Source organism: Nannobrachium achirus (assembly GCF_963921795.1).
Source record: "Nannobrachium achirus genome assembly, chromosome: 3".
Taxonomy (NCBI): Eukaryota; Metazoa; Chordata; class Actinopteri; order Myctophiformes; family Myctophidae; genus Nannobrachium; species Nannobrachium achirus.
This window is the reverse complement of record NC_137812.1, coordinates 54643800-54711820: the sequence shown is the minus strand read 5'-3', so window position 1 is coordinate 54711820 and position 68021 is coordinate 54643800. Positions and strand designations below refer to the sequence as shown.

The 68021-nt window shown below is 41.2% G+C and overlaps 2 protein-coding genes across 7 annotated transcripts in view; both read right to left on the bottom strand.

Annotated features, from left to right (window-relative positions):
- LOC308281168 (eukaryotic translation initiation factor 5-like) overlaps positions 1–561 on the bottom strand; it is a gene marked incomplete at both ends in the record, with an annotated part of 1281 nt that extends 720 nt beyond the window's left edge. Inside the window, one exon of the mRNA XM_080721283.1 lies at positions 1–561. This exon is cut by the window's left edge and continues 720 nt beyond it. Within this exon, the coding sequence (XP_080577409.1) occupies positions 1–561 (561 nt within the window).
- A 9280-nt stretch (positions 562–9841) lies between these two features.
- Positions 9842–55596, bottom strand: rnf24 (ring finger protein 24). Of its 6 annotated transcripts, XM_080721649.1 has the most exons (8): positions 55145–55596; positions 44109–44171; positions 43969–44017; positions 34493–34642; positions 29000–29042; positions 27367–27408; positions 17515–17594; positions 9842–15332 (listed from the first exon to the last, which is right to left on the bottom strand). In XM_080721649.1, exons 4-8 carry the CDS (start codon positions 34633–34635, stop codon positions 15179–15181), a joined length of 462 nt encoding a protein of 153 aa, XP_080577775.1. In that variant the 5' UTR covers positions 34636–34642; positions 43969–44017; positions 44109–44171; positions 55145–55596; the 3' UTR covers positions 9842–15178. The 6 variants fall into 6 exon arrangements, with proteins under 6 accessions (XP_080577775.1, XP_080577776.1, XP_080577777.1 ...); XM_080721650.1 differs by lacking the exons at positions 43969–44017; positions 44109–44171; XM_080721651.1 differs by lacking the exons at positions 43969–44017; positions 55145–55596 and having other exon boundaries at positions 44109–44121.
- Between the last annotated feature and the right edge of the window lie 12425 nt (positions 55597–68021).

Below are 68021 nucleotides of genomic sequence, written 5' to 3'. Positions count from 1 at the left end.
ATCCCCATCGCCAGCCTCCGGAACGTCAATGTCACTACGGCTTCCAGAACCGTTCTTTTTGTCCTTCTTGCGGTTCCTCTTTTTTTCCTTCTGGACAGAAGTAGGTCCTCCGTCAGCTTTCTCTGGTGGGTTTTTGAGGATGAAGGTGCAGAGTTTGTGGCTGGTGTTAATCATACCGCCATATCCACAAGCCTTACAGGATTTGCCGATGGTTTGTTTCTTGGGGTTGACATTCAGATCAGTTTCAGGGTTGTCACACTTAGGACACAACACAAATCTTCTGATGAACCCATCAAGCAGGTGTTGTAACTTGTTGGCCTCGTGCGAGCCGTTGACAATGTAGCGGTCGTTCTTCGCGTTACACTGGGTTTGAGCGCCGAGTTCACAAGCAAAAAACCTGGTTGGATATGTCGGAGGCCTGTTCAATGCCTTTGCAACATCAACCATGTTGACAATGACCGTCTTGATTCCATTCCCTTTGCCTTCAACCTTGGCAAACAGAGGGGGCATCTTGTAGCGGTAGAACGGGTCTGACACGCTGCAATTTATATTGATCTCCATGCTTTTTGCTGATGTTAAATAAACATATACTGTAAACGGATACTGTGCACCTGTTTGTGTATGAAAGTCCTTGTGATAGTTCATCACCTTATATAGGGGGTCGTCACCATGGTAACAATGCCAAACTGTCAACAAAGCCATGTGTACACGTGTCGTCACCATGGTAACAATGCCCACGGACATCAACAAAGCCCAACTGACGTCACTACAGTGCCCAAATTCGGGCTTCGCACGCCGACGTCATGTTCTCCCGCGGAGTCCCGCCCACTTTCTACTGGGGAGTGGGGATCCTTGGATTTAACACAAGATAAGTTCAGACAGTCAACAGTGTTTTTCACAAGGAACCAAGGCAAGGAACCAAGGAAGATCAAAGAAGGAACGGACACCAACGTCATTTTCGTCATTTCAGGCTCCATGGGACGCCGCCATGACACTTTGGCCACCCAAAATTAACATTAGCGTCTATGAGCACTTCGTCACTTCCGCCACCCAAAAGTGGCCACCCGGCGTGCCAACTTCCGGGTGTTGTCTGTTCCTTGTAGATATTCCTTGCAAGGAACAAGGAAGACACTATTTATTTCTAACGGTAAAGTTTGTTCTAATACTTTTCGCTGTTTTGCCATCTTCTCTTGATATGTCTTTTGCATTTTAATATTCGTTCAATCATGCACCAGTAGCACATATGACCCGCACACCATCTTACACTTAGCCAAAACACTCCTTTTTTATTTAATAATAATGCAACGTTTCGGTCAACGACCTTCTTCAGGCATATCACTTTCAGCATTTTAATATTCGGAAATTGCCTTGGGCAGAGAAAACATGTAGCATTGGTTGCTAATGCTACCACTGCAGGCTGCCTGTGAGTTTACTGTTTACAGTACATGAACCACGAGTAGTTCTTCTGACCGGCAGAGAGAGTGAGAGTTATTTCTTTATTTAGCTACAATGTATGTAAGTGAATGATGGACAAGTAAGCTATATGATGGTTTCATTGTAGTAGACAAGTGATTTAACTGATTAGTACTCTTTCCATTATCTGTCCTTTTAGTTGACCTTGTACCAGTACCTAGTGAACTGTCATGAAACGTAATGAAATGTACCTTTTCCTATGCAAACTTCTAATAAAGTTTTCAATCAATTCATCCAGACACTAGCAGAGCTCTTGCATGGATGGTAGGGGTGTCGTCCCAGTGCCAAGACTAATCTTGACCAAGCACAACTATACAGGACAGGTATGTAATGTCAATTATTTCTAAACAACAACACCTTCTTATTCCCCTTCTGAGATACAATAATCCATCTCTCTATGGGGGTGACTTTATGGGACCCTTGACAGTGTACAAATGGAACCAAGCATGTTTTGTTTTTCTAGATTGATATCCCTATGCATTTGTTGTATTGCTGTTGATGTGCTGACATTGGTACATTATCTTGCTTTGGATTAAAAGTGTCTGCTAAAGCCTAAATTCCCAATTGGGGGTCCACCCTATGTTCCCCAGGGGTGTTCCCCACCCACCCCCCCAACAAAAAAGTTCTATGTTCCCCTCTCAACCCAAAAAAAAAAAGTATATGTTCCCAATTCAAATGCAGGAAATGATGGGACACTAAGAACATGTGGACAATCCTAATTTAGGTGCCCAGTTGCCCCAGTGCCCCCTCGTCTATGTGCCCACTCGTCCAAATGCCCACATGTCCCTAGCTGCAAATTGCAACACTGGATTTTATTTTAATTGGATGAATCTAGGGTTGCAATACCTCCCATAGGCAGCCAATGCATCAAAACAGTTCTTTTGCTATCTGATTGTATTAAACGGCATCAAACTCACCAATATTGGGGCTGTATGGAAAGCTTGGAGTATCCTCTTTCTATCTGCAAAGAGTTTCTTTCATAAAACTCCCCACCGTAAACATGTTATGAGCTACTTCCCCGTTGAGCGGGGAACATAGAACCTTTTGGGGGAGGATGGGTGGGGAACATAGAAACCTGCGGAACATATAACCTTTTTTGGAGGGAAGTGGGGAACATAGAACCTGGGTGAACAAGAGGTGGATACAAAAATGCTTCTAATAAAGCCACTTATATTTTCATATGGGCTCTAATTGGCCCCTCACTACTGTTGGGAGTGAAATCAATTACATCTGAGGGGATTATTATGATTATGATTTTATGCAATGGCAGATTTGTCTGGTTTCCAGGCTAGAACATTCACCTTGTCTTTTTTCCAAATAAAGATATTGCTTGTCATATTCTTTATGTTAGTACCACCTGTAAAGTAAATGTACCCCTTTTCATATTGCTGTGGTAGTGGTTCTCATCTCAAGTTGATACATATCAAATTGTGGACCCCTTCTGAAAGGTTCTTGCGCCAGGGACACTGCAGAAGAGAAGGCTTTTGTCATATTAATTCCAAATTATTCAGTTATAACGTTTTGAAGTTTTATTTTTGAAAATAGAAGATCTACAAGCTCACAACACTTTGCTGAGCTTTCTAGTGGTTAAACAGATATTAATGCTATATCAGGGGTTGACACTAACGGTTGCCCGACTGCATATGACAAGTCAATAAAACATTCGGGCAGGTGGAAGTTGCTTTCAGTTTGCTCTGAAAAGTTGACCTTGTACCACTGAACTGTACTGTAATGAAACTATAGATTTTCCTATGCAAACTTCCAATAAAGTCATCAATCAATCAATCAATATCAATCAACATACTTATCTCCCCCTGACCGATTTACTGTTTTATTTAGTTTTCTGACTGTCTTATGATTTCTTTTGCATAATATACTGTGTGTTATCTTATCAATCAGGTCTACGGTCAAGGAGTTACCAGAGGAAAACACAGACATAGAAGATAAGTGTGTGATTCCGGCGGTGGAAAACAAGACTATGACAGAGCCAACGTCGGTACCGATCGTGTCCAACTAAAAAGAGGTACCGTTGTCGACCAGAACCTGCTCCAAGCACAGATGAACCTAGCAAAGACGACAGAGAGACTGTTCGATCTCCTACACTGATGGAGACGGCACCCGCAAGTCCGGATAAAACCACAAATACTGGTACAGTATTGAAAAATGTTTTGGGAATAAGAATAATCTTCACCCTAGTTTTGTAGTCTTAAAAAATCTCTCTCTCTCTTGCTCTCTCTCTCCCCCCCTCTTTCTCTCCCTCCCTTCCTTCAACTCTTTCATCCTCCAGGCATCCATGAGCCACTCAATGGCTCATGGAAAAAGGCATGGGAAGAAAAAGAAAAAGAAAGAATCCAGCGCGAAGAAATTGTCAAAGTGTTACGGATGGTGTTCGGGAGAAGACCAGGATTTTTCGAACGGAGGATCTTACTGTGGTACCTGTGGTGGTGGTTGTGTGTGTGACATTAACACAAAACGTAGCCACCCCTGTCTAATATGATATGATATAGTACTTTATTGTCAGTTCACACTGAAATTTGTCTTGCGACACAGCAAGTCATGTATGCGACACATAACATATATACAAACATTTTAACACATGTAACAAAAAAAACAAGACAGGTTTACATACATAAGGATAATATAGACAAGAGCAGTGTCCACCGCCAAGCCTACCTATGGCCAAGCTCCTGATTAAGCCTTAAAGTCGACTGATGGACAAAGGACCTTTTTAGTCTGACCTTATTGTATTCTGGAACACCATATCTCCTTCCTGAAGGCAGCAACCTATATTCTCTATGCAACACATGGCTACTATTAGAGGTAATATTTCTTGCCAACCTTAGAATGCTGTTATCATACGTAGTCGTATATAGCCTCTGAAGTGGTTGTCCAACTATCTTTGAACAAATGTTCAGTTGTTGCAGCAGTTGTGACTTTAGGGCTGCAGACAAGCATCCATACCAGGTGGTACTACAGTACTGAAGAACACTCATAATGACAGACGTGAAAAACATAAGAAGAATCTGTCTACTAGCACCAAATGATCTTAAACGGCGAAGGAAGTAGATTCTTTGCTTTGTTTTCTTACACACAGATTCAATCTGATCTTTCCATGACAAAAGATGGTCTATTACTACTCCGAGGTACGTATACGAACATACCTGGTTGATCTGTTCACCATGAATAGTAATGGGAGATCTGTGTGTATCTGGTGGTGCACCAAAAACAATCTCTTCTGTCTTTTTTGTGAAGAGATTGTTTTTTGGTGCCTTCGCCGTTTAAGATCATTTGGTGCTAGTAGACAGATTCTTCTTATGTTTTTCACGTCTGTCATTATGAGTGTAATCAGCTGTCAAAGATTATAACAAGAGCTTCACCGTTTAACTTTATGATGATCATAGCTAGGAAAGCGACCACAGATTTTAAGATAGACAGGATTTATTCCCATAGACCTTGTAAGTCAATTTCTGAAGCTCCTTTTGTGCGTTTCATTTAAGGAGCACATGTGCACTACTGAAATAAATGCCCCATAAAGCTGTGCCATTTGGCTTGCACTGATTAAGTGTTGTTTAATCCAACAGGTTCTCTGGAATGGTTCAAGATAAGCCATTGCATTCTACTTGGGAAAAGAAGATGGCAGCAAAACGAGAGAAAGACCTGGTGAAAAAGTATGCGCTGCAGCTTAAACAAGACCAAGCAAAAGAGAAGGAGGTAGCTTGTACAGAAAGTATGCTGTATGCTAAACATTGCTTTGACCTCTTCAGTATGCAGTCACATTTGGTGTTTGCTCATTCTGTGTTTCCTTCCACTGTAGGATAAGAGGAAAAGGCGCCAGGAGAACTTGAAACGCTGTACTGAGAATGAGCACAAATCAGAGGTGGTGCAAGTGGTACGTCAGCCCTCTGTATAAAACACATAGACAGAAAAGCATGGAGTCACATTTTTAAATAATTGATTGCATCTATTAGTTCGATGATTTACAGTACAGATCTTGAGAGTAGTAGGCCTATAAAACAGTTATCCTAATTGGGGCAGAAGTTTGAAATAGTTGTGATATTAGTCATATCGCCTAGCCCTAGTTTACAGCAGAGTTTGAATCTGGACTGAGCACTATAGCCCATCTTGTCTCCCTGTGCAATGTTGATGCTGATGACGTTATCTTCTATCTTTCACTCATTCAGTGTTTATCATACTTCTGACTACTTGATGTATTTGTTTTTAAATCTCAGATCCAGAATATAACGAAGATTAAGAGGATGAAGAAGAAGCATCTGAGGAAAATTGAGAAGAGGGACACACTTAACCTGACTGCGCCAGATAATGGCAGCAGTGCGTATGCCTGGCTGCATACCGCTCTGCTTTACCATCATCTGGGACCTCTCCGGCAGACTCGATGTAAGGGGCGGGCCATTTTTTCAAATTCTTTAGCAGGTGATTGGGTGTGGCCGTCTCTCTATAACAGTCTGGGAGTGCCAACTCCAACCACTCATATTGGCCTGTCTGCATCCACGTGGTCTGCAATCAGACTATTGGCTCAGAGCCGCTCAGAGCCCGCCCGTAGCTGCCGCTGATTGGTCCGGCCCGGGGCTTTACGAGCGTTATCAACTCCCCCCCGAGAGATCTCAGATGGTAAAGTAGGGCGGTAGCCTACGCACTACTGCCACCATCTGACGCAAGTCAGGTTAGGACACACTGGCTCTGCTACAGAAGTCGCAGCCTAAAATGGCAAAACCAAACAAAAAACAAAACCATTAGTGACCGTTAGTTGAGCAGAATGTCTGTGATTTAAAGATTGTCAGTACTGTCCGTATGTCTCCCTCTACTCCTCAATACACAAACATGGTTTCAGGTTTTACCTGAACACTTGTACACATAACTTGAGTAAAAGTACAAATGACATTTATATCGCATAGCTACCAGGCAGGATGCTGGATCAAAAACGTGTTTGCCATGTAAGATCTGTTCAACAAAATTACTCCTGTCCTGTTTTGTAGATCTTTATTTTGAGTGACGCTTCGAGCGACCAGGCCCGTCTTCTGACTTCTGAGGTAGTCTGAGAAAGAGCTTGGTGGCTCAAAAAAGGTTTGAAAAAGGGAGTTATTTGACTATTAACAATGCCAATGATGTCTTTAGACAGTTTAGAGGAATACATGGTGCAAAGATTACTCTGAATTTCAAAAATAAATGTATTTCTTCTATTTTCATTCATTCATTTTAATGGCATCTGCCCTTTGCATTTTGATATTAAATGTACAAAGGGATATTTTAGCATACAGGTGGCACTAGAGTAAAGGCCATTAGGTCACTAAAATCAGTAAGGGCCATCCTTTGGATGCTGCATGCACTCATTGAGTTTCATGACAATTAGATTGGATATTGAGATACAGTATATTTTGTGCATGTAACAGCGAAGTCCTCTGTTACCTATGTTTGCACATATATATTGTTGTTATTAATATCACGATTTTAATGTCACGATTTTAATTTTTATTTTATTTTAGATATTTTTGGGGGGGCGTTCTGCCTTTCTTGATAGGTGTACATTAGGCTGACAGGAGATGGGGCGGGGGACACGCAGCAAAGGTCGTCAGGATCGGGACTCGAACCTGCAACGCTGCAAGGGCTGGATTACCAGCCTATAGTAGGTGCCTGGACCATTACCCTGGAGTATGAACAAACTTTTCACATTAGAATGTCAAAAATATTAGTCTATTTTTTAACATTGTCATAATAGATTGAAGACTGGATGATGTGTCTGTTATCATGCCATACCAATGATTGTTAAGTCTGGTGATGTGGAGGATGTGTTTTCAACACATTGTCCCTGCAAGGTGTTGTCCACCAAAATCCACCAATGTCCATCAGTGTTCTCATAGTCACTCTCAGATGTGTGACTATGAGAATAGGATCAACTTGTATGTTAGGCTTCTTTTACACTAAATGTACGTACAAAGTTGTTACTAAATGAGAATTAGGTCCACTTTGAAGCTGTATGGGAATGCATTGCGAGCACAAGTTGGTTGATAAAATGAGTTAAAGTGAAACTATGTAATCTATCTATTCATTGAACGGAATGGAGATCAGAACATCGAGCCGAATAGAAAACACGAAAACACTCTTCAGGCATGCTTTTATATCCATCTGCTATCTTCAAGAGTCTCACATGAAATCCCTCATTGTGACCGAAGGTCGCAGTATACCATGAGAAATGTCGTAGCTTGTCCGTCAGTACAGGAAGTGATGTCATCAAACCCTGACATCACTTCCTGTTCCACTTTCTGATGTCATCAATCCCAGGCCTTAACTGGCTAAATACTGTAAGTGTGGTACAATAAATTAAAAGTAGTTTTTCTCAACACAAATCACATATATTCTTTTTGTATTGTTCACCCATGTATGTACACTGCTCTTTGCAAAAAAAAAACAATAAAGAGGACAAAACCTTCTCATTTATGTTCTTCTAATATTTAAGACTTTTTAATAAAACGGTCTTGTGAATCCGCCATCAGAATCATGATATGGCTCATTTCATTATGCCCTTCATACACTTAAAACACATGATAACATTATTGCAAATGAATACAACACCCTCCTCTCACAGTAAGTCATGTTTCACAACTTGAGTGAAAGAATGTAGACTGTGGGCACTAGTTCACTAGAACATGAATCGTCAGGGTTGTTAAGTAACGGATTACATGTAACGGGATTACGTAATCAGATTACAAAAAACAGGTAACTTGTAAAGTCTCTGGTTACATTTTGAAATGTGTAATCTGGATTACAGTAACGGATCTGAATGATGGGGGTTACATGCTGGATTACATTCTCCCCTTGCCCTCATCAATTTTACAAATAAGTTATAACGCCAAACAATAAAATAATCAAGTCGAATCAGCGTAAAGTACTGCCACTTTGTTTAAGTAAAATTCTGTTGTCCTTTTCCTAATTTCATAGGCTCAATATCATTGTCTAGTTATCAATGGTAAAACTTGTTTTATTTAATTAAAGAGAGTTTTGCTAAAAAGTAATCCAAAAGTAACTGAAAGTAACTAGTAGTTACTTTTTAAATTGTGATAATCAGATTACGTTACTGACTACATTTTCTTTGCAAGTAACTTGTAACTGTAGGGGATTCCTTTTTAAAAGTAACCCTAACAACCCTGTGAACCCTGTGTTTTTGTCTCTTATTTGACTCTTATTAAAAGAGAGTCATGTGACAGTACTATAAAGTACTAATTTGAAGGAACTTCTTAAAATTGTTTTAATATTATTTAGGTAGTGTATTTGGTAAAAGGCCCATGATACTGGCTATTTCAAGGTTATGTTAAACATAACCACTAGAGGTCTGTGTTGAGGCACATTGAGGTGTTCATACAGTTAATACTTAAAGTACATTTACTTAAATAAAACATGTGAGTACTTCTTCCATCACAGGCTGTGACAGTAGTTATTGTCTTCTGGGGATTAACATTCAAATTGACTGCAAGATTTATGGATTTGGCCTTTGTCTTAATTTTTTCTTTTCTTTTTGTGAACAGTACAGTACAGTTAAAATCCCTGATGAACCTTCATATCTCAGCTATATATGACATTTAAGTGGCAGTGATTGAGAAGGAGATGTTAATCCAACTATTGTAGGCCTAATCAAGATGTTCAACCATGATAATGAGTCTTGATGCTTTGAGGACTTCACAGCACACATTAGTATTCTCAGCTACAGTATATGTTTATGTTAATGTGCCATTTCATTATTACTGGTATACTGCTATTCTTTGCAGAAATAGATGACCATTCAACAAACATAGCATGGGCTTGTAGTTTGGCAAAGACATTTGGTGAGTAAGGAAAACATTAGGGAGCCAAATAGAAACCTATACAGTCAAAGTATAGTACAGTACATAGTGATAACGTATGGTAAATTAAAAATCCTTGTGTAGTGATAATAAAATAATAATTTGAATTCATATAGTGCCTTTCGAAAACCCAAGGACGGCTAACAATACAAAAAAAAACAATAACCAAACTTTTTTTCCCCGAAAGTCTGATTAAACAAGTGCATCTTCAGTGCAGACTTGAAAGAGTGCAATGTTGGCGTCTGGTGAATCGCCATGGGGAGAGAGTTCCAGAGGGCAGGGGCTGCCACACTGAAAGCTCTATCACCGAGGGTCCGCTTACTGCTGGGAGGGATGTGGGGGACCCAGGTCAGAAGACCTCAGGTTCCGCAGGTACCGTGGGGCAAGGGCATGGAGAGCTTTATAGTGTGTAGAGTGAACCTGCTTTGTGTTTGGACCAAAAAAATCAATTTACCACACAACACATCATTTCATATTACTTCCAAAACTTGGAAACTTTATTTACAGTTCAAGTCAGTCACATGCAAGTACGTTTTTTTTTAAATGAATAAACGTGAAATTAGGCAAAAAAAAAGGCATTTTATTTTCTCCAAAATAGCAATTAAATATACAAAAATAGAGCTTACAAATACTGTACAGCAAATTGTCTCCAAAAATATTCTGCTGCAGAATTCTCAAAAGTTTTATAAACAATGTCTGTGGGGGTCCACAAACAGCATCAGTGTTACAAAAAGGGGGTCAGGGTAACATTGTGGGATGGGGGTGTTTATGGGACCCAAGAGAGAGGCATGTGTTGGTACAAGTGGGAAAGGTACTGTATGTTCATTGAAACATTGAGGGAGAGCTTATTTGAGGCTCAGGGATTCTAGGGCACTACACAGGGAATAAATACACACAATACAACAAGAAGATACTTCAGTTTAGTGAGGCAGTGATAAAGCCCAAAGGGGTCTAGAAACATTGGGGGAAATAAAGACCCTCACTTAAGAAGGGGTGTGTACCAATTTGGAATGACCTCCTTTAAATGTATTGACTTTCATAATGATATACTTCTTGAAACATCAAATCCAAATACTATAATACCAACTCATGCTCTAGTATTACTTGATGGCTGTCACTTCAGAGTCCGTCTCATTCTACTAACAAGAGTCAGTGAATTATTGTCCTCTTTCTGGACACCTGAAGCAGGAACTCTGGATTTCCTTGTAGTGGTATTTGAGCCCGAGTTGGATTTCCCTAAGCATTTCAGCCTGAGTGGGCCTATTCATCTATTTATGAAATGATTTGAACACAGAACTAGCACTGAGGTCACTGATGTGATCACAATTAGGAATAGTGATTCATGGCCATTTGTCATGAATGCACATTTTCATTAACCTTTTTGGCAACAATCTGGAACTGACTATTAATAAAAAGGTAATTTAATTTAGCTAACACAGCCCACGAGACAACGTTAAAACCAATTAAGCCCCATTTAAAATTATCGAAAATGTTCAAAAGATGATCTACAAGCTCACTTCACTTCACATCGTGACATGTTTTGAGCCTGTACATATTTTTGAAGATTTGATATTTATTTTAAATGTATATATTTAAGTATGTAGGTGTAAATTAGCAAATTAAAAAAGGTATTTCGAGTACACAATGTTAGCACTGTCTCAGTGCAACTTGTTACCTATTGTCCAAAATGTTATTTTGCCATAAACACGTATGCTTGTTTATATTATTGTGTACTATAAATACTTTTTTAAAGTTTGGTGAACTGGAGTTGCAAAGTATTACGAATCTTGCTTTTTTTTAACTCAAAACAGTGTCGAGGATTTTAACATCGTCAGCTAATTTACTTTAATTCCTTTTTTGGCACTTTGTCTTTATCCAGACTAGGACGGCACACTCAGTCAAGGAATTCAAGGAGACGTCAACGATTAAATACAATACATTGTTGGGCAAATGGCAGGAAGTACTGAGCTGCCATATCATCTCTGGGAAGGAGGCACCTTCCATTCTATATAAATACACTATTCTCATTACTACTCTCTATTTACAATGGTGATTTCAGTGGCAATTTGCCTACATAAACTGTCATGCTTTCACATTCAGTCTCCCTTCATCTACATTTTTAATCATCCCACAAGCTAGACATAAATTCAAAGACAAACCTGCATATTAAAACTTGTTATTTGTTACCATTAGCCGTGTTTAGGCTCTAAAAGATCTCCTGGGACAGTAGCAGGGCACAGCTCAGAAAATACTTGATACCAGGTTTTAGTATATATTTTTTTTATATAGCCTACTCTTGATACCATTGTAAACGAGGGTCATTCCCCAATGGTTTCTCAAGGTGAAATAAGGGTTGATGACCTTTTTGTTTTTAGTTTAAAAACATTGCTCAAGAATAAGGAAACCAAATTAAGGAACAAATAAAACAATAAAAAATAAGAAAACATTGAATGCCTGCCCTGATTTAAAATCTCAATTTGCACATGCTACTTTCCTAGTAAGCTTGGATACATTTTAGGAGCACATGTAAAGTAGCAGAAATCTCTAATGAATCAAAGATCTTCTCAAATTGGTATCTCACTGCCTCTGCAAAGCTACAGTGCAAGAAGCAATAAGATACCAAAATAACTAATATACTTAAGATGGCCAGGCTCACAGGGTGTTTTCCTCTTGTTCAACTGTAAATCAAACCTTAACTACTGCAGTACGAACATGTCTCGTCCCTCAGAAGCACTGGTAACCACTCTCCAACACTCCTCTATTGAGACATACAGTATATAAGGGTTACCGCTCTACCTCTATGTGACAGAGTAGTCTCTCTCTATTGTTTAATTATCAGTAGGAGCTATTTGACAATCTTCAATTCACTTCCATAATCATAAAACCTCTGCAATTCAACCTCTTAACGTTTGGCTTTATAGCATGAAAGCTATTCAAGAACATGCTATTGATGAAGTTCAATATATATTCTGTCTGTGTCCTTGAGAAAGACACAGAATTTCTCCTTGCTCATTTTGATCCTGACAAAAGAATTACACACCTGTTTAATTTCTATCCTAGATTAATAGATTGTTTCACGTGGGTGTTACGCATTTGGGACACTTTCCTCTTCCACTGCTTATTTCTATACTCAAACAGAATTTTAAACCATTGATTGATGATGGCTACTCAAAGAATGTACACAATGGCAAGGTTCATAGGGATCTGTGTTTTGGTGAACAAAACCACAATGCGTGGCATAGAGAAACACAGTGAAATAGAAGTGGGGAGAAAGCGCCAGAATAAGGGCACTAAAGAGCAGGGCTGTGTGTGGAGATGAATAAAAATGCTGCCTCGCCCAAACTTGCTGACCACTGCCTCTCTCTGTCAGCATAGCAAGGGGACTAGTATGCGCTCATGTCCACTTGTGTACACAGTAAAAATCCTCTGTGTTAATTGAACCTGGGAGCTGCACAAATGCATCAAATAGACCCATATCCACTAGCTAGCCAATTATGTTTAGGCCAGTATTTGTCATATCGACCACTCTGTAAATTTGAAGGTAGAGTTTTGTGTGATTGTGTGAATAGCACCTTTTTAGGAGTTGAATTGCAAAGGAAGCCCTAACCCTAACCCTAACCCTTGTTTCCTTTAAAAATGGATTCAAATTGTATGTACCAATTTTAACCTGCTCTGAAGAAGGCCCTCGTGCCGAAACGCGTCAGCGTTCAGAATAAAATGGAACTCAACATCTGAGCCTGTCTTGTACCTCATTCTGGTGTGCTGCTTTTTCCACTTTTGTGGATCCTTTAAAGCAGACGTGTCATTGGTTCTAGTCAAAGTGATGTATAAGCTATTTTCTGGTATGATGGGTAGTAAGCCTACATGGTTTTGTGTTTGTTTGTAACCCTTAGAACGTTTTTAGAGAGGTTATCCTTCATCTGAAGCATGTGACCACTACGAATTCACCACCACAGCTCAGCATTAAAATTTAAATAATAAAACCTAGAACTGTTCAGTTACTGCACATACTATATCAGTGTTTAATGTAACACCATAGCCAACAGGTTTTTGTTTAGTTAAACACAATTAAATGAGGTTCCGGGGAGGTTTAGCAGATAAAGATATTGGCTGTAGACATACTGATGTCTATGTGGATGTTTTTGTAAAATCGGATTCCTGATTAGACTCATCCCCACTGGACTCCTGGATTGCGTGTTTAACTGTATAAAACCAAAACAACTCAACTGTGGATTTTTCCAACACTGTTTTGATAGCATCATGTTGACTAATGACTGTTAAGGAGGGGCAATGTTAAAAAATGCCAAAGACTTATGTAACACAACTAATGTCTGATTGGCTGTCCCAAGGATTCATAGGAACAGCTGATTGGTTGTTTCAGGGAGTCAGGGAGTCATAGGAACATGGGATTGGTTGTCATAGTTATAGGAAGGACCCCTCAGGTCAGGTTTCTCCATGGCCTGCTCTCCAGAACACAGGAAGTGACTAAAGCCCCTGTGTGTGTGTGTGTGTGTGTGTGTGTGTGTGTGTGTGTGTGTGTGTGTGTGTGTGTGTGTGTGTGTGTGTGTGTGTGTGTGTGTGTGTGTGTCTTTCTGTCTTCAGTCAATAATGTCCTCCCAAGACATATCATTTGTTCTTCATTGTGTTTTCTTTCCATATTCACAGTACTTTCCTAAGCATTGTTGCATAATGCCACTGCAATCTATAAGCCACATAGCCAGTGAGAATTAGGTGAATTGTTTGAAAGACCAACAGTGGCCATACTGTAAAAAAAAACTAAAAACTAAAAACACACAACTTGTCAAGTTTATCAAGCTATAAAGCCTTTGTGTGTGTGTGTGTGTGTGTGTGTGTGTGTGTGTGTGTGTGTGTGTGTGTGTGTGTGTGTGTGTGTGTGTGTGTGTGTGTGTGTGCTTGTGTGTTTGTGTGTGGGGCATGGCACAAAAAATAAAAACATCTGGGTTACAACACATTCAGGCCTTCAACAGTAATTCACATTTAGTTGGACGCTGAGTCCCGAGGTTCAATGAGCTTTTTTCTGATGAGCATGTGATTGTGTATTTTCCTGTATTAGTCAGACCACAACATTTTGTCCACATTTTCTAACATTACACTGAATTGGGTATAGTTGTCCCTTTAAGGTAGACCTTTGCCCTTAAAAACCAAAGTTCACTCAGTAAAAAAAAAGAAAGAAAAACAAAAACTAAAAAAATAACACGTGGCTCTGTACATATAAAGAAATAATAGTTAATAAAATATAAAATAGGACCTGGCTACTACGCTCACAAGCAATTAAGTTTGAGATCTCATAAAGTGCTTGTTATAAAGAAAACAATAATAATAAAAGCTGAAGAAAATAATGCAACCGTTTTTTATACATTTCAAATATTTGTAGTTCTTGGCTTTTGTGTCTTATTTTCTTCTTGTCTTCCGCTGGTGTCCCCAGAAAAGTGCTTTGGTTGTGAAACAATTGTTGCCCAGGCTTGGCAGAGCAGAAAACTAAGAGAACTCCTATTCTCTATTTGTCCATGACAAGAATAAAAAAAAAAAAAAAAAAAAAGGAGAAATAAAATAGTACTGTAGCTGATGGCCATACATCCTTGTAATGAAGCCATCAAGGCAAAAAGAGAGAAGAGAGGAAAGCAGAGGAGCAGATTCACTCCCTTGTGACTCTCCGCAAGTCCGCATAGCAGCTCTACTTTCTCCAGTCTATCTGTTCTCATGCTCAGAAACAAAGATGTGCAGATGTCCTCAGATGCAAATGTGACTGTACAGGTGGGTGACCAGGTTGTTGTTTTTTGGCTGTGTCTGTAGTGTGCAACGGTAACCGTGTATGTGTGAGTGTGTATTTGCTACACCAGATTTTCCACGCCAGGCAAAGGTTGCTGTATTGGCACTGGAGCTGGCACAGGATCCATGGGGCTGCCAGCTTGCTGCGCCAGCTGTAAGACTGGCATGTTGCACAGCGGGCACACCTTCCTCACCTCTAACCATTTAATCAGGCACCTGCATGGACACAGAGACAGAGAGAGAGAGAGAGAGAGAGAATGAGATGGAGCCAGGACTTTCAGCTGACGTTATCTCATGACTTGGTGACTTAAACCCTTTTTGAGCGGTGGTAAACCGCTCCTAAGAGTGGCTGTGCGTGTGTCTGTAGCCACTTCTCCTTAGAGTTTTGCCATAGCAATGTGTTTTCCTCCGCGTTTTGCCATAGCAATATGTGTGTGTGTGTAGCCATATTACATCATATTACATCACCAATTATCTGTAGCCACTTTTCCTCAGCGTTTTGCCATAGCAATATGTGTGTGTGTGTGTAGCCGTATTACATCACCAATTACATCCTAGACCTATCTGTAGCCACTTCTCCTCAGCGCTTTGCCATAGCAATGTGTTTTCCTCAGCGTTTTGCCATAGCAATGTGTGTGTGTGTAGCCATATTACATCACCAATTACCAATTGAAGACGTTATGCAAGCACAACCACCGCTCACTTCACATTGGGTGTGATTTTTTCAAATACACATACATTGGAGTATCCGTTTCCATTAACAATACCTGAATTCCAGTACTAAAATGTTAGCCCTTCTTTTCAAGGCAGCCACTTGCCCATGATAGGAATGTTATGTGTTACTATAGCCATTCAGTTAAAACAAATGCTGATGTGATTTGAGTGACACTGTAGTATAAATATAATATAATATAAATTGAACCTTAGTTACTAAAAAGTTACAACAACATTTCTGACCAGGAGAGGTAAACAGACGTAGGTAACAAAAAAATAAAATAAAAAATAACGTCTGGATAAGTGATGAAATTCAGGCCATCTTGTTCATTTGGGCTGACGCATCGCAAATCCAGAAACATCTGGACTCCAGCATTAGGAACACATGCTACATTACTGACTAGCATAACAGAAAACAGCTGACTACAGCATTGAGTTACTATACAGCATCATAGCAAAGAACACGGCCCCTCTGGCCCCAATTGTAATGAAAAGACAACCGGTCTCAGCTGTGCTCAGCACTGCATGGCCTGGCACTTCATGATGGAAATGAGGTACTGGTGAAACAAAGACTGAAACATTTATTTTTGGGCCAACATTATTAAGAATATCTTACATTAAGGATCATGTAGTGTGCTTAATCTCAGTCCTACACAAGAGATGCACTTTCCATTCCTGAAATTAGGTGAAATAAGCCATTCGTTGGCCATTTTTAAACAAAGCACCTCACGCTACATTCCATTAGCTACACAGAGAGCTTCATCTACTCTGTGTCTGTGCCCCATGTCTCTATACAATCTGTCTGTCTATCTATCATTTATGCAGCTGTGAAGCTAACACAGAGAATGAAGGCAGCACTACCAGCAAATCACTGTGACTAAGAGCAGCTTGCATGCTGGTGAATTATTTACTGCAAGTCCAGGACTGTGTATTTTTAGGCACGAAAGTCCCAGCGCAGCAGCACTAACTGACAAATGGGATACGGGGACGTTGTGGAGTAATGTAACCTCATTACCTGACCAAGGCAGGTGTGTGTGTGTGTGTGTGTGTGTGTGTGTGTGTGTGTGTGTGTGTGTGCGCGGGTGGGTGGGTGGGTGCGTGAGTGTGCGTGCGTGCGTGAGTGTGCGTGTGTATGTAGTGTGTTGTAATTGAGTGAGAGGGTTCCCAACCTCAGTGTGGAACAAAACTGGGTCATTGGGAGTGAGGTCCTTCACTGAGGTCAACAGCTGAGTGACCAGCTGTGTATGTGAAAACATGGGGAGAAAAAAAGCTCTCATTGACAAACTTTGTGTGTGTGTGTGTGTGTGTGTGTGTGTGTGTGTGTGTGTGTGTGTGTGTGTGTGTGTGTGTGTGTGTGTGTGTGTGTATCTTTTTGTGTCCATGCTTATGTTGAGTGGACGAAGTACCATAACACCACATAGTAAATTGGAAGTGTTCAAATTGTGTGTGTACTAGTATTAGCTAGCGGCTAATACACCTATTATTTTAGTTTCCAATAACCTAGACTAATAATCATTAACACTACAGTATATTATCTACTCAACGTCCCAAATCCACTAAAAAGGCCTGTATGTATGGACTTTAGAGTCGCAATTTGGACTGTCTACACTGTGTGTGTGTGTGTGTGTGTGTGTGTGTGTGTGTGTGTGTGTGTGTGTGTGTGTGTGAGTGCACATATACGTACTTCCTGTGAAAGGCATGTTTGCAAGGGCAAATCCCCAGCTCATCTTTTTGTTTGAACTCCTCCAAGCACACTGCACATATCTGTTAGAGAGGTGGAGAGAAACAGAGAGAAGGTAACAATCAGTTGAGTTTAAAATACTGCATTGACAAACAAAGGTAACACTTTACTTTTGGGTCTATAATACATTATAATCGCATTCATAATGTGTAGTAGAGGTCTTCACGGGTCCAATTTGAACTACCCGAACCCAAAAGGACCCGGGGGAAATGGACCCGGACCCATATGGCCCCGTCTATCATTTGGAATTTGAGAACCGTTACCCGATCAGCCCCGAGACGTGATGGATCCGATCCGAACGGCCCCGCCTGTTATTAGAAAAATTGGATCCGATACCCGAGCAGAACGAGAGATCCGAGACCCGAACCTGTCGCCCCGAAATGAAAGAATGCCAACGTTATTATATTAAGAGTTGTATCAGACATATTTCTTACCTAACGTCGCCACGGTGCTGCTGTTGCTGTCAGCGGCGCTGTGCCTCTCGCTCTCGCCAAAAGATGATCTTTTCCCAGACCAGTAAGTCAATGCGGACAGTTTGTAAATACAAATAAATCCATGTTTTTATTCCTTCTTCTTTAGCTAGCCAATGCTAATGCTATCGTTTTCTGTCGCATGTGTTGTTCATTATATCTTTCTGCTTTGAGTGTCCATTTTGCTCTGCAGAGCATGACAACACGCAATGACAACTCCATTGTAAACCGTTAACCAAAACGTTACGTTAATATCTTTGATAATAATAACAATCCAACTGATACAGTCAGTGTTGTTGTGACTGAGTGAGTTCTACTTCTCAGTTCTCACAACCAATGCAACAGATTACATGCTGCATCTTTAGTGCCATCGTGTGGCGTTATCTATTTGGTGCAGTTGTTGCGTTCACTTTCACTTCAATCTCGGCCTGTCTCGGCTGAGTCGGCTCCACTCGGGTAACAGGAGATACCCGGGGAACCGGGGCAGACGGCCCCGGCCCCGGCCCGCCCCGCGGTAAAAGCTCGAAAACGGCCCCGTTACCCGGCTCGGTTCGGTTCGGATCGCGGGTAATTTCGGATCTCGGGCAGGTCCGAAGACCTCTAATGTGTAGTCAACTATAAAATACACACATAAAGAACCCGTGTCTTTGGTTGTACCAAAATAAATGGCCAGGGAAATAACAGAGTCACTCAAGCATGCAATTTAATAATGGGATGCAGCTTGAAGTCAAGCTCCATGGGGCAGACAGTGGTCAGGGTGCTGACAATGAGTGAGGTGGTGAATTACAGGCTGTGACAGTAATGACCAAACATTAAGCCTACTGTCACAGCAAACTAGCGCAGTGCCAACCCAGTCAATCTACACTCTTTGATAGTAACACAGTGATGGAGAAAACACAGGTGACTCTTGTCACATTAAATCCACCAGTCACACGCCCTCGCCCAAGCCACCAGCAGGCGTCACTTTGCATGCTTTTGCATTCGGTCCTTTTCTTGGCTGTTGTCTAACATTGGCAAAAAGCTTCCTTCAGGGACAATGGACGTACTTCTCTTTTGTCCTCTCCCTCTCTCTATCTCTCTCACCTTTTTCTCCTCTTCTCCTGTTGAATAGCAGGAGGTTCAGAGGGTTCAGGATGAAAGGAGCGGTGCCGGCCGTCTAATGTTTCTCTCTGGGGATTTTTTGTTTTGGGATGAGGAGAACAAGTCTTTCTATAGAGGGCTGCTTTGCTCTCATTCTCAATGCTAGATCAATGTCTCGGTTCTTTTCCATGGCTTGGCTCATGGGAGAGGAATGGCGGCACTAGCCAACATTTTAGTTTTCACACAACCTCTCACAGTTTCTCTCTCTCTCTCTCTCTCTCTCCATCTGTCTTTCTTCATCTCTCCATCCCTTTCATTCACTTTCTTCTTTTCTATGTTTTTCTATCCATCTCCCTCTCTGTCCATCTCTTTCTGTGTTCTCTATCTCGTTCTCCCTCTCTGAGAGTTTCTTTGATGTTCCTCTGGCAGATCTGAAACTAGAGCCAGTCAATTTCCTATGATAGGAAAAAAATTGGAAACACTCCAGCCACTGTGTAGCCGGCAAGGTACATCAGATGGACCAATTCAGCGTAATTAAGACTAAATTTAAAATCTGGGGCTAATTTGATCATATAGCCCTGGTGTGATGCAATCTCTAAAGTGTGTTCCTTGTCTAATGACTTTGGGGGATTCAAATATCGTCCAAAATAACAAGGTTTGACAAATGAGTAATTTAAGCAAGTTTTTTATTGCTTTTGAACCAAACAAAAGCCTTGTTCCCAGCCTAACTCATATGCGAAGAGAAGAGATGTTCTAGCCTTGATCTCTTTAGCTAAACTACCAACTGCAAAATACATATGCAAATTTGACAGCAATGATGTATACTTTGCCAACTAACACAGTCAGTATTCAAATCATATTAAGTATTATGTCAATATTTAGACATGTGGGAGCCAGCCAGCCTGCCTTACCAAATATGAATATGCCTCTGGCTCATATCTATTCCACTGATATAGCATATGGAGAATATCTAAGACAACAATTAGCAGTTGCTTTTTTTTATAACATACTGTAAGGAAATGACTTAAAATGAGGAAAGTTGAATGGGTAGCGGGATGCATTAGTTTGAACTGCAGAGTATAATGACATCATAAGTGGAGATGCTAGTTGTACATATTGTATCGACTGTACTTGGTACAATATTGACATATAACCTATAACTGTACATCATAAAAGTCTAGCTTTCAAAACCTACCGCTATGGAAGCATTTCTACAGTAATAAATAAATAAATAAATACAGTATATATATATTGATATAATTGTGGAGTGGTGCAATGAAGCAGCAAGGTAGTGTCCATGTCCCCCCAACTTAAGAAAAATCACCAATAAATCTTTTCAAAATACTGTTCAATTGTAATTTAAAATATATTTTATTTTGAAATCATTCACACATTCGCACAATGCTAATTTTCTTAATTTATACTCTGCCAGATTTAGAGTGCCAAAAGAATTGATAGGCTGTCAACAACAATCACTTGTTGTCAACAGTGATATTATAGTGAGCACTAAGTTCAGAGAACTTGAACGGATATAAACTCAAGAGTGGAGCAAAAAGACAAAAAAAAAAGAACAAGTTCTGTTGAACAAGGAATAGCTCAACTAACTGTTGTTTACTATCGTGAAGTTTGCATGACTATACAGCCTGCGTGCAGTAGGCTACACAGAACACAGAGTTCAGCACCACTGACAGCCAGTATGTCATTTTGAAATGTTATCAATGTTATCAATTTTGTTATAAATTTTGAAAATCTGTTATCAATAGCATTAATGGTTAGAAAACTTTTACTCAGCAGCCCATCAGTTCTGTAGGCTACTCATCTGTATTTAGCCACTTGGTGAGTGTTGCGCTTCGTGAAGTTATCCAGTCAATCTTCAACATCATCATCATAATTTTTAACTAATAACATAACAACAACGATCAATCTATCCTTTATATCTTTTGTTTTAATCAGGTAATTTGGAGATTTAGCGATTAGGCTTGCGACCATGGCACGACGCACTGTAGTTGGTTACTTAAATGATTTGGATTCATGTTAATATACTATGATATATCAATGCTCGTAAGGCCTCAGTTAAGCATGCAGGGCATGTTCATATTTTTGGGGGGTAATTTTAGCACCATATCGCATGCAAAAATACAGTGTAATTCATGGCATGCATTGAAAATGGATATGGCCGGGTTTATCAAGTAGCTAATCATTCCAGACATTACGGCCTGCAGTTTAAAATCCTAGTGTAACATCTACGTTGGTGATATTTCATCTCCCCCACTCTAAAATAAAAATACTCTTGAGAAAAGTGCTTGTTTAAGGTCCCCCGTTGTAATGAGATCCGCGCCCTTGGATCTTCCTAGTCTTCCTTTTTTGTTAGGATACCTAATGGTTGACAATGGCAATCAAGTTATTTGAAACAGACAGCCATAGATGGCGATGGATCCGCTATCTTGGCTGCCGTCTAGACATTGTTGCAATTACATCTCTCCATTGAGAGAGGGTGACAATGGACACAAAACTAACGGATTATAGCTTAAGGGTTGGATCCATTGTGTGCCCAACTGCCCACACAATTTGAAAGATAAGCAAACCAGAAGAGCGAAAGAAAACTCTGTCACACGTTTACTCAAACGTGTGACACGTTTACTCAAACGTGTGAGTGTTCAAACTCTACTCAGAACAGATATCATGTGAGCTGATACTGCAGTGCGTCACAGGAGACACTTGGAATAATCCCACTGAGGCAGGGCTATCTGATGCACACCAACTCCTTCAGCCCAGCGTCTCACAAAACATCAAAGAGAGAATGGTATGAGGCTTGGCACCTTACACTAGGGCAGCACTGTGTTGCACAATAAATTGAACATAATACGGCTGCGTGCGGATGTGAACAGTGCTGCGTAACATCCTCTCCTAGTGTAGATTTCTACATTTCCTACAATACCTCTCTTCCGAATAAGGCATCCATCCTGCTTGTTCAGGAGATATTGCTCTATGAGCTTCAGGCAGTATTAGTTGTAAACCAGTAGATGTCCTATCTAACACCAATAGTCAATATACAGTAGGGAAAGCACCTCCAACCACTGTATAAGTACAAATTATATATTATTGTTATTGCAACCGTAGGTCGCAAGTTTAGTATGTGAACGGTCACAGTTTGTCCGTATGTATCTCTGTCTATAACGCTTGACACTGTGGTTCTATGGGTTTGTCGCTCTGACACTCTGACTGTGGTTCCTCTGACACATCACTGTGACATCTCATGTGACATCAGTTTACTATCAGAACGGTCACATCTTGTCCGTAGACGTCCGTCTCTATGATGTCACACTAACAGAATCCCTTTTATGGCCATATACGGAGTTCCCTGATGTCATCAATATTAAGCCCATATACGTCTCTGATGTCAGGGGAACCACTTTAACAGAATGGGTTTGCCGCTCTGACATCACACTCTGACTTCACTGTGATGTCAGGGGAACCACACTAACAGAATCCCTTTTATGCCCATATACATGGAGATCCCTGGTGTCATCAATATTAAGCCCATATCTAACAGGACTTCATATGGGAATGCCCATATATGGAGGCCACTTTAGCCACATACCACACTAACATAATCCATATATGGCCAAGACAGATGGCCAAGACAGCCCAAATCTGTGTGGCTGGTTCTACAGACAGGGATCTCCATGTATGGGCATAAATGAGATTGTATGTATGATGTCAGATGTCAGACGTCATAGGACTTTCACATAACGAATCACTGAGTAAGCATGTTTGGGCTCTCACAGCATATCTCCATATACAGTACATGGATCTCCATATATGGGTACCAGGGGTCTCCATATATGGTCCGATATACCGTACATCACAGGCCAGATGGCAAAGACATGGCGCGTCCTCGAGGTCGCAAGTCGCCCTGGGGCGTCTTTCTAGTATTGTAATTATATTGTAATAACATACTCTATCCTTCATATTGGTTAAAATACATTTTATTAATTAAAACATATTGGATTGCAACTTTACACAGAGTGAACTAACTTGAAACCGTTATTTCATGCCTTTAAAGTTTCTGAGTTGTGCTGCTGGAATATTAATTCATGGTTCTTGCTCTAGTTGACACCCAGGTTGAGCACAGCAGTGTACAGGGCATTTATATTTAGGGCTGTCACAATTATTACATAATCGTCTAATCGTGATTATTTGACATTATCGCAATTATTTTGTCATAATCGTCATAATCGTGAATGTTGAAAAATTTCTGAAATAGTGGAAATAGCCGATCTACAAGCTCACAACGCGTTGCATCGCGACGCGTTGTGAGCTTGTAGATCGGCTATTACCACTATCAAAGTTATTTTTTAAGTAGTAAGTTGTCAAATATGTCAGTAATTTCTTTGTATATTTAGGTTATGTGTCATATACCATGTACAACTTCAAAGCCTAAAAGCCAAACAGAAATGTAATTATCAACGACAAAAACACAATTAAATCGTTAATCGCCAATTATTTGAGTGACAATTAATCGTCATGTAAAATGTCATATCGTGACAGCCCTATTTATATTGTGATACTATGAAAATGTTGTGAATGGCGGGGATGACTGCAGGCTCTTGGAAGCTTGTATACCCACAATTCCAGTGGGGCATGAATTATTACACTGCCAACTAGGGCTGGGCAATGTTACCATGTTGTAATATAATATAACATTATATATAACAATATCGTCATATGAGACTAGACACTGTATCATCTGAGGGTTGGGTTAGGGTTATTAATATGTTGCCTTTTCCTGGTTTTAAAGACAGCATTACAGTAAAGTGATGTAATACTGTGAACCTTCACTTCACTGTTCTTATTAACCCACTTATTGTCTGTTATTATACAAGCATTACTCATTATTTATCAAACATCTCATTGTGTAATGAATTGGTGAAAGCACCAATAGTGCTCCCCACACATTATCGTCACAATATCCAAAGAGGTATTTTTGTCTCCACCAGCCGAAGGCTGAGGGAGAGTATGTTTTCCCCTCCGTCCGTCCGTCCGTCCGTCCGTGCGTGCGTGCGTCCGTCCGTGCGTGCGTGCGTGCGTGCGTGCGTGCGTCCGTGCGTCCTCGCAGTTTGTGAGCAGCTAATCTCAGTCACCGTTGGCCCGATCGCTGCCAAACTGAGCACACACACTCCCTGGATGCCAATCTAGAACCTCTGCCCCACATTTTTCAAATCAGCCTCATGGTGGCGCTATAACAGGCCGATTTGTGTGGCCTGGTTGTTACCAGCTAATCTCCGGCGCCGTTGGCCCGATCGCTGCCAAACTGAGCACACACACTCCCTGGATGCTAATTCAGAACCTCTGCCCCACATTTTTTAAATCAGCCTCATGGTGGCGCTATAACAGGCCGATTTGTGTGGCCTGGTGGAGACCTGTGCTCGGAAGAGCACTGCTTCTAGTTGTTCATAATTTTGTCCATATTGCCCAACGTACTGCCTACACAGAAGTTGTCCAAAAACCAAATGCTATAGGTTGTTATTAGGTTATTATTGCTGTATTAATTTATCAGTATAAAATACAGCAGCTACAGTTTATCAGGTTTAGAATAGATGGTAAACTACACAGGAACTTGGTTACATATTGAGGTCAGAGGTTGTTTTCATGATTACATGGTCCTACTAACCTACAGTACATAACTACACATGACTCAAAAGGGTAAATTGGTGAGCACTACCATTCCCAGATATTTTATTCATATCTGCCCATATTTCTTTCAAGGAACTCGGTCTATGTCATGTTTTACCGGTTTTCCTCTGCCTTGGTGGCTTCCAAAAACTGGGTCAGCCCCCTTAGGCTTGCTTGTGTGAGTGTTATTGTTTTAAATGATGCCAAACAGTGTGGCTCCTTCTGTCCCACACCCTGTCATCCATGTGACCATCTGTAGCAGTCTCTCACTTTCCAATAATAATAATAATACAAAAAAGAAAAAAAAAAAGCATAGCAGAGAAATTCCAGCTACGATGACAAGATGTGGTGATAGGGCTGTCACGATTATGACATTTTACATGACGATATTTGTCACTCAAATAATTGCGATTAACGATTTTATTGTGTTTTTGTCGTTGACAATTACATTTCTGTTTGGCTTTTAGGCTTTGAAGTTGCACATGGTAGATATGACACATAACCTAAATATACAAAGAAATTACTGACATTATTTGACAACGTATGCTTTAAAAAGAACATTGATAGTGGAAATAGCCGATCTACAAGCTCACAACGCGTCGCATTGTAGATCTGCTATTTCCACTATTTTTGACTTTCTTTTAAATATATGAACATTTTTCAACATGGAAACGATTATGACGATTATGAAAAATAATCACGATTATGTAAAAAAAATCACGATTGGACGATTATGTAATAATTGTGACAGCCCTATGTGGTGATCAATCGGGTGGCATAGTGCAGACCGCCAAGCATACAGGTGCTATCTGATAGTATTTCATTAACACCCTTGTGCTAGAGGGAGGCTGTCCATGGTAGGGGGGGGGGGCTGAATACTACAGCGAAGATGTGTCAACACTGTCTTCACTGAAAATAGGCATGTCTTTGCCAAAGTGTGAGTTAGCCTTAATGGTTAAGAATTAAGATGCCAATATTGTCCCCAAGTCCCTTAGTGTATTTTTTTTAACAACTGGGGCCCTATTTTGGTCCATGCCTTACCCCTTATCCCTAAACTTTTTTTTTCTTTTTCTTTTTTTTTTACTATTTTGAAACAAATGTTTAAATAGTTAAAATATCTGATCTACAAGCTCACAATGTGTCGATGTAGTATTTGGGTGTTTTAAAATGTTTTTCAAAATAGTACAAAAAGGCAAAGACGTTTAGGCATAAGGGGTATGTACAGTATGTATGTGAAAGCACCAATAGTGATCCCCACACATTATCGTCACAATACCCATAGAGGTATTTTGTTCATAATTGTGTCCATATTGCCCAACGTACTGCTACCTACACAGAAGTTGTAGGGATAAGGGGTAAGGCATGGACGAAAATATAGGTCCTGTCTTGTGTCCTCTCCTTATGCAGGACACTGACTGAACTCCTGATTTTGCAGATTAATCATCTACAAAAGACCATTGTCAAAAAAAGAAATATTGACTCACAGGAGTTAAGTAAGTAACAGAATCACAAAAAAGGACTATGTATGGTTTCAACAACCTCACTCCTAAACAACACATGGCACACAACATAACTGGGTTCATTGTCTTGCTCAAGGGCAGTTTGACAAAAAACCTGAACTTGAGACTAGAATTTGAACTTGTGCCCTTTCAGGCTACAATGAGTCTCTCAATCCACTAGTTCCTAGTAGAATACCACCCATTCACATTTTCACACAATTGGCACATGCTTGCAGTATATGCCAAGTGTGCTTATTCGGACACAGACACCCCAAAGCCCAGCAGCTGGTCACAGGCGCTGGAACATAGAGCACTGGGCTCTGTGGGCTGCTCTAGTTACACATTGCATAACAGGAATCTTGGTGGCCTGGAGGAGGACCATTTCATTGGTCATCTATTAGCAGGGGTTGAGACTCGTGTTGATACTGTGCCTTTAATAGAGTCATGACCTTTCAATCAACTGTGTGAAGGTACTGTGTGATGTGGTTGATGTGGCAGCATGCAAGTGAGAGAAATAATGTTAGGGGAGAAATGATGTCCATTTCCCTGAAAGATTCCCCTACGGTGAAATGATAGAGAAATAATGTCCCTTCTCAAGTAAACTACCACTACACTGACCGTGAGCAACCCCCAAATGGCTCCTTTTGAACTGCTCAGTGGCCAGCCCCTGCACTGGGGCAGCTGTCATGTGCGAGTTTCTTTAACTGGTGTAGATATGAAGTAGAGGTGTTTTTAGATTTACGTGTATAAATAACTGCTCAACACCCATGGTAATGTGCAGTTAACAAGGGCATGATTTCCCCCCCTTATTTCACCTCCCAGTGGAGGTGAAATAAGGTAAAATAAGGGGGAAAATCATGCCAACGGCAGTCATTGTGCGAGCGTGACACCCATTTATGGGTGGTTAATCCAAAATGTGCTAAGACAGCAGCACACTATATGTTCCAGTGTGACTCCAGGTACAGAATGTTCCTGACCGCTAGGTCTGCCTACGTGGAGGTGGTTCTCACTTCAATTCAACAGCTGATGGTAGGAAACATGATGTGAGAGGGAGGATAATGTGTACTTACCTCATGTAAGTTTAGTTCTTTGACTTTTTCCTTCTGTATAACCTAGAGGGATACAATGAAAGGTTAGAGGAGAACAGAACAAACTACAGCTATGAAATAAAGTATACCACACTACTACACCAAGCAAGCAACCAAAGAAAAGCACTAAATGTAACATTTAAACAGACACATAACCACTTTGGCATGCATATTCTTGGCATGTCATCACCAAGATGGAAATATTCAACAATTTGATGATTTTTGTAATTTTTTCCAAAATAGAAGATCTACGTTGTGGGATCAGGTGAGAGCCTGTGTATATGTGGGTAATATACTGTATGTACTGTACACAGTGTGTGTGTGTGTGTGTGTGTGTGTGTGTGTGTGTGTGTGTGTGTGTGTGTGTGTGTGTGTGTGTGTGTGTGTGTGTGAAAGAAATCCCTTGTATCCCCTGAGGGTCTGCTTACGTGCAAATATGCTTGTGTGAGGTAACCTGGTGGTCTTACATAAGCAGCTCAGTTAGCAAACCCTGTTAAATTCACAGCTTTTCTAATTGGCCCACGAGGTGGAGAGAGGGATGAGGGAATGTGAACGTGGGTGTGACTTAGCATCTCTATGCAAATGAAAGAGAGAGAGAGAGAGAGAGAGAGAGAGAGAGAGAGAGAGAGAGAGAGAGAGAGAGAGAGAGAGAGAAATACATTTGCCTAGCTTGCCAGGAAAATGTTTGGTAAAAGAATATATATATATAATATATACATATAATATACACATATACACCCTTTTTGTGTCACTTATAATACATACATTAATATGTAATTTAAATAAATTAGTTAAAACAAGCCAACTTGTAAGATGCAATCATCAACATTTAAAACAAAAAAATTCAAATAGATTCAAATAGATCTGCTATGTCGGTGTGCGACACAGCATGCACCATAAATCAGAAGTAGGTGTTACAACGGGGAGTTTGTGATGTGTTATTAACCATGTCTGAACGTTTATGTGCACATGCCAGATAAAGTAGACAAATGGATGATGGAACACTCAAACACTGAGACAGGGCACCAAGTTCATTCACTTTTGTGCTGAATGAGCCACCAAGGATGATATTTGGTTTAAAATCTTACTGGCGCTGAGCTATCAGTCGATATCGCATTGGGGGAAAAAAAAGTCACCTGTGTTATGAGCCACCAAGGCTGATTTTTTTATTACAGAACTCTTAACTGCAAACTGGCAGTCATATGAAGTTGGAAGATCAGTCGGTTGGAAGGTATGAAAGAAAGTGTCTGTGTTTTTTTGTTTGTTTGTTAGGCTCATAAACAGGTCCTCATACTGCTATTACTTAAAAGAAGGACAGGTGTGTTGTTGATGTTCTTGGTCACTCTGCATTTAAGGTCACTGTGACAAAAACAAGATCAGTGACAAGCACATTGTGGCCATTTCGCTCCTGTGACATACATATTACTCAGTGGGACTAAGGATCTTAGAGGGGAGAGTGTAGAGTGGCTATATCCGTTCTCTCATTCTCCCACAGTCTTTGACACTTTGTCATTGAACAGTATTTTAACAAAGGAGGCCACTACATGAAACCTTCCATGGCTGCCTTAGAGCTGATCATGTGTATACAGTATGTGTCAGTCAAGGGGTTGTTTACCTGTTTGTATGCATACAGCTCTTTGTGTGCCTGGTGCCGTAACCTGGGAAGATGAAGAGAGAAAACATCTCTTTGATTAGTAGATGAACCACTTCAACATGGTCTAGCACTCACATACATAATGACAGATCAGAACATCCTGTAAAAGGTAGGGATGGGCATTAAGAGTCTACTAGTCGAATAGCTGGTGTGCAGTGGAAAGGTTGTCGACGGCAACCAGTTTACGATTAATGTGATGGTGGTATTTTTCTCATTTTAGACACTTCATGCCTGCTGATTAAGATGAAATGTCTGTCTATTAGTCAATATAACTGGTGTGGCTGGTTCATAAGGATCACTTAAAGTAATTTAGCTCTAATTACAGCGCATTGTCTAGGGGGAAAAGGGCTAGCAAAAAGTATCTTTACAATGTAATGATTGCTGAGTGAGTGAATTCATCATGTCCTGACGAGGACCTCCGGAAGTATACTGTATGTTTGCATTGGAACTATGAGTGTGTGGCGCATTCCTCTCTTCTGCTGTGACCAACCCTGCCTCCGTCTTTCTCAGGAGGCACATGTTGGCACTTGTTTATTTATGTTGGGCGTTCTAAAAATAAAACGAGAAGATATGTGCGACTAATCAACTCCACTACTCGACTCGGAGAATGCCCATGCCTAGTAAAAGGAGAGGATTTTTAAAAGACAGATTGTGTTTCCTTAGCACGCACTCATAACCTGATGCCTGTCTGTTAATCTATTGCATAAACACAATGATGTACAGTTTATGATATGATATGTCAGTTATTACTGTGTGTTTTGTCAGGACCTCAGACTTGTGACTTTCCATGACATGACATTGGCTGCCTCTGTCCAAAATGGACATCCTTTCACCGAAAGGGGGAACCAAGAGCAATCCTGTTCTTTTGAGTAGACTTTGTATGTACCAAGATTAAGGAACAACTGGTAAACATTTACAACTCACACTCATAATGAATTAATTGGATCTCTCTGAACTTGGAAGAGCATGGTTTCTGTGACATTCAGCTCTTCTTTATTGTTTTTTGTTGTTATTAACTTCTACTCTAAAAAGCCTAAGGAAAGTAACTTTAAGGTCTACTTTGTAGACGCTTGTTGACATGGTTGCTCAACAGAATATAAATGCTATTTTTGTCAGGTAACACAGTCATCCAATGAGTATAACAATTAGCCCTAACGAAGCCAGTGAGGCACTCTGACCTACTGGGTATAACCACTGGGGCCAGAATAATAACAGAGAGAACATGACGTAAGCTTAACACATGAGTGAGGCATACTCCAGGGATAAATTCTCCAAGAGGCAGCCAAGCATGGTGAAGTACATCCACATTCCGTGTGTGTGTGTGTGTGTGTGTGTGTGTGTGTGTGTGTGTGTGTGTGTGTGTGTGTGTGTGTGTGTGTGCGCGCAAAATTATGCTTCAGTCATATCATATCCATATCAGACTTAGACTGACAGACATGAATTGAATGTGATAATCTGAAATCAGACACCACACTTCCATTGTCTTCAGCTCTGTCAAATACATCACTCAACAGGTATAGTGTAAGGATTGTGGTGCATCTTGCGTATCATTAATAGAACCCTTCAGTCTTAAGGCATTTAAGACTATGATTTGGCTTATCAAGGAAATGTTGACTGAGCTGTCGAACTCACACATGTCATCATCACAAAAAAAGAAAATAGTTTAATACATTGTGGATCCGAAACCCATTCATGTTGTGTACTTAAATACTCTTACCTCAGAGAAAACACAACACAAATTCAAAATGAGAATACATACATTATAAAGGTACAAAGCCACAGTTTGTATTATGTTTAGACCATGCTCTTTGGCACGAAGACAAGCAAAAACAAAATAACTCTAGGAAGAGAATAGGATGGAGGACAGGAGGAGCAACCATGTACTAGAAGCAGAGAACGAGTGTTGGGACAAGTGGGGGAAGAAGGTGAGAAATTATGATAGAGAGAGGGAGAGGGAGAAAGAACGAGAGGAGATAGAGAATATTGGTAGGTGTTGTGAGATTTACCTCCATTACTAGTAACCTTAACCTCTCGCAGCAGAGTGAGAGGGATCTGTAAAACAGGCAGCACAGTCTAGGAGACAAACTGACATTCTGAAAGACACCAGCAGGTAAAGGTGCAGAGACTCCCATGGGACAGGGGGTAAGGGTGTGGGATGGGGGTGGGGGGGTTTAGGGGTCATTAAGTGGCCCTCATTAAGTGGCCCATTTAGCACAGTGGCGAGAAGAAGCGAGTGGACCTCCCATCTGAAGAACACAGGAATCCAGCTCGCTCCTCCTCTTACTGCGAGAGTGTGACCAGGGTTCAATTGCAATTGCATTGTGTGTGCTAGAACATGTGTACGAAATTCCCGATCTCTGAGGTCAGATCGCTCCTAAGTACTAGATAGATGTTGGGAAGCAGAGCGTTGACCATGGAGGTTGGGGTGTAGTAATGGAGGTTGGCTATAGCACAGTTAAATTAACACTCGGGAAAACAGGATTCTAATGTGTATTATTCAGCAAAACCTCAACTCAACTCTCAAACCTTTATTTTTATGTCAGTGTGCTTATGAATTGATCCTTCAAGACGTTGTTCATTCGCTTCTCCTAACCTCAAACCATGCTCGATACATATTTTCTAATACATGTGTGAAAGTGTGTCTTTGCCAAGCCAGTGCATATTTCACAAGCCCGCGTGGACTCTGGGCCTGACCTGACAGAGGTCCTGTGATGTTCAGTCTTACATCAATCTCTAGGGGTGTGTTTGTGTATGTGTGTGTGTTTGTCTTTGTCAGTGGGGCATGTATTCACACGTCAACTCCAACGCACGACTCACTCGTACCTCACGTCCACCAATCTACTCTGGCCTTCAACGCCAAAGCACAGTAACTGGATGGATAGCGACCTTGAAACTAAATGTTTTAAAAGTGTAACTGGATGGATACAAAGTCACATCATCCTGAGTGGTTAACTCTGCATTCAATTAACAGTTAATTATAGTAACACTGAGGACTTAGCTGTGTAGTGAGTGACCTTGAGACAAAGGATTTTGAAGTGTTCTATTTTACCCAGTATTTACCCCAAGTATTGTTGATACAAAAGTGAGTAGTATATTGCCATGAACCATTTACGGTATCATTTGTTGAACCATTTACGGTATCATTTGTTTAACCATAATGAGGATTTAGATCAATCTTAACCTTGTAAAGGCCTATGCATGCAAAAATAGTTACCATACTGTAGTTGGCTCTGGGGAATTTGACTCTACGCCTGATAATCTAATGTAAGTATAGACTAACATAGGTATATTAATGCCTTTTGGTGGGTGTTATAATTAAACTAATGTAAGTACTATGTAGGATTGTGGGGATGTACGGTAGGTGTATTATTGGCTGTTGATGGGTTGTTATATTATAGTGATTTGGGAGACTGCATCTTTAGAAGCATTTAGGCAGGAATTTTGCCATTTTTCATCTTTGCTTATAAATGGCTTGGTAATCTGGCCACCGTCTGCCTTGTCAGTATTCTTTGTTTTGCATCAATGCCATGGTAAAACTGGGCTTTGGGGATTGAGGAGGGACTATAAGAACCTACTGAGCCTACTAACCAATCCCACTCCTCAGATAGTAGAGAATAAGGTGATACGGGGTGAATTTAGAAACGCTGCCTCTCGGTTCTTGCTGCCTTTAAGAGATGCTGGACATTATTTCAACTGTTGGGAGTTGCCAGTTGGTTCAAGGAGGTTCTTTGTTACATCTTGTGTACAGGTGCATAAGGTACATTCTTTTTTGTAGACAAACACCATGGCAACAGCCAACACGTGTTTCTTTTTTTTTCTTTTGTACTGGGCCAGACAGGAAGATATAAAGGCCATTCGGATGAATGGTAACCACCGCCCCCTTTCTTCTTTGATGGAAATAAATGCATTATTATGTTTTAATAGGGATGTGCGCAGCGACTAATTTCACTTATGTTTAAACAATGTTTTTTTTTTACAAAACGACTAGTCCAAAATCAAGGCATCACTCAGAGAACTGACAAAACTGAGCATATTTTGATCTACAAAGCCAAAGAACATATAAAAACTGAAATCTGTTAATTCAGTATAATGGTTTATTTCAGAAATAAATTAGGAAAACAATGTCTTGCTCATGTGAAATCCAAACAGGGAAAACCATGGCTAACTCAAGCTAGGATGCCATTGCACATGCTTGTTGTGTTTACATAGGGGAAGGTAATTTTTCATGATGCAGCCACTGCATTACAATGCTGAAAACGCCATGATTAAATTGCTATTAGTAACAATTAGTAAGGGCAGCACTGTTTAAATAGAGTAGTCGACTAACGGCGCACATCCCTAGTTTTTAGGCACCATAATTGAATTAAACTGTGCATATTAATAAAAGCAATTTTGAGTTAGGAAATGGACATTTACATGTACAGTTAAAAAGCAATGAGACAAATTTAGGCTTTGAGACTTCCCAATCAATAACAACAAAATAATAATGGAGGGATTGTATTTTCAGTTCAGGTCAGAGATTGTAGTAGAGTACCTTCTCCAAACTGTGCTGTTAAACCTTTTCACCCTTTTGTGGAAGAACCATCAGGACTCAGGAGTAAAAAAAAAAAGCAGACTCCCAAAAAGGAAAAAGCAACCAGCTATGGATCAACATTATAAAGTGCCATACAGTTTGTCAAAAATATTGTAAGTAATACATTATTGTCCTGCATGTATTTTAAGAATTAGAATTAGTTTCACTTCAGGTGCTATTGCCATCATACAAAAAGCCCATGCTGCCAAAATGTGTCAATATAGGACAACTATTGGGGTCACCAAAATATGTAGGATTCATCCTGCAATATACCCATTATTATTAAGATAGTAAACAGCTCCAGTTGAATGCAAGGTGCCCATGAAGTCAAATTAGTAGACTAATTGGTAACTGTAGAGCAAGGCCCTTGGGCTTTCTTCAGGCACACAGATCCAAGGACAAGTTGAACATGTTTTTATACAACCTGACACTTCCGCACATTAATCTATTTCATCAAGTTTAAAAAGTTAACGAGATGGAAGTTTGCGAATGATTATGTTTATTATTTGCACACAATGAAATGTAGGCCTACAGACAAAAATAAATTACAAAAGTATTCAAAATGTGCAGGAGAGGTATGAAACCATATTGAGCTTATACAAGTGCAGAACATTTGAAAACTGTCTTAATGGATGTGGTGTCTAATATAACTTCTAGTTGGTTGGCATTTCCATCACCACATTATCCATTATAATCTTTTAACAAACACGCATTATCCCCATTATTAATAAGAATAACATGGCCATTGCACCGTTTTTTAATGAATATTTAAGTTACTAATGAAACCCCTGTATGGCACTTATGGTTGGAAAACACTCAGCAGCTCAACATACAGGTGGTCAACATCCTTCTAAACAGGGGAGGTGTGTCTGGGTCTTTACCTTATCAAATAGCAGCAGAAGAGGAGGCTGAGGATAAAGACAAAGATGGCGGTCCCAAACACCACAATGTAGATGTTAAGGGGCAGGTTCTGGAACCCTATGTTAGGCATTCTGAAGCTGTAGTGCTGGAAGTCGGAGCTCATGGATATTCTGCCGGACAGAGAGAAAGAGAAAGATTATAAATTAGGGGCCATTTCAACAAACAAAAGAAAAAAATGTTTTATTTAATCTTGTGTGTCATCGTAAAGACTCATTCAGATTTTAAAATCTCCTTTTCAAAAGAAATCCCCCAGATACATTAACAGTAGATACACAATACTATCCATATCAACATTACAAGGTAGTTTAGGCATTGCATAAATAGATAGAACAAATTATATACAAAGAACACTTCCAAAACTTCCACATTCTAAGTCATTTAAGATTGAACTGAAGGCATTATATGAATTCCAAAGGGGATATCGTTTACATTCATTGTTCAGGTTATCTTCCTTTTATGCCGTCAGCTCAGGAATTGTTCAAGAGAAAAGTTTGATTGACATACAACAATCAAATACTGAATTCTTAGGCGTTTGCTTGCTCAACAAATCTCACGTTAAAATAGCCATCCATCTGAAATGTTTGTTCCCTGAACCAGACCACTGGTCTTCATGCATGAATGATGAAATCCTGCCTTGGCTCCTCTACAGGTAACAGATTGTTGAACTTCCCATCTGATGGGATTCAGAAAACACTGAGTTCTTTGTTCTGAAACAGGCCATGGATATTGTTTACATATAAACTACAGCAGCAGATAACTTGTCCCCCTACCTCTCAACTCACCTTCTAGAGGGACTTCCTACAGCCAGGGAGAAAAAGCCTGCAGCCAAGCACTACCAAGGACCAAAATAGAACAGAATAGTCTTGCGAGAGATATGTTCACAAAAAATGCAAGACCTCCTGTCTCCTGAGACGTCTTGGACAGTTAGCACAGCAATCACAAAGGTATCACTTGGCGGCATCAAAGGCTCATAGATCCAGCTCACAACTTGTATCACATCACCTCTCTACGGTCTCTGACTAGTGATTCCACACTTTACCATCCAATAGTCCTTTTAAAAACTCCTGTCTTGGTCAAGTTTTCCCAGTACCCATAGACTAGATAGAAGGACATGACTAGACATGCCTGGGTCTCTCCAGAAAAGGAGGAGGGGACAAGAATGACTACTGCTGTGCCGTTGTTTGGGAGCCCGGCTGGAGCCCTGGAGTCCCCCCCCCCCCAAATACAAGTCCACTCATTCATACCTAGTGCCAAGAGTGTCACACCCCCTCCATTCAGCCAGGCCATTGGGCACCACGCAAAGCCCTGCCTTCTGGACCTGGTTATACAGCAAAACTCAATAGCAAGACTGTCACTACCTCTCATATATACACATATAATACAAGCACATGGGTGCGCACAAACGCACGCACGCACTCACACACACACAAACACACACTCTGCTGTGTGAGCATAAACATAACAACCGTTAGCACATGCACTGCTCACAGACACCGGTGCACACACCCCACTTACCCTAGTGGTGCCTTCATGCTGTTCAGAAACCACGGTCTAATTAAGGCCTTGATGTCAATAACAGCATGGTTGATCCTCCAGAGCCCATGCAGTCTACAGGTGCTGTGTCAGTCAGTTGAGCTGTTGTTGACTGCTCTAGAAGCTACCCTGCTCTGACCACTCACAAAAGCTTTGTACCAAGGTCACACTGCCTCTCTCCCCCTCTCTCGGCTCTCTTTGACGCTCTTTCTTTTTCGAGTTTGCTCTATTTCTCTTCTATGTTCTGAAATTTAAAAATGTTCTCTCACAGTGACTACTATCGCACAGCCACAACAACCCGGGATTACCGTCTCACACTTTCTCTCCTTCCGTCTGTCTGCGTCTCTCTCCCTCCCTCCCCCTCTCTCTCTCGGACTGTGTCAGTCTCTCTCTCTTACAACGGCAACCCTTCTGAGCGTGTACTAAATGGTTCTCTGACACTTAGAAGCCACGTCACACACACACACGAAACGTGAAGCCTATGTACTGACATTCCGTTCTGTAAATTCTAATGTACAGTCCATATAGAGCTCAAAGATTTAAGGCCACTTTATATTTGGCAACACTTGTCCACAAACAACCTAGTGTAAGTTACAAAATAATAATAACCACTTTATTTTGTCCTTGCCAATACAAATCAGATCAGGCTACATCAGCAGTGGTAACAACTCTTTGAATGGTCACATACACCTTTTTTCTAAACCAAAATATTCAAGATATATTGTGATTTGAAAAAAAAGAAAGAAAGAAAAACAATCCCCATAATACACACGTAGTTCCTTCCTTTGCACTAAACCCAAGCCTGCCTCTATTCATTAGCATTGCAGTCTCAATAAAATAAAGAAATACTATCTATCCCTATATTCTGATACTGCCATTATATCCAATTACGAAGGATCACAGGTCAATATTATCTGACCACTCTTTAGTATCATTTGCTTGAAAAGTCAGTGGTGCAAGAATTTAAGTGAACTGTGGAAAAAAAAGAATCAAGTAAAGATTAGGTGAAACCACCTTGTCTACAGTAACATTATATACAGTAAATATAAATATAGTATTAGACATCACAGCTATTGTCTCTGCCATTCTGCATTCCCTTCCCTGGCTTCCGGTTGCTACCCACATCCAATTCAAAACACTGGTGATGACCTACAACGTAATCAAGGGCAATGCATCCCTACCTCCAGGACATTATCCACCCCTACGCCCTTTCCCACACATTTAGCTCAGCTAACACAACAAGACATCTGTCCTGTCCTTTCCTTCCCTACAACACCCTGGCCAACACTTTTCCCCATAATAGTCCCTCGGGGCAGAATTCTGTTCAGCTCAACCCAGCTGATAGCTGCTCAGATGGTTACGACGGGCACTCGTGGGGAGCAGTTAGGGGTTAAGGGCTAGGGCTGCACGATTTTGGGAAAATATCGAATTGCGATTTTTCTGACTAATATTGCGATTGCGATTTTATTCACAATATTTATATATCTCGAGATACGCGGATTACATCCACGCACGGCGCACGCACGCACGCACGCTCACAGAGATTTCTCGCATTTATAGATAGATAAAACATTTTTATATTCAGAAAGATCTCAGTAATGGTCTTGTCCGCCTCTCATTATTGTCAAGGAAGAAAGTACCGCGTATGTCACTGCCCTGCTTTCATCAAGGCAAAAAAAATGCACCCTAAGACAAGACACACCATAGGTTTCACATGTGTGTAGGGGACGGAGGAGGGGAGCCACCGTCAGACAGAAATCACTTTTGCGATTATTATTCACCTTTGCGATTTGCTAATTGCGTGGTTCCAAATCGCGATTTCGGTTTAAAAAAGATTTATTGCGCAGCCCTATTAAGGGCTGTATTTTGATTGTTTTAAGTACCAGCTCTTATGCCTTTTAACTTAAAGGCCTCTCCATACTGTCTCCGACCACCAAACTTTTCGTCGTAGAGTTCCGACTTTCCGACGTGCAGCTTTCCAAACTCTAATTCGGGATACCAGACAGCCCCCTTTACCCGCTAAGCTACAGCCCCATGACTCTTATCTTCCTCCTGGCTCCCAAGTTGTGCCCCCCTCCCAAACATACTGCAGTGCAGACTCACTCCCCCAGCCACTGCAGTCCGTAAACTCTGATAGCCGAGTTTAAAAATAAATAAGTGTGTGTGCGTGTTTGTGTGTGTGTGTGTGTGTGTGTGTGTGTGTGTGTGTGTGTGTGTGTGTGTGTGTGTACATATTTCAACAGCTGTATTATACCGACCCTTGTATGGATGTTATATAATTGCTGTTATATCTAGTCTGAATTATTCTGATAAACTAAAGTTGTGCGCTTCCTGTAAGGCAGCACCACATGCAGCAATCATGAAGCTGTTGTAATGTGGTGGCTGCCTCTAGGCAACTACCGTTGCACCAAAACATGAATGAATGAATCAAAAATAGAAATAAATTATTAACCATTAGTATCGCCCGGTTTAACATTTCATAGCTGTTCACAGTTAAACGGTTAACCATGAACATCCCTAGTTGTATGACCATATGGCCTGGCTCAGGTTAAACCCTTTGTAAAACATGAACACAATACATAAAGAGAATGAATGCCATTTTGACAACACATTTTGCTAGCTCTGACTAATGTTACACTCTCTGCTAGCACGTGTTGTTTGCCTGAAGTGTAAATGAGCTATCATCATGTGATAAATGCCATGATATCGGATCACTTGTGTATCGCTGACACCTGATCCAGCGTTTTAGGCCGTTTCCAAGGCATTTCCGATACTGGTATCAGTATCAGAAAAACTCTACTGTAAACTAACATATTCAGACTCTCACTCTATCTCACCCCCTATCTCCTTTCCTTGTATCAATTCTTGTTGCCTTCTTAAAGATGGCAATTATACTATGCAGGTGTTGGTTACGTGTTCACACATGATATGCATGTTATGTAGATAGAATTTGTGACAAGCAAGCAGTATAAATTATGTTGAAAACTGGGTCATATTAGTGTTTTAGAGATACAGTATTTGTTGGGACTCAGGACACGCAGCTTGAAACCGGGACAATTGCGGCCAAACCTGGACATCTGGTCACCCTATCCTAGTTACTATTTTGTGGCACGTTATTGTTTTCTTTGTACTCTCTTTACTTGACCATGTACCCTGTTATTTGCTGACTAGGGTTCGTGCCATTTACTCAGATCTTGCACAGTCGCTCTTGATAAAAGTGCCTGCTACTTGCCTACATTTTAAATCGTTTGAGTTTGGTTCCACTCTTTGCATGTTTAATCATTTAGCTGAAACTCTTCTCCACAGTGACTTACTGAGGAGCAGGTAAAGTACACTCATGGACAACACATGTTGATGGACACCTTGCTTGTCTTGCAATCTCATGGTTACATCCATGAGAGTGCCGTCATCCCTGTGACAGCACTCTCTCTAACCACTAGGACTAGGCCATCCAGGCAGCTCCAAGCCCCTTTACCTGTGTTTTAAAACATACTTTCAGCAACAGCCAACAGTCTAAATAAGTGCTTTTCGACCTTTTCAGGCTGTGACCCCCACTCTTTGCATGTTTAATCATTTAGCTGAAACTCTTCTCCACAGTGACTTACTGAGGAGCAGGTAAAGTACACTCATGGACAACACATGTTGATGGACACCTTGCTTGTCTTGCAATCTCATGGTTACATCCATGAGAGTGCCGTCATCCCTGTGACAGCACTCTCTCTAACCACTAGGACTAGGCCATCCAGGCAGCTCCAAGCCCCTTTACCTGTGTTTTAAAACATACTTTCAGCAACAGCCAACAGTCTAAATAAGTGCTTTTCGACCTTTTCAGGCTGTGACCCCCCAAAATAATCATATTTGAACTGGGGACCCCCAATCTTGAAAAGCACTTGGAATGTAGGAGTTGAGGGGCATTACATTGCTCAGTTCCACAGCTAAATATTGTGAAAATAGTATAATATTATGGTCTATTTTCAAAATTGCCTCTTTCTTATATTATTTGACAATTTGGCTAAAGTTTGGTGTGTTTACTTCTGATGCAGTAATGGTCTTTTTTTTCTTTTCTTTCTTTCTCTTTTTTCATTATTAAAAAGATCTTAAAAGTCCTTAAATTGTCACATCACTGTCATCTGGGGACCCCCACCTAAATCACCTAGGGACCCCCCCTTGGGAGTCCTGACCCACAGGTTGAGAACCACTGGTCTACATTACCGCTCTGCTTTGGCCCAGGCTTATCTTTCCGCTTATGGAAGCTCTATAGTTTCATGCATTGCCGTGCATACCTCTACGAACTGGACATGCTTACATTCTCTGTCCTGGCTCCGTCTTCACCCAGCCACAGACAGATATTGTTGTTGAACAAGGAGCTGGCTGTGCCATGTTATGTTACATAATGTGCCGGGCATAAACAGCTGCTGGATGAGCTCCAAATAAAAGGGGGGCATTACTCAGATACAATCATTCTCTCTATGAAGGCTCCATTATGACTTTATCATAGTGGGAGGGCTGCCAGAGTTATAGTAATCAGGAGCACTGGAAGTGGTCTGGGTTTATGGCCAGGCAGGGTGAGGTGTCTGATTATTGCTCAGGATAGGTGTGTTATTATGGTCAAGGTAATGTGTGTATACTGTGGTTATTTCACCTTGATATCACTGATAATAACAGTGATTTGTGGTTGTAGAGCTATTTTGGTCCACGTTTATGTCCATGGATGACAAAGCTTTTACAGCAGGGTGATTTTCAGTTTGTTAACTAGTTCAGAATGGTGTCGTTCTACGAACCCCTTAAAGCTACATTCTAAACATTTTAACAGGTGGATTGTAGGAATTGTGCATAATGTAATTGTTTCCCGCACATATGTTATATCAATATAATGTAATCTGAGACTAATCTGATACTTTTAGACATGTAGTTACGTTTAGTTCACAAGTAATACCCCACTCCCCCCAAAGTGTATATTCAACAAGATTAAAAAATAAACCACTTGAATTTAGACTTGAGCATGTTAGTGCAGTACAGCAGAAATGTGTGTATAATCCATATTCACAATTTTAGATTCAACAGTTAATAAAAGCAACCAACTCTGACCAAGAACATTTTCAATCAGTCCAAAAGGTCCAATATTCAAAATGTCATTAGGAGGCAAGACAATCGTTATGGTTCCTAAATAATCAAGAATAATGATTTTGTCAACCTTGATAACCCTTAAATTTGATCCCTACAGTAAATCAAAGACTACTAACAATGATTAATGATCACAACAACAATTTGTATTTGCATTTCAGCCAGAATAAACAGTAAATTCCTGCTAAAGTGAATACCAGAGGACTTATGTATGTTTCTCTTGGGAATTGAAGGAGACTTGGGTCACCTTAAGAGACGGATTTCGACTGCAGCTTTAGCACACCACACCACATCAGAATATCTACCGTTTCCATTACACAAATGTACCCCCTCTCAAATCCACAGGTATGAGTAGCAGCAGACTCCAGTCATTGACACCATAGACATTGAACGGTAGATGCCTCCATCAGCTCTGGTGTGTCTGTATCGCAGGTCGAACCAAATGGACCCTTATAACTGTGATTATAATACTTTATAAAGTACTATAATGTATTACAACTATGATGATTATAATACACAACAATATATTATAACAGTGAGTATAATATCAAGTATTACAACTATATCCTGGTCTAAATAAAAAAGTCAGTGAGTGTTGAGTGATCAGTCATAAATGAAATGTTTGGCCCCGTTTGGCCTAGCTCAGACCTACTCTGGAGCGGTACCAAAATAGGCGCCCATTTCAAACCCCTTTGATACCACTTAGCTCAGGTCCTGATAGTGGAACACGCACGCTACACTGCTCGCCGCACCTCTCCTCCACTCCTTCAGCTTCTGCCTAGGGGTAACACTGGGAGTGGGGTGGTGTTGGGCCATGACAGTGGAAAAGGGGCTAAGCCCCTTCTTGCCCATGACATCACAGCCCCCTCCTCTCCCTGTACTTGTTCAACACTCTGCATGAGTATCAAGATTTGCTGAGCTAGATGGACTTGTTACACTACACCCAGACATCTAGAGAAACCATAGCCCTTTGCAGTAAACAACCCAACTGGCACAACCAAGCTTTTGCCCAGACACCCGAAACAGCCTTCAACTGTAGTTCTTTCAACAACGAACTACTGTACACATGAATAACTGTAATTTGAAAATGGGCAAAGGCGTGTAAAAACATATGTTTACACAATTAAACCAAATGCATAGCATTTCAAGCACCAACTTACCTACTCCAAAACCAACTCAGCTACTCCAAAAATGTATTGGCCTATGTGATATTGTTGGGTAACGTTACTTTTTTAACAATTGAATAAGACCAGTATGTCAGCCACGGCTCGCAAGTCACACTAAAAGTGGTGACCCACTGACTACAATGATTACGCAAACACCACAGACTGCTGGCCCGGTCACCGATTTTCATGTAACATCCATACAAGTGTCCGTTGACAGAGATAAGCTTGCCATTTTTAGAAAACAGCGCAAATGCGAAATATAGTTCTTAAATGTAACAAAGTAAGACCGTAATTTTGGAAAGAGTACTTTAATTTAAAAAACGAATGTGTTAAAGTATTCCAAAAAAGTATTCCGTTACAGTAACGATGTTACTTGTAAAGCCGTTATCCCCATCACTGGATATTACCCTGTTACCAGATGGAATTCCACTTGAACGATAATTGATTGTTATTATTTTAATGGAGGAAAGAAAGAATAACAAAAAATGGAGGAAAGAATAACCGGAATCAAGGCTTTTAGGCATTGTGTCTTTAATTCTTTCACCTCCCTGGTTACTATTCAAACTCTGCCCAGCAGGATGTGTCACAATCAACAGCCATCTCTACAGGAGGCCCAGGATGTGGAGAGATATGTTGAGGGACTGACTGCCTGATGGGGAAGGTCATTCACAGAGACAAAAGAGTTGTTTCTAATAGCTGGGGGGATCATTGCTGACTGTGCCCTTGACAAAATGTTCAATCCCATTCTGAGAGAATTTAAAGAAGGTTGAGGGCATTCAAATGGGCCGACTGCTAAATGTTCTGATGAAGTTCAACTGAGTGAAAGCTAAGGCCAATAAATGTTTTAAATACAATTGATGGATGTGGGCAGACAGCTGAATTTTGTGCCCATATGATCTGGGTCGAACGTGACACCCAAGAAACAAAAACAGAAAGGTATATCCGTCTACTGGCAGTCAGAAAGGAGTCTGTCATGAAAGCTCACAGTGCACCACTACGTTAAGGGCCGATGCATACTCCACTTTTAGAGCCAAATTTATTTCGGTTCGGTTTGGTGATTCACAGAATCTCGGCAGCACTGAACAGCCGAATTAATGACGGTACCCGGGCGGCATAGCTCAGGGGTAGAGAAACCGTTATTAGAGCACGAAGGGTTCCCGAAGGGTTCCCAGTTTGAACCCTGAGTTAATGTCGAAGGGTCCTTGGGCAAGACTCTGAACCCCACATTGCTACCGGTGAGCTGGTTGGTGCCTTGCATGGTTTCCTCCGCCACCGGTGTATGAATGTGTGCGTGAATGGGTGAATGTAATGCACAATCTCTGTAAAGTGCTTTGGATAAAAGCGCTATATAAATGCACCATTTACCCACCCCTCCCGAACCTCTGAATGACGTCATATTGGAGTTTAGACAGAAATGTGGAGTATGCATCGGCCCTTAGTCTTACATTAATTACAAAGTTGCCTTTTTGTGAGGTGTATAATGTTATATATAATGTTATTCATTTATGTAATTGCCCATATAGTAGGACATTTATTTCCGCTCATGACGCAGAAGAACAATGCAACCATTGTCAGCTGTAGTCTGTGAGGGACTTTTAAACATGAGACGTTACCTGACATCATCTGATATCTCCTGACGTGGTCAGGACAATACAGCTTGGTCTGTAGAGGCAATTAAGGCAGTGATGAAGCACTCATTGAGCCAAAATAATGAGCCTAGATTATGTAATTTCTGCCTGCAGAGCAAACTCACCATTAGGATCATGATGAAATAGGCCAACTAAACACAGTACACTATCGATCAGTCATCTCCAAACTGTGGAAAAGCAGAACACAAATTATCCCCCATTGTCATGTTAGGAAAGCAGCCAAGGAAAAGTCCTAATCAAGCCTAGTAGAGTCAAGAGCATGTCTTTTATCTGCCCATCTCTCTCCCAGTTAGAAACTCAAAGGCCCACTCAGTATGCACAGCACAGCAGACCAGCATGATTTGCAAATAAGACTTGAGGGGATAAAATGTAATAAATGTACAGTGAGGAAACCTAAACAAAGCTAAATTGGGTGTCATAACCTTTGATTACATAACACTGGAGTACATGTCTGAACACATACAGTATGCATAAGCTTGGTTAATCTACAATATGTACAGTTTGTACACTGAATGAACAGGATGAACGAGGTCTTGCACTAATAAGTGATGGAGCATTATTTTATTGTCTCTCTCTCTCTCTCTCTCTCTCTCTCTCTCTCTCTCTCCCTCTCCTCTCTCAACATTTTCACATCCTCACACCCTATTACATAATTAACTACTAGCACAGCAGTGTGGCTGAATGCGAGCGCATTGCTGCATTCCTCAGAGATGACTGCTCTTCTAACATGGTCACATTACAACTATTTCCTCTTGGTAAATGTAAACAAAAGACACACGCACAAAAGAAGTTTTCATTTCCTGTGTGAGAGATGAACAGGCCAGCTGTCAAATGTTTCACCCATAGTACAGCTTAATTACACAGTAAAATCCTCAGTTTTAATTCATGTAAAAATGGACCCAAATAATTACAGGAGCATTTTTTTTTAGAGATGAAGGGTTAAGATTTTACAGTGAATGCTCTATGCTAGCCTTTATTGTCATTGGTTCTGTATCAAGTAAAATATTTCCTTGAAAGCAATGTTGAACAATTAGGTCGTACCAAAATATACACATCAATGCTGTTTATCAGGGGACAGAGATAATGTTTTGCCTCTGTCTGTCTGTCTGTTCTGTTGTGTGTGAGACTGTGTCAAGCTAATCTGGGACACCACAGGACCAATCTGTGTGACACTTTACACACAGACACTCCCAGCAGGGCAAGGAAGAACCTCCACCTCAAACCACCGCCTTCTTCAAATCATCCTCACATGGCGTTATAACAGGCCACTTCACGTTTGAATTAGAGGAAAAAAAATTGAACGGAGTGGTTCTAGACATGGGTAACTGCGTAACACCTAGCATGCACATTACAGCATTTTTAATCATTGTTGCGTCTGTGTAAACGCAGAATAAAAAGTGAGAGCACTTTGCCGTTTTCTATTCTGATCGTTGCCATGTTAACGTGGCCTTATAGAGCTATAGGCCTATTTGCTTCTAGAATGATGCATCACGTTTGTTTTTTTCTTGAAACTAGGCCAGGATGTTATGATGACTCAGGCTATCACCCGCACTCACCAGTTAAGGGCCATTTATAGTTACGTATGGTTGATTTTGTGTACGTTTTGGGTGAGGAACTACGTACGGTAATCGCATCGCCATGCATAGTAGACATGCACGTTATTTATGTTCTGCTCCCGTTTTGGCCGCGCGCCACATGAAGGTGGTTCTCACACGTGTAAAAACCTTAGCATTTAGCCAAAATATGTAGAACCACAGATTTTGGACCCGCCGTGATGTTTGGTATAAATAATACGTGGTAACAGTCTGGAGTCTGGACTCGTTCTGCTGACTGTCAGCACTCAGCAACGTTATCGTGGTAAATGCAACTCCGCGAGGGTACAAATTTAAACACATGGATGCGGACCCGGAGTAATTATAACAAAACACACGTACACACCCGCTCATATATTGAACATAATCCAAGTAATAAATGAGCCGCATCATCATCTCTTCTTGTGACTTGTGTGCCTCGCTGTCTGTGCTGGTGACTGTTGTTGCGGTGTGTGTGTGTGTGTGTGAGAGAGAGAGAGAGGTCGAGGCGTCCTCTTCAAGTGGTTGTGCGACCTTTTCCGTTTCTTGATAAAATATAATTTATTATTGGGACACACAGTTTGAGAACCGCTGTTAGATCAGAGTTAATTTCATCACAACTGCGCCTATGTTTTATAACGGTGGCCGTGGGTACTTCTTCTACGGATACATCTTGTACGTTCAGTCCGTCCAGTTGGGAGCTGTCCGTAAGGGTCCGTATACGGAGATAAATCATCTGGAGTACGGAGGCGTGGGAGACAGACCGGACAAACCGGACGAAATTTAACTCACCCTCCGTTGCTTATGTATTCCTGCGGTTCTTATGTACTACTATGCATGGTACTTTAGAGCTGGCTATGTGGTCAGAGAAAAGTAAGTCTCAATATTCTCTGCTGAAACTGTTATCTCCACAACCTGACTCAGATTTAACAGACTATGATGGATGGATGGATGGATTTTAATTATCACTTTATACCAGGGGTCTTCAACAGGGTGTCCGGGACCCCAGAGTTACTACAGGGGGTCCTCCAAATCTTTGACTCATAGCAGATCTACAAGCTCAAAACGTCTCGCAGTCTATTTTCGGCAAAGAGCTTTGGTGTAGAGGAGAAAAAGAGCAGACTAAGTACAGAGTGAAAGGTCAAGTTTATTAAGTATTGATGGTTCAAGTGGTTAAATATCTGAAAACACAAATTGACATGAAATCCAAAATACACTGACGATTGTGCTGTCAAACAATGAAACTATATGGAATCTATGAAAAGCTTGTGGGGTCCCTGCTTCATCTCTCTCCCAACTAAGGGGTCCTTGGCCTGAAAACATTGAAGTCCCCTGCTTTATAGATTATACAACTTCAGCTCTATAGATGGTTCTAGCTTATTTAGCTGATTGGTGCTTTTCTCTGACAACTGACAGAGTAACCCAGTAGCACATGGTCTCGGTATTGACACAGAGACTGAAACTGAATTCTCCTCCAAACATACAAGCCCAGCCCACAGCACAATAGAGCCAAGTGAACCCTAGGAAAGATCAGCCCTCTCTGAATCATTCCGGTAATCTTCCATTTGCACAAGGGAGGGAGGACCTTGGTGAAGCAACCCAGTCTCATTTCAGACATGCTTACAAAATGTCAATGAGGAAAAAAAGAAAATTATTGTTACACTTTCCAGAGGGGGAAGCCAGCAATTCAAACTATATGCTTTTATTTGTTTTTAACAAATATGAGCTTATATTCTTTAATCCTAAAAATAGAGGCTGTCAATCAAACTGCAATTTTCCCAAAAGCCACACCCCTTTTGCCTGCCAGTTTATACTGTATACATATGAAGGAAGTGAATTCCTACAGTTTGAAGCAGCTCTAGCAAGCTGCTAAAAAGACCAAAAAGAACAATGGTTCATTTGACACATTTCTAAATTGTGCCAAAAACGCGCAACACTGTGCTTCATTTTGAAGTATATGGTAACTCTGCATAAGGTCTGCAGTGCTACAGACCAATTCAAGGATTATTACTGCTAGCCAAAGAGAAAATGGGAAATAAAGAAAGCATACATATGCATACAGGACAGGCTGTATCTTTCAAAGGTAGTATGAAAGACTAAGTGCAGTGTTGAAAATGAACACATTTTTGTTTGGTCTTCTTTGAATAAACCCAATATATGGCACGGCGCTGCACAATCTCCAATGGCCGAAATCCCCCTAAGCGGAAAGGTGGAAGTGTTTCGAAAATATACATTATACTATATTATCTTATTTATTAGCCTTATATTGCATACAACAACTATTTTCCTACTCTTCAAAATGTATTAGTGACCAGATACTGGGAGATACAAATGACATCACCGTTTGTACTGTTACCGAATTAGTCATTCCAGGATCACGGGTATATTGTCCAGATGTTGTGCCTCCAACTTAAACCCTACCTTACTATTTGGTTGCTGATTATTACTGATCTAGAAATAGAATCTTATTTTATCTTTCACAGTGGTGTTTCTGTCACTATGAGCATGCATTATATCTCAGTGATAGCAGTAGAACTATGCAGCATGCTGTCTGTTTACATTTTTTCTCAAGATAGATAACCTGTGAACATGACATCCCAACCACAACATATTGAACCGTCATCTGCACACCGCAGCCCTGCAGACTGTGCAGAGAACTCTAGGCCTCACTGTTAATCAATACTGACTACGCCAGCAATCAATAAATCACGTGGAAGCATGGTGACCTATGAACCGGAGGTTACATTTCATACAGGTCACTCACAAATTGCTCCATCAGTCAAAGGAGACAGCCATGGGGTTATGGGTCATTAGGTTTCTAAAGACAGTCCCGATAGTGGTGGAGGGAATAGAAATTCCTTCCACATTCAACCTGCAAAGATGAGAGATAAGAGAGAATACTGATAGGCTGTCAATAAAACAGACAAACAGCTGTGACCGTCCATGGTCAATGGTGAAGGCCTTGGGCCAATTTCCGCCAGTGCATACCTCCTGTACCTACTCTATCTCTTTTGAGCTTTACGTATAACTACATCTGATTGTGAGAATACATTAGAGTGAATTACCCACACCATTCCTTCAGTAGAAAGAATAAACAGTATCACTATCAACTAGCTTATACCCTGTGTCACCAAAACCATACGCCCATACTCCAAACTAAACGTACCCTGCCTTGACCCAAGTGGTTTTATTTTTGTAACGCTCTTCCCTGTGCCAGACTCACTCACTCACACACATCCTAGCGAAATAGCTGATTGTCTTTCACAGTAACTAATTAGCCGTGTTAAGTTCAGCTTACTTGTGGAAATCCCACCACTCCTGAAACAAAGGCGGCCGTCTGAATCTGAAATGGAAATTTCCACTGGCAGGCAGCTGTGGCCGGCCGGGAGATTTGCACATCTGAAACTTAATATGCCAAAGGGCAAAAACAAACCCCTGGGCCTCCTCTCAGAGGCAGGGAGCAGAGCACAAGGATTCCTCAAAATGTGTTGTCTATCAGAAAGGGGAGCACCACCCACATTCATCTGATGGTGGTTTACTGACCTAGTCTTTGCACAACAGTGTACATTTGACTGTAATGGCCGTAGGTCCTGGATATTAATGCACATTTAGAAAAAATAATCTACGTTTGCTTAGAAGCTGAGTGACGCAATTACTTAAATTAGCAAACTGCTCCAAATCTATATTTATGAAGAAGCCAAACTGTGTTTTCAGAACAGACAGGAGGGGGAAATATGAGCCAGTCAAAGTGATAAAGCATTAGCCTGACCTACAGCTGAGATTTTGAAAGGGAGATTTAGGGGGGGGTTGATGGTCTGTTAAATAGACATCCCATCAGTTTTGAGGAAAACAACAGCAGGCCTCTCATATTTTGAAGACAGGAAAAAAAAGAAAAAAAGTCTTGTTTTTCCAGAGTTCTGCCAAGTTCTAGAATAAGTAGGTCAGTGTAACTATAACTGTAATTATGGAGGCAGATGTGTATAAGGAATGCAGTACTACAACTACAGTAAAGCTTGCAGGGTCATTCTTATGACATGAATTTCTCATAATAGAACTCAAAAGTGGGGTATGAGGCTGAGCAGGTACTTCACATGCCAGCCACTGTAACTATTATTACCGATGTCTTACCATTAGCAATTTAGCAAACGCTCTACACTTTCACATCGAATATATTACACACATTGTAGTGATCACTTGATCCTGCAGGTTTATATTCAAACACTTCCAAAAGATCAGACCATTCCTCAACAAGGAGTCTGCACAGCTCCTTATCCTCTGGTAAGCTCCACTTGTCTCTTGTGAGTGGGATCGTCCACGTGTTCGTCCCTGGCCCCCAACACGTTTTTAAGTTATCGTGAATTGTTTTGAAATTGTATATTTTTATACTTTATTGCAGGGGTCTTCAACGTTTTCAGACCAAGGACCCCTTAGTTGAGAGAAAGATGAAGCAGGGACCCCCACTAGTTTAATCGTTTGACAGCACAATCATCAGTGTATTTTGAATTCATGTCAATTTGTGTTTTCAGATATTTAACCACTTGAACCGTCAATACATAATAAACACGTCAATACATAAAGACCTTTCACTCTGTACTTAGTGTGCTCTTTTTTCCCCTCTACGCCAAACCTCTTTGCCGAAAATAGCCGATCTACAAGCTCACAAGCTCGTCACTCTGAGGACCCCCCTAGGCGTCCCGGACCCTTGCTTTATTGTGTATCGTATTTTGCACTGTTCTTTGTCCAGTTGTTTGAGTGTTGAATGTTTAATGGACACCAATGTAAACAAGCCTTTGGCTTTTTGTTGTCTCATCCACTAAAATATCCAATCAAAGGCCTCAGTCATCTCCAGGATAATACAACTCCCTCCGTATTGGCCTCCTGGTATGCTGAATCCCCTTCAAATGATCATGATTGCAACACGCCTGGTTGCTGCCCGTACCCAGTACACAACAACACTGGTGATTGGCCTACAAAGCAATCAAGGGCATAGCACCCCTTCAGTACCTGATCCAACACCACACCCCTTACGCTCACTAAAGGGGAACACGCACCGGCTGAGGACAGGCTGTGGACATTTTTCACCACGCGGCAAAGCCTGGATTCTGGAAATAGAACAGAGGCGTATCGGAGCGGCGGGCGAGGCGTGATCCCGTGCCTGTGTGTGTTCCTCTTTAGATCAGTGAACACAGAAAGTCAGTTTGTCCTTTCCCTAAAACACCCTTTTAGGGGTTTGGGTCGGGATCATTATTCAATGCTCTGTTGGGACTCGGGTAGGACTCTGGCTTCAACTCACTCAGGTCGGTTTTACATTTTCAGGCCCGTTGAGAAGTCTAGGACGGTCAATGCTCCAAACAAGGTGTGAAATAAACTTCCCCTTCTTGCAGTCAGAACGGCAAAGAGATCTCTAAGGCACAATTTCCATCATCCATCTGTGGTTAATAAGATGCACTCTGCTTGCTTCACAGTGCGTCACGTTGTGAGCTTGTAGATCTTAAATTTGTTAAACTGGTGCATAACTAAATTATAAATCAGGCATAAAGTATGACCGTGATGGTAATTAACCAACATTTTCTTCCAGGGGAAGATACCCACTGAAGGAGGGGGTCTGGATATTCTCCTAGCCTATGGAAACAGTGATATTTAACATTTAATTATCTGTACTTAAACCATAAATCTAAATTGGCCAACTTCAAGTGCATATACAATTGATTTTTTTTGTGTGATCTTTACCATGCTTGCTCCAACCTTCACATCAATACCCACAAGAGTCTGGCCAAGAGTCAAGAAATCCCTAACTCAATTCCTGGCCCCACATTCTCCTGCTCGATTCCCTCATTCTTCAGGGAAGTCGGGCAGTAACACAAGCTGGTACAAACATGATGGAACGACATGTGCAGCTGTCTCTCATATCTCTCCCTCGTCTTCACGCTATACTTTTATTCAGGTCGTGTTCTGCCGTAACCCCTCCCCCGTCACTTCATAAACAACTGTGGCTGTCTGACACAGACCCTCTTGTTATTGGCCTTTTCCACCAACATGCACGCTCACACACGACAGCAGTAGATAAGAATAACATCATTTAAGAAGACAGCTAAATGAAAGGTTAATTATGCGTGTCACAGAGCTGGTCATTCAGGCTACGGTAGAATGAGGCATATTCCTCCAAGTGATAAAATGAGTATGAGACTTGAGAATTGCGTTGCATTACTTCCCACTTTTGGGCTGAGAAACAAGACCCATTGGCTTGTAAAGAACAGGGTCACTGCAGCTAAATAAATCCCCTAGTCATGTGAGAGTGAGCTATCCACAGCATGAAAACAACTAGGCATTTCTCAGCTAGCAGAGGCACATGGTCCTCCCAGCTCAACACAACTCATATCAGTGCCTGGGGTTATCAAGCACAAGCAGGGATCAATGACTATTCTAACTTGAAGAATGCTTGTCACAAACTCAATAGGTTCAAGTGCATGACCCAGGGCAACATATTCCAAGTTTGTATTATTTGAAGGAAATAAATCTCATTGGCGTCATCTGTACATCGTTAACTCAGTCTCCTAAAAACCTAGTTCCTGGCATTTATCAATCAATAGATTGATTTATTAGAATCAATAAATTACTATTACTAATTATTTCCTTTGCCATCACTTGTGGTCCCCTCTCTCTCCCTATTCAACCCTTCCTTCCTCTGCCTGTCTAGATTGTCCTGGCTGTGTACTGTAAATAGCTTCACTTCACCGTTATCCTCACACGCACGCACTTCACAATTAAACACTGTTGGCATACTTAATATTGTCTGGGCCATCTTGCAACATTTTGCTGGTGTTGACTCCCTCAAGGCTATTGCCTAGCCAGGTAGAGGTTGATTCTTTTATTTTATTTTAACTGAACCCATTCTTTTCTTGGGGCCATTTTCTATTATTCAGTTTGTCAATGGCCTAAGACATATAGCATGACAAAAGCCTTGAGCAATAAGTATGTACTATAGTAACTGCCCCACAAAAATAAAAAACAGTTTAGCTGCATAGCATTTGCCATTCAATCCACCTACCAGCGTTCATGGCATGTTATATATAACCCCATCACTGTATTAGCCTTTGGCAATTTTGAATTTCAATTATATTGGGTTATTAAGGGTTTACAACTAAACCTATGGGCTATCGTTCTAATAGCTTTAGCTTTATTTAGTTGGCATAATACACACATTAACAATGTTATAATCGTATCACACAATCTTCAGTTGGAAGGTTTAACCCTTGCCCTCACTGTGTGACCAAAATTCCCTGGCCTTTTCATTTTCTTCTTCCTAACATTACATAATAGGAATTAACGTCATAAGAAATCCCCTGTTCTTAAACAGGTTTGGCAAAGAGCACCGTTTCAGGGCCAAGACTTTCGATGCCGAGGTCATCTTCCTATAGAGAAAACCCTTTCATCAGAGCATGGCGTTACTATATTCAATGACACTGTCAACCTCTTCACTTCTTAGTTCTCCTTACAGCACAGATAACTGACATCTTTGTACATTGCACAGAATAGCTGCCCCATGACTACTGTACTTCTTAAGGGCCGTTTATAGTTCTGTATGTTTGATTTTGTGTACGTTTTGGGTGAGAGTATGCGCCGTAATTGCTTCAAAATGCTTAGTTCACACTCACCTCGAGTAGCCCCCATCTCTCGAAACTGGTGATTAATCAATAAGAGAACGGCGTTCAAGCCACAGAGCTTTCCATGTTGGTATCACAGAGGTATAAGAACGACATCTTTTCACTCTTTTTTGCAGAGGAAAGGCTATTTTCCACACTACTGCCCCTATGGTTGACAACGGTGGCCACGGGTACTTCTTTCTACGGTTCAGTTGGGAGGTGTACGTAAAGGTCTGTGTAAGGACCGTAATCATACGGACAAGTACGGACAGGGAGAAGAACTGACATGATCAAACGGACCTAACAGAAGAAATCTCTCTCCCCCTCCGTTTCTAGTGTAGACATGCGGTCCTTATGTATTACTATGCATGGTACTTTAACAGTGTTTCCCCATTGGGGGAAACATACAGAGTGGGTGGCAGTGGCCAAGGTGTGAGCACAAAGGGGGAGGGGGATGAATGATGCTGCGTAGCCCCCAGGTTCAAGTGCCCTCTGGGTAAGAGCCTGGGTAAGTGTCCTGACAATGAACTGTTCATGCATTGAATGGTTTCCTCCTGTGTGTGTGTGTGTGTGTGTGTGTGTGTGTGTGTGTGTGTGTGTGTGTGTGTGTGTGTGTGTGTGTCTATGAACTGTATATCGTAAGGCCCTTAGGATAAAGGGGTTATATACTGTACATGCAGCATTTACAGTAAACTGGCACACTTCCTTTGTAATAAGATATGAACTGCATGACTCACTTCCACCAAAACTCATCCAAGAAAGATCGCTTTATTCACCACACCAGGTAGAGCTGTTCATGATGTAATGGTGACCTTGGCGCAAGAACATGCTCAGTGCTGACACTGACACACGTCTGTTCAGGGCAATTAGACAGTGCTGATTATGAATACCAACAGTTCAATACATTAGATAATCGTAATCATTCCAAAGGTATAGACCTACACAAATAACTCAGTCACAAGTGTGATTTAAAAACTTAAACAGGAAACATGTCATCTCTTCCATTCAATGCTAATGTGTCCAAGTATTCTCTCACACGTGCACCTGGAGCTGACCGCTCACAAGTAGCAATGTTTACAACTTTAACATGACTGATGGCAACATTGTTGCAAGAGGATGTGTGACCTAGCCACCAAACCAACCATACGTTTTTCCTGCTTTTGTGTGTGTGTGTGTGTGTGTGTGTGTGTGTGTGTGTGTGTGTGTGTGTGTGTGTGTGTGTCCTGGTTAGTCCAGAGAACTATCGTCATCAGGTAGAAATCTGGCAAAAATGGTCAATCAGTCATCGCAGCCACAGAGTGCATGCCTCATCTATGGTACAGGTCTGACTCTGGGCGTATACAGTACAGGCTAGCTTGCTACTAGCATTTGCTTGAAACCCTGCTCTAGCAGAAATCGACTCAGATTGAACACTGATTATCCAAAGAAAGACGACTTGACTTTAAGACAAAACAAAACAAAACACTCACATCTCACATACGTTGCATTGCGCGAGTTGGTCTGGGTGGTCGTATATATCACCAGTGGTGGAAAAAGTAAAAGTACTCAGTATGCCGAATATCCCATTTCATCCCATTTTGAAAATAGCAGATCTACAAGCTCACAATGCGTCGCCTAAATGTATATAGGGCTGAAGTGGTTAATGTAGGCTATGTTTTGTAATAATAAATACACCTGCAAAGTAACTAGTAGGTCTAACTAAAGTGCTCAAATAAATGTGCTGGAGTTCAAGTACAATATATTTGGATCCGAAATGTAGTGGAGTAGAAGTAAAAGTACTGGAAATTGGAATTACTCAAGTAAAGTACAAATATCTCAACATTCTACTTAAGTAAATCTACTTTCCACCACCACTGCCAGCCAACGTGGCTACGAGAATGTTCTAAAAACAGAAAAGAGGGTGATCTATGATGAAGCAACACTTACCAACCCTCAGTGCCAACGTCTTGTCTTCTCGTTGCTTCTCTCTTGACAACGCAGTGCGTTAAATGCGCTGCTACAGCAGCCACAAGGCGATACAGAAACAAGCTGACAGACAGCTATTCGACGAACCAAAGCAAACAGTCCTTTTATTATTATCTCAAGGCAAAACAAGCCCTGTAGCGCAGCTTCATATCAGCCTCAGCCTGGGCTGTTTAGATGGAGCAGCAAGGACTCAAGGAGGGATCTCAGTCGAAAGGGGGGTCGGTGGGTCGGTATGGAGGAGCACGCCGCGCCCCGTCTCTCACGAAGCCGACAAAACAAAGCGAATTTACGGTACGCCCGTTCAATCCTCCCTTTACCACGACTTGGAGTATGTTTTCAGTTCGGGAACTGTCCGTTGGGTGTTTTCTCTGAGTGGTTCACTAATCACTTCGTATGCAGAGAGAGTCACTATACGACCAGTCAGTCAGTCCTCGTCGCCCCGGTCGGTTCAACACACTGGATAGAAGCGCGTAGTAACGCTGTGGTTGTACAGGCTGTACGAGGTTACGTTACACTGGTAGGCTAGCGGTGATGCGAGCACAAAGGGGGAGGGGGATGAATGATGCTCCACATGCTGCACGTAGCCCCCGTAAGTTGCAACCTTACAGTCGTTGCTACACACTACACAGCAGCGCACAGAGTAAAAGTAATACAATAAAAAGTCAAATTGGGCCCTACTAGTCGTTCGGGATTCGGGAACTCCAGTCTCCAGAGCAGCATGCAACGTCAGTGATGCTCATGCTGGTACCTAACACCAGTGCCAATGTATTGGTACACACTACACAGTACACACATACTGTAGCGTAGCCTTTCAGTGGTGAAAGAAGTAGGCTATGTGGAAATAAGCTTAGTCTTTTCATGGATCTCCTTTTAGTAGACATTGTACCAGTGAACTGTACCGTCATGAAACTGTACCGTGGTCCTAAACTTCTAATAAAGTCTTCAATCAAAACTCAGTTTCTTACTTAGGCTAAAGGCCCGCTGACACGCCCCGAAATTTCAATAGTAGGCTATGACCCCCCGGCTCCACCGGGCGCGTCGAGCGTCGCGTCAACGTCAACGCTGGGAACTCCCGTTTTAATCAACTAGCTCTTACCCGTTCAAAGATATGAGCTCCAAAATGATGTGCAGTGTGTGGGTTATGGGATGTGCACTGTGCACACAGTATATGAGGGATGGAAAGTAACTTTAACTGGTGCTTGCATGATGTAATGTATAGGAGCATCAATGTAAGAAACCCGTTTCGTTTAATGGCTACAGAGATACTGCCCCCCCCCCCCCCCCACCCGCCTGCACACACACCCGCCTGCCTGCACACACACACACACACACACACACACACACACACACACACACACACACATACACACACACACACACACACACACACACACACACAGAGCTGGTTAAACATTTTGCCTCATGCTAGATGCAGAATAGATGTGCCTCAAGCTAGATGCAGAATAGATAGTAGATACACCATAAAAATGCTAATATACAGCATACGATTTGTGAAAGTGACAAACGGGCTTCACAGTTATGTCAGGTGTGTTCATATGCTTATGGTGATGCGATTTCAGATCAATTGCTCCAGCCACTGAGGAGAAACGCTGTGACAGACACTCACTCACTCACTCAGACAGACAGACAGACATTCGCAAAATTATAGTATAGATGAAGGGTGCTCCACTGCCGACGTCAACGTCCGCGTCGGACGCTCAAATTCGCCCCGGTTCATTTTTTGACGCCGTCCGACGCCGGCACGACGCCGTCATTTTGGTGGAGCCCTAGCCTGATACAGTAGGTCACGTGGTCTCTCTGAAAACGGTCTGAAATAGTCTGAAACTCATATGTCACAATGTAATCTGCCCCTCGCTCGCCTCGCCCCCCAACAACAGCTGACCAGTACAGTAAGTACAGTCAAATAATTTGATTGGCTTATAATTGCGCATTCCCACAATGATGTCATAACAATATTAACTCATATTAATTTTTAAAATGACTTTTTAAAGTGACAGTACCCCTTTAGGTGACAGTACCCCTTAATCAATACTGTCTGCAATGTGGAAATGCTCCAGTCACAAGTTATAGTCCTGAATTCAAAATGTAGCCTAAGTACAAACGTAAAAGTAGACCTGTATAGGCCTACTCGTTATGCAGAAGGTCCCACTTAAAAAATTGAAAATAGCAGATCTACACGCTCACAATGCCTCGCATCATGAGCTTGTAGATTTTGTAAAATTGTACTTAAAGGGCCAGTTCACCTCTGAGGCAACCAGATCTTATTTTATTGTTGTTTGGGACACGATCAACACGATCCTGAGTTATGTTTTGTGTTCAATCTGTGTTTTGAGATATTTTAGTATTTCAGCATGAATGATGATGCATTTTGCATCATATGAGTCATCATGCTGCATCATATGATGCAAAATGCATCATCATTCATGCTGAAATACTAAAATATCTCAAAACACAGATTGAACACAAAAAAAAAACTCAGGATTGTGTTGATCGTGTCCCAAACAACAATAAAATAATATCTGGTTGCCCCAGAGGTGAACTGGCCCTTTGAGTGCACCACCCACCTGAGTATATTGTCAGATTCCAAAGATACAAGTTATGATCAGTCAGGTGAAACTGTAGGATGCTTTCAAAAAAGTAGTAAATCATTTTTGAGAGTTTTCAAGTGTGTAAATAAATAATGATTTAGCACTGGTTCCCAAACACTGGGTCGGGACTCATTTGTGGGTTGCGGACACATTTGTATGGGTCCCTTATTTTTTTGTTTCCTACATTTTGTTTTTAATTATTATTTCAAAAACATTTTCAAAAAATGACCATGATTTAAAAAAAATTAAATTTATTTTTCTAAATAATTCATTCATGAATAAATAAAAGACAAATCTAAGAATTTCCATAAATAAACACGGGCGAAGCGGTGCGTTATGAGCTTGTAGATCGGCCATTTTCACTAGTTTGGGTCATGGGCAAACATCTCATTTCTCTTTTGGGTCAAAATCTGTGATTTTTATTTGATTTGATTTTGGTAAAAGAAATACAAGTAATCACAATATAACTTAAACCCTGGATAATGAAAGCTAATGAACACTTGTTTAAAGTGGTCCTGTGAGACTCAGAGAACCACTGTCACTCACTCACTCACTCACTCACTCAATCACTCAATCACTGAGTGAGTAACTCAAACGGTTCTCAAACTGTTTTGGCTTCTGACTGAAGCCTACCTCTTTTGCTGATTTCTGAACCCAAGGACCCCCTTTCTTTACCTGACTACATTTCCCCAAGAAACCCATTTGAGTCCAGTCATCAGGTTAGAAATGTCTAATTAAAATGGTATAATGGTACGGTATTGACGGTATTATGGGTCTCTTATTTTGAGACATTTTGGATTGATGCTCATTACGTTAGGCTGCTTTCATTTTCATTCTGACCACTTTTAACAGTTTGTCCAAAGATAAGGGTTGGGTTTGTTTACTGTCTGGATTTTGTAACTTAGTATCTGTGTTTTAGACCAGGTCAGCCAAGTTTCATTCTGACACTCATAATATAGCCTAAAGGTCCTTTCATTTTCTCTCCTTGTGGAAAAGGCTCAGTTTGTGATATCCATAAACATTTCCAGTGCAATTTGGGTTGACACCATCACTTCTATTTTCCAATGGGGCGGACACACACACGCACGCACGCACGCACGCACGCACACGCACACACACACACACACACACACACACACACACACACACACACACACACACACACACACACACACGTTTGTTGACGTTTGTGTTCTGTTGTGTCTGACATCAGTGCTGATGGTGGTCCCTGATGTGTTTGACATCAGTGCTGACGGTATCTGGCATCAGTTGTAGTGACTCTGCACCCAAGGGCTGAGATCCGCCCACCCATTAGGCAACTTTAATATAGGATACCAGGCTTTTTTTTTTGCCTAATGACAAAAAAGGAACACTCTTAATACCTGCTTCCGGATTGTAAATGTGTCTTCTTGTTGTATTTATTTTAGTTAGTTTGGCAATCGCCTCTGTATTGTTGTTGTTGTTTATCTGGATCCCCATTAGCTACTACCTTATAGCTCTGGTCCAGACCGTCTTGGACCAGAGCTACTACCTTAGCAGCAGCTACTCTTCCTGGGGTCCACAAAAATAAATTACATTTAATACAAAACAAAACATTAATATGTTATATATTAATATTAGGGGCAGCTGTGGCTCAGGAGGTAGAGCAGGATATCCAATGATCTGTGGGTTGGTTCAAATCTCGTCTCCTCCTGTCCACATGTCGAAGTGTCCTTAGAAGTGTACTTGGGCAAGACACCGAACTCCACATTGCCTCCAATGGGTCGGTTGGTGTTAACACCGGCCAGAAATGTTCAAAAAGCCTTTTAGAATTACGTGGCAGACCTTTTATTATTGGTTGTTTTTATTGTTTTTACTGATGATTATTTTATGTATTTGTTTTTTATTGCTGAGAAGTATTTGTTCATGTCTTTGAGCTGCGTATTGTTGATTATTATGACTTATGATGTTATGTGCTTTGTATGGAGTAAACAACAGGTATTTGAAACCAGCTTCTGTGTAGAGTTTTTTCCTCCTCTCTTTTTTTGCATTTCATGGTGAACAACATTCACCACATAATGGTTGTGACTCTTCAAACCCTTAGCCTATTAAACCCTTTAACATAAAGGTTGGTTGATTATCACACATTCAGTCTGCTGGCAGTGGTGGCAGTTATTATGTCTAATTCATTGTTTGGCTGATCATTATTTCTTATCCACATGGCCTATTGTGCACTATTGTACTTTGGTTGAATCTTCCCAAGCTGCTCGTCATCTAGACCATGTGGTTCCAAACCTTTCAGGTCGAGACAACCACACAATGCGTTGCTTCTTAATTATATATTTTTTATTAAAATAATTATTAAAACATTTTTTTTACTCAAGTCGTGACAAATTGGTCAATGACCCACAAATTGGTCCAGAACCAGTATATGGGTCAGAAACAGTGATCTAGACTGGTGAATATTGTGTTTTGTTTGCTTTTGCAAATGCCAAAGTGATGAGTGATGTCTACTCTTCCACTGTCCTGGCGTTGTGGTCTACTGGGGACACTGCAATGCCATCAATAATGAAATGACATTCGTTTAGGCATTGAGCTATATTTTCTGTAGTCGGTTATGGGTGAGAGCCCTGGGAAGTGTTAATTTCTAGGAGAATGGCATCTGCCCAAGTCCAGTGAACAACATTCACCACACAAAGGTTGCAACTCTTCAAACCCTTAGCCTATTGAACCCTTTAATATAAAGGTTGTTGCTCTGAAAAGTAGGCAACATAATATTATCCACACCATCATTATTGACAAGTGGCATGTAAGAAACATTTCTGTGGTTAGCTAACAATCATTGTGAGGATCAAGTAAATAGACATTATAAATGTATATTAAGTTGTTCAAACTATGATTAACTTGGAGTATAGGCCTAGGTAAAAACAAAAACATCTTAGGTCAGCTTATCGAAATAGCAGTAACCAAAAAGTTGCCAAAATCAAAGTTCTAGCTCAAGTTAAAAATCACACCCGTGTGAAGTGGAGCTGTGTGTGTGTGTGTGTGTGTGTGTGTGTGTGTGTGTGTGTGTGTGTGTGTGTAGATCATGTGTACCGATTTTTGTGACTTTTGAAGAAAATATGTAGGAAAAGGAGCAAAAAGTGTGTTTTGGAGAAAATTCAAGATGGCGGAAAATCTATCCTGGCGCAAATGGGCGTGGCCTATATGGGGAGATGCGTCTTGACCCAAGGAATCCAGGGAAAAAAGAATTTTAATTTTCCGATCCACGGTTCAAGAGTTACGGGGCAAAACGTAAAGTGGGCCGTTATAGCGCCACCATGAGGCCGAGTGATGTAATTATTTTTCGATTCATTCTTAAAATCATTATGAATCTCCTCTCCGAGGTTTGAAACTGTAGCTCCTATGGTTTACGAGAGAAAAATACTTGAAAGTGATTTCTTGCATTGTCCCATTATAAGTCAATGGGGACAATTAAGCGTAGTTTTTTGCCGATTACGTCGGCATGGTAAGGCGGATCGGAACGAAAGGTAATAGAACACCATTCCCGGCCGAGCCGCACATTTTGATGTATATATTGCGCGAGTGGCGTAAATGGTGCGGCACTAGTTACGCGCCGAAGTCAGGCTACATACACACACACACACACACACACACAGACAGACCCACACAGCCACGTATAGGGAGCTGCACACAGCTCCAAAAAGTGGTCAGCTCAGCAATGGGTATTCGCCAAAGGTCCAATATCATACAGTATTGCAACACAAATACAAGTGGAGAATCTGTCTCACACAGCTACACAAGTATACTCACTCAGACTTAACGCTGTAATGATGATTAATGATCATTCTCACAATTTTTTGTGTCAATGTCGTAGTTGGAAGTTGCCTTGAATGGAGAAGCCTTTGTTATTCAAAGGTGATTCCAGGTTTTTATTGTCTTTCAGACACACCTCATAAACACCATGGTTTCAAAAACCACTGCAGTAAACAGCCATAATGAATGGCTCTTGGAATCTAGACTGGTTGGAGGTCTCTTTTATGTATCCCTTCATTACAATTATACCCTACAAAGACAAATATGTCTTGGGTGGTTTTAAAGTCACAGTTCATTATTGAGGTTTTGATGCCATGACAACAAAAATAGTTTGTGTGTGTGTGTGTGTGTGTGTGTGTGTGTGTGTGTGTGTGTGTGTGTGTGTGTGTGTGTGTGTGTGTGTGTGTACAGTACACATACAGTACATACTGTACTGTACATACCAGTACAGTACATACATACCGTACATACATACATACATACATACATACATACGTACATACATATGTAGCCTACATACATACATTTATTCATCATTGTCAAGCACATTTTCTATACCCCAACACACACACACACACACACACACACACACACACACACACACACACACACACACACACACACACACACACACACACACACGCTTACACATTGAAAATTCTGTACAATGAAATGATAGCAACGTCTCCAGGAAGCGACACTCCTAACACTCTGCCTGCCACCATCTCCAGCCCCTTCTTCCTTTGGAATAGCACAGTCGCACATACCCCAGTGGGCATCACTGCAAGTGCATGTCAATGAGGTTCAAATGACAGGGCTTTCATTGTGAGACTGGGTACAGCGTGGGCAAGCCACATATCGTTGCTCTTGGGTAGAAACCTTGTATGTCCAAAACCGCTCCTTTTTATTATTTTGAAACCCTTGAAAATAGTAAAAATAGCTTATATACAACAAGATCACAACGTGTCGCGATGCGTTGTTAGCTTGTAGTTATGCTATTTTCACTACTTGTGTGAGACACTCTTGGATGATGAAGTTGGACATTCATTTACTGGAAAAAAAGATATAAGAAATATGGAGATATGAGGTTTCTGCCCGACAGTAAAGATATACCATCATGAATGGGCAACTTGGGGGTGTAATGAGAGGAGAGGGAAGGATGTTGGTGTTTACAAAGATCCATTCACAGACACTACACAAGGTATTAGATTGGCTTCCCCTTGCTGGCATGGCGGGTGTGAATGAATGTGGGGGTTGGGGTTGGGGGGTAGAGGAAAGGGGGGCATGGTGACTGGTACTGACTAGGATTCTTTTGGGAGAAAGGAGGTTGATTATCACTGTTACACTTAATTCAGTCCGCTGGCAGTGGTGACAGTCATTATGGCTAATTAATTGTTTGGCTGATCATTATTTCTTATCCACATGGCCTATTATGGACTATTGTACTTTGGTTTAATCTTCCCAAGCTGCTCTTCATCAAGACTGGTGACTATTGAGCTTGGTTTGGTTTTGCACATGCATTGAGTGATATCTACTCTTCCACTGTCTAGTTGTGGGGACACTGGTTAGTCAGGGAAAATTAGCAGAATACCTGTCAAATCTGGGAATAAATTCCTTACCAAACAATTTCTTCACCAATGTGTTCGTAAAGGTGTCTAGTAACATATCTAACAAAGATATGTTAAATTCAACATCCCTAGGAGAATCTTTGACATCTAGGGTAATTCTGGGTCTCATTCACTTACACTATAAGGGAAAAAATGACTCCCAAAAAATATGCTTTAAATGGAATGTGAGGGATCTAACTAGGTGTTTTTAATTATTCTGAATCCATTGCAAGCATTTGTTTTGCACAAAAAACATTCCTTGGGCTAAAACTGGACCCCCATACCACTGTGAAAGTGATGACTCATCAGTAAACCATAATTTTTATTTATTGTTTTTAGCCCAATGAATGTTTTCCGTGCAAAACAAATGCTTGCGATGGATTCAGAATAATTAAAAACACCTAATTAGACCCCTCACATCCCACTTAAAGCATATTTTTTGGGAGTCATTTTTTCCCTTATAGTATAGTGAATAAGATCATAATTACCCTAGCTGTCAAAGAATTTCCTAGGGATGTTGAATTTCAATCTTTGTTAGATATGTTACTAGACAGACACCTTACGAACACATTGGTGAAGAAATCGTTTGGTAAGGAATTTATTCCCAGGTTTTTATTAATATTCCATGACTAGGTGTGTTTTCAGCACAATGCAATAACATTAATAATGAAATTTACTTTAAATTTACTGCAGTAAACGTTATTTGCGACGGTAGGTCGCAGATTAGTTTGTAAACGTCACAGCTTATCCGTATATATCTCTGTCATGCCTGACACTGGTTGGATTTGTCGTGCTGACATCATGCTCTGATGTCACTGTGATGTCAGGGGAACCACTCTAATAGAATGGGTTTGCCGCTCTGACATCACGCTCTGGCTTCACTGTGATGTCACACCAACGGTTTCCCTTTTATACCCATATATGGAGTTCCCTGATGTCATCAATATTAAGCCCATATATAACAGAACATATGGGAATGCCCATATATGGAGACGTAAAAAGGCCACATCGGCCACATACCACACTAACAGAACCCATATATGGCCAAGACAGATGAGCAAGACAGCCCATATCTGTGTGGCTGGCTCTACAGACAGGGATCTCCATGTATGGGCATAAAAAGGTATGATGTCAGATGTCATAGACGTCATAGGACTTTCACATAACGAATAACTGAGTAAGCATGTTTGGGCTCTCACAGCATATCTCCATATACAGTACAGTACATGGATCTCCATATATGGGTACCAGGGGTCTCCATATATGGGCAACTGGTCCGATATACATCACTGGCCAGATGGCCAAGAATTGGTGCACTCTATGACGTCATCACTATGACGTCACATTGATGATACCTGGGATCTCCATACATGGGCATAAAGGGGACACAGACAGACAGACAGACAGACAGACAGACAGACAGACAGACAGACAAACAGATGTTAGTTCTGGACAACTACTGTCTGTCCTCTGTGCAGCAAGTTTGAAGTCAATTCAGTCAAGTCAGTGCACGATAGAGACATACAAACTCAGAATCGAAATCTACTTTATTGTCACATCTCAGGTTTACAGGTGTAAAGATTTGGGCGAAATTAGTTTTTGTGCAAACCATTGTTTTTGTTGTTACAGAAAGAGAAAAGATGGGCCAACAGGGCAGTTAAACTTAACTTAAGCCATGTTTTAAACTGTCTAGAAAAGGAACTGTAAGTGGTGAGTTCCGTAATGTGGGATGGTACAGCATTCTATTCTTGTGCTCCTTTAATTGAGAAGGAAAACTGACTGAAAGCAGATGATGAAGTCTCCTCTTGTGACTCCTCTTGTAATCTGATTTCCGTGTAGCCTACTTGTTGCCTAACGAAGCAACTGAGTTGAAACCATCTACAGCAGGAGTTTTCAACTGATTAATAATGAACCGTGGACCACCAACTTGACCACTGTTGTGTTGGGAGGAAAGACGGGCGTGGTGTGGGGGTAAAAGCTAAAAATTAACTAATGACTGTTAAGGGCTTGATTTAATTCGTTGCACGATACTATACTACAACAATAGTATCGCAACAATTTAAATCATGCCATTAACATTCATTATTTAACTGAAATATGCTAGTGGTCCAGAGCTCAAAAAAGGTTTTGAAGAACCACTGATCTATTCCTGGCCTGGGATCGCTTCACATTTCGGGCTTTGATCCGGTCGGGAGCGGAAACCACTCTACGTCATATAGTCCTTAAAGGACTACACTTTGGCTGGAACTATCAAACCAGAAACAGTTTTAACCCAAAATAATTCCCCTGCGCTCAAGGACATACTTTCAGGGCCTACCTAATAAATCCATTGATGCAGCGTAGTTTTGCTTTTGGGAAATTCGTTTGGTATATGCATCTTTTAGTGACTAAAATTTAGTCCAACTCGTAGTGACTGGCCAGACTACACTAGGCTACTCGAGCATTTTAGTAGGGATTGGGGAAACAAACGGGGGGAACAAAACAAAGCGACGCCGCTTCTTCTGCTTGTGGCCCGTTGTAAACAAACTAGAGGTTCGCGGCCCTTCGGGCCGCTCACATCTAGAGTCCACGCCCGCTTCTTTACTAAAAAACCTTTTTTTTCCAAAAAAAAACTTTTTTTTCCCAAAAAAAAAAAAGTAAAAAAAAAAAAAAAAAAATTGGGGGGGGGAACTATATTGTGGTGGAACTATTGTGCCGCAGCGCACGTTTCCGCTCGGACATATTTGACCGCCGGACGCACTTCCGGTGTTGACGGCCGGACGCACTGGAGAGAAGTGACTGTTATGCCTCTGCTATTTCTCTGCACTCAATGTGGAGGCAGCAGCAGCAGCACGCACATGCAAACACAGTGGTGTCAAATTTCACTCCACTTACTGCGACGCCCCCCTCTGTTGAAATTGGATCCGCCGGTCCCATAGCTGGGAATACGAGCCAATCACCGGTCACCATGGCAACGGGGGGCCAATGATAGAGTTATGGGCTACCTACATCTGATCTACATCTGATCTACCTATGAGTTGAGGTGGATGTGAAAGGGCGTGAATGGGCTTGGAAGTGGGATGCGGCTCTTAAAGGATTGTAGAATAGGATACCAGGCTTTCTTCCGAGCAGGGACGTGCTGGCCATTGGGAAAAGCGAGACAACTCCCGAACGGCCGGTTCATTCCCGGCCTGTCCAGGCTGGCCATTAAAAAAAATGGCCGGTAAATATAATAACTCATGTAATTGGCCAACTGGCTTGTCTCTCATGATCTAAAATGGCCAATCTTTGAATAACAGCCGCTCTATAGAGATGGATCTCTCTCTATAGCGCTGAGTAGCAGCAGCCCACAGAGCCATCACATTGGCCCCACCCACTGGCTTGTTTTAATATCATCTGAATACTGGCCCACTACTCCCTAGCTTCCTTTAACAAATCTGGCGCAATGAGGTCCTCTCCGACTCCTTTTCCCGGGCTGAATCAGGGGCCCAGCACGTACCTGCTTCCGAGAAAGCCTGGGGACGTGAGGTTAATCTATTCCTAGCACACGGTTACCTTAAGTTTGTTCTCGTAAACTTATTACACTCTTACACTCATGATGACTCAACCAGTCAAACCACTCTTTCCCTTGTGTAGAATCTCCTTACATCTGACTTCCCAGTAACTGACAACATTGACGCATCATCATATAGGTCACCAGGTCATTTATTACGCTATTTCTCAACTAGTCTTCACTTTCCCACATAGTCTAGGGACCACGTGCACTACCGTGGCTTCATGGACCACCAGTGGTCCATGGAACACCAGTTGAAAACCCCTGATTATATATATATCATGTAATTCAATCCAAAAAAATCAACAAGCTTTGAATGCTACTGAACCTTACCCAGAAGAAAATCTCTTCCTACTATCCTACTATAAAACAACTATAAATCATTTGGTACATGTGAATGATCTAAATGTCTTTAAATATGACTATTACATGTATTCCTGAAGCATATACAGTAGATATAGGTTAAAACACATGGTGGAAAACAATACGTTTCAGTTGATTTCCCTTTCTGCCTTCCATTCAGGTATCCAGGAACGGTCTGGTGATGAAGCCATTGATTTTGAAATGGCCAAGAACAAAGCTGAAGGTCAGTGGATATCAATAGGCCTACCATCTAACTTGAAAAATAGAAAGGTGAGCACTCATCAGATGAATAGTACATTCTGGCAGAAACAGTAGTCTATCTTTGAAAAGATCACCAGCAGCACTCAATTGGTCCTTTTTATGTTGTAGAAAGCCCCAGTAGCAGATGTTGCTCATTTCTCAGAGGTCTCAGCGGCCCACTACCACTTAACCAGTTACCGTAGTTTGCACATATTGCATTGAGAAACAGTAGCAGTTATGTAGTGACCATGATCCTCCTAAATGTCTGTCATGTTTCTTTCCTGTGGTGTTTGAACAGTTGTTGTGCTCCTGTATTTTCTGCTACCATCTACTGGTAACTTTAATGCATCACAGATACAGAGAGATGGGTATTTCATCAAACACACTATTAACAGAGTGAAACAAGGGTTACAGTGGCACAGTGGTTTGGCAATTCTGCCTTATGGCAAGTGGCTAAAAAAAACTGATTTGCGTGGCTAACAACGGCATGTTGCACAGCCGTCCTTTCATTATTGTGGGCTCGCCTATAAGGCGAGCACACTTTAGATATTGTCATTATTGTGGGCTCGCCTATAAGGCGAGCACACTTTAGATATTGTCATTATTTATCTATCAGGCAGGCAGGCAGGCAATCAGTAGATGGGAACTTCGGTTCCTTTCTACTCCTACATACTTAGTGAGAAAATGAAAAT

Coding starts and splice junctions, on each gene's coding strand:
- rnf24 (XM_080721647.1), bottom strand. Junction 27,409..28,999: donor AGCTGTATGCATACAAACAG/GTAAACAACCCC, acceptor GTATCCCTCTAG/GTTATACAGAAGGAAAAAGT. Junction 17,595..27,366: donor AAGAACTAAACTTACATGAG/GTAAGTACACAT, acceptor CCTCTCTAACAG/ATATGTGCAGTGTGCTTGGA.